The sequence below is a fragment of the Pleurodeles waltl genome, chromosome 4_1 (assembly GCF_031143425.1).
Source record: "Pleurodeles waltl isolate 20211129_DDA chromosome 4_1, aPleWal1.hap1.20221129, whole genome shotgun sequence".
In the NCBI taxonomy this organism is placed as follows: Eukaryota; Metazoa; Chordata; class Amphibia; order Caudata; family Salamandridae; genus Pleurodeles; species Pleurodeles waltl.
The window spans coordinates 46210916-46283004 of NC_090442.1; the positions used below are offsets into that span (position 1 = coordinate 46210916).

At 45.1% G+C, this 72089-nt stretch overlaps 1 protein-coding gene across 1 annotated transcript; it reads right to left on the minus strand.

Moving 5' to 3' along the window:
• Positions 1 to 8134: 8134 nt before the first annotated feature.
• Positions 8135 to 44742, minus strand: LOC138287354 (zinc finger protein 268-like). Its single transcript, XM_069227723.1, has 3 exons — positions 44411 to 44742; positions 40536 to 40606; positions 8135 to 12137 (listed from the first exon to the last, which is right to left on the minus strand). The coding sequence occupies exon 3, from the start codon at positions 10973 to 10975 to the stop codon at positions 8996 to 8998; it is 1980 nt and encodes a 659-aa protein (XP_069083824.1). The 5' UTR covers positions 10976 to 12137; positions 40536 to 40606; positions 44411 to 44742; the 3' UTR covers positions 8135 to 8995.
• Between the last annotated feature and the right edge of the window lie 27347 nt (positions 44743 to 72089).

Here is a 72089-nt window from a genome sequence, read left to right on the forward strand (position 1 = left end):
AGAGAGCCTGGCCGTTTTTCTGTTTCCATACCATTCTTGAGACAGTAGTTAGAAACAAGCCTTTGCAATGCAATTGGTCTTGCATTTATGAAAGTTAGAGCTCTTGGCACCGACAATGTTTTTTACCTTTGTTTTTTTTGTATGCCGTGGAGTGATGATTTGTGCATAGCGCCATTGCCATTAGTATGACCTTGTGGTGCTGGAGAACCAGAAAATTGGAACTAGGTTATGAGGGAGGGGAGTCAAGAGTATTATGCTGGCTGAAAAAAAAGTAACAACATCCTGCAAAACGCATACATTCATAGGGAATGCACGATTAAGTAAAGCATGTGAAATGTAAGCAGGAACAACATGGTTACCTTAACGCTTTTACACTTAGTATTCAGGAATCAATGAGTGACTCTAGGGGGCAGAAGGACCCGTTTCAATCTCCATTGCTTATATCCCTACAATCTGTAAGCAGTATGGTTTAAAAATACCACATCCCTGAACACAGAGTCACAGTACACATTTTCTAACCTAAAATAAGGAAAACAGCCGATAACAATCATGTTTATGGTTTTCCACTCTATGCATCAGCCAGGTTTGGCAGTACCTCCAGGAATGGTGCCCTTCCCCTTCCGGGGAAAACAATGGGGGTTATTTACAAGCCCCTTGCGCCACCGGTGCGTCACTTTTATTACGGAAAAAAGTGACGTACCGGTGGCGCAAAGGGCTTGTAAATAAGCCCCAATGGTGGCAAACGCTGCAAAGTGGCGCTAATGTGTGTGAATGTGAATAAAATCATTCTGCCTAATTTGCAACCACTTTTCTTGCTTTGTTTTTTTTCCCCGTACTTTGAACCTTTTTTGATTCTCCGTCCCGAGGCTGCACTTTGGAATAGAAAAATGTCAGAAAAAGACGACATTTGCAGCTAAAGTATTTCTTACTTTTTTGGATCCATTTCGCAGGAGAACAAATAAAGGGAAGGAGAAAAAGACAACATTTGCAGCCAAAGTGTTTCTTTCTTTTTAGGATCCATTTCACAGGGGAACAAATAAAGGAAAGCAGAGGAAAGAGAGGCTGAAGTCATGGTTTTCAGCAAGTGCGGAGGAATAATGCCATCAGCTAATCACGTGCCGTGCTGATACACGAGGTGAGGAGAAAACCTAAAAGAGTGCACAGGAAAGAATATATATAGAACAAGAAGTGTTGTGGGAGGGATGAGGGGGAGATAGCACAGGAAGATTAAGTGACGACACTCTAAATGAAGCGGTAATTTATATTAAATTAAAAGAAAAAACAAGCAGAGTCCTCAGAGGGGTGGTGGAGTTGAGCAAGCAGTGTTGTGGGAGGGGTGAGGAGGTGGGGGGAGACAGCACAGGGAGATTAAGTGACGACATGGCAAATGGCTCAGGGAAAGGATGGCCAACAAAAGACAAACATGGCTCCTAAAGTAAACAAGCTGCTGGGCATTGCACTGAGCACCAAAGAGCGTGAAGCCAGGCCCCACCCACATGGCATGGCCGCCTGTGGAACAACCAAAAGTAACCATTAGTGAAATCACCATGGGAAGGAACGAGACACACAAAGGAGGAACAATTACATGTAATACACCAATAAAATGAAATGGCACAGGGAGAGCAGGCTACCACAAGCAGGAAACAACCTGAGATGGTGAAAATGAAAGTGGGCTCATCGTTAAAAGGCGCACGGCCTCCAAAGTAAAAACAATAATTAAACCTGTGATGTAAACAAACGAGTAAGACAACATGGAGAAGGGATAAAGTCTTGGAATGCACAGCAAATGTGACCAGATTATATTTACAACCCTGTTTAGAGAGGAGCTCAGAAAGACTAGCACTTCTCTCCAGTGCTCCAGATGAAAGATCAAAGTAGTTCCTGAAAACATCTTAAAATGGTGAGCAGTGTATTCAGATAGGAAATGGTCTGATTTCCAGGGTAGGAGACAAAAAAAAGGTAGGACAAAGAGTAAGATTACCCAGTATCAAGCAATGATTTTTAAAGGACACTGGCATACACAAATCACAATAACTGGGAGGAACTGAACCTCAAAAACCATCTACAACAGGTCGCTAAGCGACAATGCAAACGCTTTTTAGGCTCAATCCAAAATTAAAATCTTATTGCTATGTAAACTGAGAGGTAATCAATAAGTAATTTTAAGAGGCAGGAGTAACGTAACTGCCACTCAGCTAATTTGGCATTATGCAGCAGGCCTTGGTTCAGACAATGAGTTTATAATTACCACCTGCTGTAGCTGCATTTTTAATGGAACCTGAGTGATGAGTAGACTGTTAACCTACCCTAAACCATACCTAGCAGTAGTAGAAGAAACATAGTACATCCACGTGTTGGAAATACGCATTGGCTGTGGCTCTAACCAGAAAAAGTGCTTTCAAGTTTTCGAATCTGCTTGTTTGTACAAATTCTAGTAGTAGAAGTGCTCTGGTTGTCATGGAGTGGTACAAAATCAGATTTAGTTTTATCAGGGATATTTTTTCACGTTTTATAGTTGGGCATGTTGAGTTTTAAAAAATTTAAGGGAAACAAAAGTAGTTGAATTATGTTGTTGAGATAAGAGGAGATCACTCTATGGATGAGGACAACTTCTCCACTGGGTAAGTAACAAGAGCTGGTATGCATGAAAGATGAACTTTGCAGAAACACTTCAGTGTAAAACAGAAATCCAGATCCAAAGGCCACAATGTTAGTTTTGGTTAAAGTATCTATTAAATAATTCAGCTTGTTACACTCTTCCAATTGATCTTTCTCACAAGACCTACCATTAACCTTCTACGTCAAGAACGTGCAACGTTTTTGAAAGTTTGTTTGACAAATCAGAAAAAATAGAGACAAAAACAGGGAGCTAAGAAAAATGACGTTTGGCCAATTGATTATCAGGCCCTACTCGTACCTGTATCCAGATGTCAATACGATCTGTAAGAGCAATTAACAAAGGACAAGAAATATCTCAGCTGTGTAGTTTCTGTCAAAGTTTAACTCAGGCACCTTACTTAATGCAGCCATATAGTCTTTGAAGAATGTATAAAATTTGTCATACTTTATAAGGTTTCTGTTTTTACATCACAGCATTGCAGTGGCAATATATTGTAAGTGGTGAGGTATGTCATTGGAAAAAGGGGAGAAATCCCAGTGACTTGAATCATTCTTTAGGCTCATTCAATTTTAGTAAAGATTTTAATTACTACCAAGAAGGGTTGCAAGGCCATAGTTTTTCATCTCTTTATGATTTTCCTTTTCAAACATTGCTGTATCAGAATCATACCAAGAATCTTGAGGAACATAGTTAAATTGTTATCTAAAGCCTAGGGGAATGTTAGAAACAGATCTACCGGAAAGACTAGTAAGGACAGGTGACCTTCTGACTTCAGCAGTATCTACGTGCGCATGTGCAAGAGTTTCTACAGCCAGCACATGTACACAATTTCAAGGGAGGGGAAATTAACATCTAAACAATGTGAGTTGAAAACCCTGGTCAAATAGTTTTCCCAATTATCTGGTAATACATGAAAGGTTTTTATAGTATAACTAATCCAATCTCTAGTGTTTACAGTCTCCTAAAACCTTTTCTTGTTTCTTTGCTATATAATGATGAAGAGTTCCAGCCATTTACATTTGTTCCATATGGTGCCTAATGACTTCCAAGATGGGTAGATTATATACTTTCCTTTTTTACGTTCAACGTTGTTTTTATATTGATGCTTTGATTGTGGTTTCTTTAGAATGTTAACATGTTTTCAAAGGGTTTTGTTAATTTCATCTAATAAATGATTGCATCAAAGCTGAATGTATGGAGTTGGAGACTGAAAAGGTTACAGTACATTCAGAGGCTTGGAAATCAAAAATCAGGCCTATGGTTCTTTCCAAGGAGTATATCTTTTAATTTGTTTGGAAACTGGAAAAAATAGCGTAACTGTGATAGTCGCAGATCAAACCACGTTAACTAATTGTTAGGCCACTTCAGTTTTTATTAGATACTGTAACATTTAGCCTACTAGAAATTGGTTTATTACCTAGAATAAAAGTAACACAGCCATAAAAAAGGATTCGTGAAGTGCTGCCTCTCAAGCTAGTTACTAATTATGATCCCCTCAAAGACGGAAAAATGGGGTCCAGTAACAAGATTCTAATCTCACACAGCCAATCTTCCCTGTGAGTAGTGTGGAAAAGCTGAAAGACAATCGCTCTCTGTACACCTGTTAAATGCATACAATTGACAGGTATACAACAATTGATTTAGGCAGCATGTTTTACGTTGTGTTGTATGAAGCCAAAGCCTTAATTCTGATCTACCACAGAGGAATCTTGTTCCTTATTTTTCTCCAAGAGGAATTATCATGAAATAGATTTAGATTCAGGTCACCAGTATTATTTTGCGACACTACCTAAGCTCAATCATAAAGTTGTTAAAGAACCCCCTACTTTTAATGCACACAGAAGATAAATAAATGATTTAAATTAGTAAATGGTTAGTTCTATCTTGCAAAGACAGATCTGATGCACCTACTACCTCTACGGTGGAAGCTGTTACACTAGTACTCACTGGAGTTGCAATGCTTCCCCTTGCTCTGCCATATGGACTTGACACAGCTTTTGTTTAAAAAATGTAGAAACCTTTATGAGTCGTATACCATGTATCTTGAATACATTCCTTTGAATTTGAACCAACTCAACAACATATGTCACATCAAATGTGTTCTTAAAACAGACACTATTTAAATAGAGCAAATAATTCTTCATAAAGAATGACCTAAGGCAACATCAAGGGGAAAGAGGCTGGACCTTCTGCTCAGTATAACCTGCCAATGCAGTGGGAATCCTCTTCCAGTTTTTAAGATTAGATTCAACTAATAAACCTATAAACTTTGAATTCTCAGTTATTGTGTGAGTTGCCATTGGACCTGTTGTACAGCATATTTTTGTGGCATTTAATTGCTCAACAATATTGTAGCTAGTTCTGTTAGCATTTCTCACTAGAGAGAATGTTTCCATTTCATTCTCACATCCGAAAAGTAAAGAATGATCAGAACAAAATAATAAATGTCTGGAATTTCCAGGTTTGTGGCCACCGGGTAGGTCTTGGCCTGAGGACTACATACAGAATCTAGCTACGGTAGCTCCTCGGCATGCATTGTCCCAAGGGGCCCGTTCCTTACTATAGGAGGGTCATACCCTATTTAGGTTTTTTCTTATCTCCCCATGTAAGTTCTACATTTATTATTTTTTCATGCACCTTACACTCACTCTAGTTCCCCAAGTGAAGACTAGGAGTTTTCTCTTTTGGATTTGTTTTTGGTCCTGAAAAAACGCTGTCTGACCTGTAGGGACAATCTAGGCGTGATAGTCGACCACTAATTAGGGTTATAGGATGAACTCTCCTTTCCTTATTTCTCTTTCTTCTTAGTAGAGGGGAGGAAAATTATTTCTTTGATCACTCCCTTTGTTTTTAACCTTGACCTAGACCCCTTATTAGTAATAAACTTATTGACAGTAGGGTCTAAAGCCAATTTTAATACACTTTCTCCAGCTCTTCACTTCTTCTCATAGGTCTAAGTCTACTCCTTCGTCTAACCCTTAGAGGGGCCCGTTGGACATTGCAGTCCCAGCCCGACGAGGAGCAGGCCCTATGATGAAGCATGACACCCATTGGGCGTGTGAGGGCTCTGACTTCTACTTTTGGTAATGCCCTCCTGGCCTGTGGTTATTTCTTTGGAACAGTGCACTTTATTAATTTGGATTCAATTTTTGGGAGGATGTGCTCTGGACCAATTTGAAATCTCCCTGTCCCTCTACTGTCCCTTCCACCTACTGTTCAAAACTCAGATGGGAGACAAAAACCCTATTCAGAAGAAGATCCATCAAGTCAGTTATTCTCCGAGTAAGCAGCTGACCTAAGATGGCATTATTAATCTCATGACTTTGGGCATAAAATCTCTGTGTACCTCTTGTGTTCATTCCTGATAAACATTGGCTTTCTGTGAGTTTTTTAAATTTTCTATGATAGTTTTGCGCTTTGAACTTGTATCCTTTTTTTATGGTCTAGATTCTTGAACGTGATTATATTCTGTTTTGCTGTTTGTGTTCCCTCCTTTATCTCCATGTATTGCTGGACTCTCTATCACACAATCCATTTTGCAGAAAGCATCTGCAGGTACAATGAAAGAATTAGGTAGGCCTGAAATATTTAGGCCTCTGTTTGTCACACTACATCTTCTCTTTATTCTGATGTGATGATGTTCTTCTGACCATTTACAATAGTCCAGGGAGGGTGGGCAGGTTGGTGTACCTAGAGACCCACGCTAATCCAACTATTCACATGCATGAGTTGTTCACTGGCATTCTGTGATATTACCTTTGACAGCCCTAATAATAGTGCTGATCTGTGATAGTTCTGTGGTTACAAAGCTAAAGGACAGATCGGAAATACCATTCCATCTAGCCTGTATTTATAGTAGTTTTAAGGTGCACTTCAGTCTTACTTTTATTCATCAGAGTAGAATTCCTTCAACTTTATTTTTTTTGTTGCTTTCTGTGGAGGCACTGGATCTTAGTCTTTCCAAAAGTATTTATGCAGATCCACAATACCCATTCAATACTATCCAATTTCATGCATGTGTAAAGATGAGTCTTTTTTTGTTTTTTTGTCCTATGCTGGCCATTCAGTTTTTCAGTCATCAAACAACATAAGTGATAATATGACTAGGTACATTTGTTCAATGGACTTTAATTAATTATTACCATATCCAGGGTCACACACAGGGCTGGTTAATGGGTTAAATGTTTATTAAATGACAAATGAGAGATATTCAATTAATCCCAGAGTATGATGTTCAGACATGCCCTCAGTTTTTGAATGCTGCCACCAACCTTGTAATATAGGTGTGCGTCATCAGCTTATTTGTGGAGGGAGCTGTCTTGTTTTGCAAGATGTACCCATGGTGGATCATTCAGAAGTTGAAGAATATGGAGCCCTAGGTAAGTAAACAATGGTGAATATTTCTTCTGCTAGGATGGAGTTTAAAAGATGGATTTTCATTCTGCAAAGAAGGGAAATAACTTCAATTCCACACCATGCCTCAATAATGTTCTGCGCTCTATAAAGCAGAACACTAAAAAACATTTCACTTTTATATCTGTTATCCACAGGTGTGATGCAAGTAGCTAAGGTTCAGTCACCCAGGAGAACAACACTGGGGTATTTACAACAAAGCAAGATAAAAGTGATTTGTTTCAGGTAGCTCGAGGGGAAGAAGAGGAGGGTAGAAACAAACAGAACAGGGAGGAGAAGTAGGGTGGCAGTGTACAGCAAAGTGGAGAACAGATGGCAGTACGTAAAGAAGGTCAGAAATAGCAGAACAGAAGCGAAAAAAGGAGATGAGGAGCAGTGGCGCAGGGAAGTGACAGGAGGTGACAGAGTGGAGCAGAATGGAGGAGGAGAATGAATGTGAGAGAGTCAGACCATCTCATGCTATACAGGCGCAAGTAAAGACCCTAAAAAACAGAGTAAGAGTCCACATCTGCATGGCTCCACAGAGGTAATTATCATACGTAGAAATGCCCAGATTGCTAAGAAATGAGTCTTGAAGCCACAGTGAAGCACCAGGTAAAAAGCGTACACTAATCAAGGAACAGGGAGGAAAGGGCACTGAGTGATGAGTGTAGGGAGGCAGTGGACACTGCTTGTCTTCTCACATGCATGAGGTTAGAAACAGGGGCCAGATGTAGCAACTGACGAATTTGCGAGTTGCAAAGTGCGAGTCCATGCGACTCGCAATTTGCAACTCGCAAATTCGTATGCAGTACGGTGTCTCAGACACCGACTGCAACTCGCTATGGGGTCGCAATGACCCACCTCATGAATATTCATGAGGTGGGTCGCAAATTGCGGCCCCATAGCGAGTATAGGCACTCGCTAACATGGAGGCCTGCTGACGTCAGCAGACCTCCATGTTCGTGACCTGCTTTTAAATAAAGCAGTTTTTTTTTTTTTTAAGTGTAGCCCGTTTTCCTTACAGGAAAACGAGCTGCACTTAAAAAAAAAAACGAAACCTTTAGTTTCGGTATTTTTTCAGGGCAGGGAGTGGTCCTTTGGACCACTCCAAATATTTTTGGGTCCAGTCACAAACTGGAAGACCCCTTCCAATTTGCGAGTGGGTTACCATCCACTTGAAGTGGATGGTAAGTGCGATGCCATTGCAAATGATAATGCATCCCACTGCGAGTCGCAAATAGGAAGGGAACACCCCTTCCTATTTGCGAGTCGGAAATGCATATTGCGAGTCGGTACCGACTCGCAATATGCATTTCTGCATAGCAAAGAGGCATTTGCACCTCGCAAACGGCGATTTTCGCCGTTTGCGACGTGCAAATACTTTGCTACATCTGGCCCCAGATGCTTACATTTACGCAGTAGTAAGGGTATCTGCAAACACACTTTATATTATCCAACGTCATATTTGATATTAGCCTCATTCTTTCTTTCAGGATATGAAGATTCCGGAAGGAGGCTCCAGCAGAGGTTGACCTAATTGCTAATTTAAGCCCTGCATACAGAGAAATCCAAACAAGAATTCTACGATCATCACTGTAAATTTACAGACACATTTTAAAACATATAACTGGCATGTCCAGAGCAAAACTTCAACTCTCCCATGTTGAGTGCGACTAGTTTTAAACCTGATGTTTGTCTGCTATTCAAAACAATAGTGGTATTTTCCCTTGGATGAGTTCTCTTATGTACAGTGACAGTGGATTTATATCTGAAACATTTCTGACATTCTGACAACGGCTAAGGGCTTTATCTCCGGTGTGGGTTCTCTCATATGCAGCAAGATGACTTTTCCAGCTGAAGCATACCTGGCATTCAGGACATGGATACGTTTTTTTCTCCACTGTGGGTTCTCTCATGTTGTGTAAGATTATTGCTTCATCCGAAGCTTTTTGGGCATTCGCAGCATGAACAAGGTTTTTGTCAAGAGTGTATTTTGTGATGTTTAATAAGACTATTTTTGTACCGGAAGGACTTGGGGCATTCAGAGCATTGATAAGGTTTTTGCCCAGTGTGGGCTCTCTCATGTATTTTGAGATTGCCTTTCTGATTGAAGCTCTTCTGGCATTCAGAGCACTGATAAGGTTTTTCCCCAGTGTGGGTTCTCTCATGTGAAGTAAGATTGTATTTATTACGGAATGTTTTCTGGCATTCAGAGCATTGATAAGGTTTTTGTCCAGTGTGGGTTCTCTCATGAAGTTTGAGAAAGACTTTCTGGCTAAAAGTTCTCTGACATTCCGAGCACTCATAAGGTTTTTCCCCAGTGTGGGTTCTCTCATGTGCAGTAAGATGACTTTTGCAACGGAAGTTTTTCGGACACTCAGAACATTGATATGGTTTTTGTCCAGTGTGAGTTCTTTCATGTGCAGTGAGATGACTTCTGCAACTGAAGCTTTTCTGGCACTCAGAGCACTGATAAGGTTTCTGTCCAGTATGGGTTCTCTCATGTGCTGTGAGATGACTTTTGCAACTGAACCTTTTCTGGCATTCAGGACATGAATAAGGTTTTTCTCCAGTGTGGGTGCGCTCATGTTGAATAAGATTACTGTTGCATCTGAAGCTTTTCTTACATTCCGAGCATGAATAAGGTTTTTGTCCAGTGTGTATTTTATGATGTTGAATAAAACTGTTTTTGTGTCGGAAGGCTTTTTGGCATTCAGTGCACTGATAAGGTTTTTCTCCAGTGTGGGTTCTCACATGTAAATTGAGATTGGACTTATGGCAGAATGTTTTCTGGCATTCAGAGCACTGATAGGGTTTTTGCCCAGTGTGTGCTCTTTCATGTAATTTAAGATTGCCTTTCTGACTGAAGCTTTTCTGGCATTCCGAGCATTGATAAGGTTTTTTCCCAGTGTGGGCTCTCTCGTGTAATTTGAGATTGCCTTTCTGACTGAAGCTTTTCTGGCATTCCGAGCATTGATAAGGTTTATGTCCAGTGTGTGTTCTCTCATGTTGAGTGAGCTTGATTTTATGAGTGAAGCTTTTATGGCATTTACAGCACTGAAAAGGTTTTTCACCTGTGTGGGTTCTTTCATGCTGAATGAGACCAATTTTCTGGCTGAAGATTTTCTGACATTCAGAGCACTGATAAGGTTTTTCCCCAGTGTGGGTTCTCTCATGTAAAGTGAGATTGGACTTATGACGGAATGTTTTCTGGCATTCGGAGCACTGATAAGGTTTTTGCCCAGTGTGAGCTCTCTCATGTAGTTTAAGATTGCCTTTCTGACTAAAGCTTCTCTGGCATTCAGAACACCGATAAGGTTTTAGCCCAGTGTGTGTTCTCTCATGTTGAGTGAGATTGCCTTTCTGACTGAAGCTTTTTTGGCATTCAGAGCACTGATACGGTTTATGCCCAGTGTGGGTTCTCTCATGTAGAGTGAGACTTGATTTCTGACTGAAGCTTTTCTGGCATTCAGAGCACTTATAAGGTTTTTCCCCTGTATGGGTCATGTCATGTTTAATGAGAGTATTTTTGCAACCAAAGCTTTTCTGGCACACGTAACATTGATAAGGTTTTTGCTGAGTGTGAGTTCTCTTGTGTAGAGAGAGATTGGATTTATGACTGAAGCTTTTCTGACATTCAGAGCACTGGTACGGTTTTTCACCGGTGTGAATTCTTTCATGTTGAGTAAGATTGCATTTATGACTGAAGCTTTTCTGACATTCAGAGCACTGATATCGCTTTTGTCCAGTATTTGTTATTTCATGTTGAATTAAATTGACTTTCAGATTGAAGCTCTTCTGGCACTCTGAGCACTGATACGGTGATTTCCCAGTGAGTGTTCCCTCATGTTGAGTGAGATATGACTGATAACTAACCTTTTCTTCACATTGAGTGCACTTATGAAATGTCTTTCTGCATTTAATATCTCCAAATTGGGGTTTATCCTGGATACTTCCCATGGTATGACTGAACTAAATTCCACAATTAGGACATGTTTACATAATTCTCATCACTAACCTCTCTAAGGCACCATTAGTATTCTTCTTAACACTTACACTGAACCATGGTCGCTTCTGTCTGGAGTTGAGAAGTTGTCACATCTGTGGGATGCCTTTCTAAGTCATCCTGTACACCTTCTCTGAGCATTCCTTTGCACCTACGATATTTGGTTTTGTGACTGAAGCTTTTATTTATATAGGAGTTTATTTAGCACTAATAAATTATTTGCCCAGGAAGAGAGTGATTACAAGTTAGGTATATTTTTACATGCATGGATTGGCAGAAAGGTAGTCCATGTTAGGATATTGTTATGCACCATTAGTAGCAGAGCACAGGTTACTTTTATTTTTCATTTACACACTGCCCACACCATGGACTTCACTGAGTCTGAAGGTTCTGACCAGTTACAAATAACCAGGATTATCTCCAGAGATGATGGTGAGGATCGTTTCTTACTGGCAATGTCTTTGCTTACCTGAGATTAACAAAAGTTATTTAAATATCACTTTCTTTTGTACTGTGTGTGTTCTCTGATTCAGAAGAGACCTATGAGTAAAGTTTGTTCTCTCACGTTGAAATAGTTGGCTTTCTGACAAAGATTTCATAGTTTATTCGCTGCTATATTTTTTTCCACAGCATTACTTCTCTAGGACATCTCTCATTTGCTACAAGACTGAGTTTATAACGGATGTTTGGTGATTCTAATATGCCAGATTTTCTGCTGTTTTTGGTGCTGCTTTTCTCCAATTTGCATTTCTGTGTAAAGCATAAGATGCATCCCGTAACATGAAATATTCTTTCAATTAATATGTATTTTGGATTCCAATATGCATGCGTATTTCCTTTACACTTTGAAGGCAGTTCGAGCTCAAAAACTCACACTTACTATTTATGATCTCTGTATTTCAGATATTTGATGATGTATAAGGAAATTTGTGGAATTCGAGATTTAACTTGCTCTTTCAGTAGTTTTATTTAATCTTAGTTCCTCACAAATCCTGAGGTGTAGGCAGAATTTTTAGTTTTGGAGCTCTGGGGCATCTTAAGTTCTTCAAAACAGTGTTTATTTGATTTCATATTTTTAAGTAACTGATTTGCTTTTTTTGCCGATGGTTCATTCACCTGTAGGATTAAAAACAGAGATGGTACTAAATGTAAACTGGTACAATGAAATACTATTTAAGAGCTGCTTTAATGTTAAACAGTAGCACATTTTGAGAAGGCAGGCATTCCAAGTACAATTTGTATTTCTTTTATGGTTTAGATGCTTTACTGAGACCGTTGACAACCACCAAGTGCTAAAGAAAATCCTTATGATGCTAGCAGGAAAAGGATTTTCTTTCAAAAAGCAAAGTCTGAACACAAGAGAAAAGCTTCCTTCACGTCCTGAGTTAGCTTTTTTACTTTTGTTTGCTGTGGCATGTTGACACGTTCGTTATGGCTTCCTGGAGTGGCAGGATTTGTTTTTTTGACACCTTGGCACTAAAAATACAGTCAACATGTCAATCCAAATCAGACAAACAATAAGTTCTTATTGTTCTGTCTGGATAGCAAGTCTGCTATCTCGGTCAATGCCAGTGGATAAATACACAGCCCATCAGCCGCCTGTGAAGGCCCCTCGCCACACATCCAACCTCTATTAAAGTTAGTGCTGAAGTTGTGCCTCTTCTGTCTGATACGAGTGGTGCAAACCTCCCCTTGCCTAATGCATGAGGGTTTTATAAGGTGTAACCAGATGGCTTGTTGAAAAATGTTAGAATAGACAATAAACAAGGTTTAGCCAGACAGCCTGTTGAACAGCCTTAAGGTGAACAATAATCATGAAGTTGCAAAAAGACTTTGCAGCTACTGCCAGATTGTTTTGCAGTATTCTTTTCTGAAAGAAAAGAAAGACTGAGGCAACCAGGCACAAATATTATGGAAACCTTAGTTGTTTGTAACCAATATCATCATCATTCAACTTTATTTCGGTAAGTAGAAACATACCATAAAAGTACAGTACAAACAGTAACATTTGAAATTAAGGAACACTAAAAATACGTATACAATAAAAAAATTAAAATTAAAAGTAAAAAAAAGATTACGATCCAAACAGAATATCAAAAAGCGAGTCTCTTGACAAAAAAAAGGGGGCCCCTCAACAAGGGACCAATTCCCAGGGTCCATAAATACTCAATAGTATGATGAGACAATATCTTTATGCTAAAAGCAAGGATGTTAAAATCAATCATCAGGAATCAATAAATATACATAAATAAATCTAAAAGTTAACTACCCAATCTTATTCTTTAAAATAGCTGATCTAAAACGCCATATTGCTTCGAGAAATTTTGCCACTGGTAAAACTACCTGGACAGATGAATCAGATGTTAAAATTCTCTCAGCATGGAGATAAGACCTAACACCTATAGATTTACAAAGCGGAGTGATCCAAAAGGCTCTTTGTTTGTGATATGCATGAAAATAGAAAAAAACATGTGAAACAGACTCTTCACTTTTACAACCCAACGGGCAAAACTTGGATCTGTTGGTAGAAGTAGGCCATTTGTGTGTTAAAGTGCATAAAGGGAGAGACCCTACTCTAAGTCTGACAAAAAGAGCTTGTGCAAATGAAGATAATGCAATGTCCATGAAGGGCTCAAATTCATAATGACATTTAGCTGATAGGTAACTGTTCGACATAGACAGTGGGACAATCTTAGCAAATTGCACAGTCTGAACGTTGAGCCAAAAAGCATCCTTCAGTACATGTACAGCATTTTTAGGAATAGAAGATGGGTCCAGCCAATAGGACCCTAGACCAAGGTGAGTTAGAGACTGTTCGACATAAACACACCATTTTGTTTTAGTAATAATGTTACGGCCCACCGAGTTAAGAAGCCCGCAACGAAATGGAGAGACGGCGTCAGTTAACCCAAGCCGGATCCAGAATAGCAAGGGCCTTAAGGCAGCAATCTGCGAAATAGAAAAAAGGTTTAGATCCATTCGGATGGGCAGAGATGGAGTACTGGAGGGGACTTTTAGAAGCATTTTCAAGAATTGGTTTTCTGCCCTTGCCAAGTTCACCAAATTACAATGGCCCCAGAGTCCAGCACCGTATGAGCCCCCCCCACGGCTTGAGATTTGTATATTTCGAGGGTGGGAGACATTGCAAACTTGGGAGATCTAGAGGCAAATCTTACGATGCCACCTGCCCTTTGCTTCAAGCACAGTAAAGATTTCTGGCGGTGGGCATGCCAAAGATGCGAGTCTTCCAATTTGATACCCAAGTAATCAAAGGTGCCCACTCTTTCCAGGGGAACACCTTCTAGGTATACGAACTCTAGCATAATTATCGGAATAAAGATCTTTAATAATGTTGATCATGGAACCCGGAACTCCAGTGATGCTCAGCACCTCCCAGAGCTTGGCACGCGGGACAAGGTCGAACGCAGATTTCAGATGGACAAAGGCCACAAATAAGTGGCCTCGATCTGCGTCTACGATCTTCCACTTGATGGTAGTAAATCGGAAGACCTGATCGATGGTACTGACCTTGTCCCTAAATCCAGCCTGGAGATGACTTAAGACCTGATTTTTCGTTATCCAGTTTTTTTATCTGGATAGGAGCTGGAAGGAAAATATTTTTTGCAAGTTGTCTAATAGACTAATAGGTCTATAGTTCCCTGGGGAGCGCTTATCTCCTTTTTTTTGGATGGGGACAATAACTGCCACCTTCCACGAGTCCGGGTGAGATCGAGTTGACAAAACACTATTTGGTACCCTATTGATGTACCGGGTCCATACGGATAAGTCCGATTTGTACAAATCCGAAGGGATACCGTCTGCACCAGGAGCCTTCCCTATTTTTTGGGCACAAATTGCCAGCTCTGTTTCTTTTAATGTAAAAGGCGGGACCACAGAAGAACACAATAAAAAGTCAGTAGGTGTATTGTCCAGATCCGGGCAAGACCCATACAGATCCCCAAAGTGAGAGAGCCAGGTTTCTGCATCAATGTGACACTCAGGAATAGAAGAAAGGGCAGGATCTTTACGTGAAACCAGAGACCAAAATAATTTGGCATTGCGAGCACTGGCCGCCTCCGCCAAACACTTCCATAAATTTTCCTCGTATTTAAGTTTAGATAACTTGCACATAGAAACGTAGTTTCGTCTCGCCTGTACAGTGGCATCCCGGATCTTTAGTTTTAAAGCTTTGGACAAGAGGCTCTTAGCCTCCCGACAATCCTTGTCAAACCATTTGCAATTAAATGCAGGAGATTTCTTGTGATTTATAGGAGGTTTAGAAAAAAGCTCCTTGAGATCTGCAAAAAGAGCCACATGAGAAGAAATGACTTCTAAGGGAGAAAAAACAGTAGATTCATCAAAGAGCTGTTGGCAGGAAACTAAGGCGCGAAACTTGTCACTAAGCAAGTTCGATTTAAAAAACGAAGACCATCTCACCACGCGCCTATTGCTGGATAGTTCTTCGACAACTCCACGAACCAACCGTCACTCCCCGCGTTCTACGTTCTACATTCTACCAGGCTGCATGTGATTCTACTATTAGAATCACATGCAGAGAACATCACACAGGGCATCAAATGTCTTCTATTCTGCTGCTAAGGCCATCTTGGCTGCCTCTAAAGAAAGCCATAGAATAGAGCGGTCTCCCAAAGTCTGGCGTTTTAGAGATGGATCCCAAAGATTCTAAAGTACACACTCAGGGCTGCCAGGAATCGGATAGACTAAAATCACTTTTATTTGTGACAGAACTGCATTCTAATAGGGCCGAATAGTTGGGCAGTCCCACCAGATATACTTAAAGTCTCTCCACATCCCACCCCCTCTCCAGCATCTATCGGACGCATTCAGGAAAAGTTTTTGAATTTTCTCAGGGTAAAGGTCCCAATCATAGATGAGCTTGTAGTGTCTCTCCTGTAAACCTATAGAGTGATTAAACTTAGATATATCACGGTAAAGTGTGAGCCATTGCTTATCCTCTATGGTGATCCCTAGTGCATGTTCCCAGAAAGATACATGACGTGGGGTAGGGGTGCAGTTGGTGGATGTCAGGAGCACATATAGAAAGGAGACACATACCAGGGTCGATACAGCATTTCATGCAAACCATTCTATGGGGAGCATTTCTGTGGTAGCGGAGCGGTGTATGTGTGGCTGTAGTACCCAGTGTTTCAGGGTATATTGAAAGATCTCCAAGGCTGTTAAATTAAAATTACGGCAGCAGTTTTCGAATGTCAAAATAGCCCAACCATTAAATAAGTCGGAGACTGTTAAACAGCCTCCTTCCCACCGTCTATCAAAGGGGCCTTGGACTACTGCTGGTGTTAAGGCTGTTTTATAGTGGACAGGCATATACGGAGAAGGGAGAGTCGTCAGCTCATGTGATGTAATTACAGTGTTCTATACTTTTAGCATGGTGGCCGTGGGAGTGCTTAGATAAGCATTCACAGGCGATCCTGTCTGGGTTTCCATAGGACATCCCAAATTGTCAGTCCCACTATCGCTCGATCCACGTGTAACCAGAGCTCTGAGGGATCATTCAGATTTAATTCAAAGATGTGTTGCCCTGTAATAGGCTAGTAAGTCTGGCAATGCCAGACCTTGCAACTCCCTCGGTAGAGTCAACAGTTTGTGGGCTAGTCTGGCCGTACGTTCCTGCCATATGAAGCTAGTTGTCATCGAACAGGTCACAGAGAAAAATTCTCTGGGCGCCTCAACTGGAAGCCCTTGGAACAAATATAGGTATGGAAGCCCTATCATTTTGATTGTGTTTATGCGACCAATGCAAGTGAGGTACATCAAAGCCCAATGCTTGAAATCTAATTTTCATCACCTTACCAGAGAAGGGCAATTCGACTTGTATAAATCTGCTACTCTTTGTATAATCTTTATTCCCAAGTAAATAATCTCTTTTTTGACCCATTCAAAGGGCGGTACAGATGCAATCCCCTCCAAATCTATCAAAAAGGTTGTCAGATTAAGTAGAAAGGATTTTTGAAGATTAACTTGAAAGCTGGACACTGTCTCATAGTATGGGAGTTCTGCCTAAACAGCTGGTATTGAGGAGCGGGGAGAAGCAAGGACAATAGGACATTGTCCACAAATAACGATATTTTATGTTCATCCAGGCCAAAATGAATCCCTTGGATATCAGGGTTGTCTCTCGTCTTTGGAGCTAGGCATTCAATGCTGAGAGCAAAGAGTAAGGGAGAAAGGGGGCAACGCTGCCTTGTCCTCCTCGTTAGTGCAAAGAATTCAGAAGCTGTGCCGTTTATTATTACTCGAGGGCAGGAGTAGTTGGCCATTACCACTGTAATAAACTGCTCCCCTGACCCAAAGCGACGTGGGGTGTTAACAACGAATGACCAGTCAACTCAGTTAAAGGCCTTCTGAGCACAGAGCACCAACAAGACTGCCAGGATTTGTTTCTTAGTTGCCTTTTCTATCAAGTTAATTACCCGTCTTAAATTGTCATGGTTTCTGGTCGGGATGGATCAGCTCGGGCATAATCTCCTCCAATCTGTTGGCCAGGATTTTAGTCTAAAATTTAGCATCCAGATTAAAAAAGGGCAATTGGCCTACAGGATGCGCACACTTGAGGACTTTTTCCCAGCTTAGGGATGACTGTAATTAGGTCTTCTCTCAATGATTGGGACACCGCTTGGTAATCGACCATGTGATTGAAGAGGTCAGTTAAGTGAGGGGTAAGGTTGGAGCTAAGAGTCTTGTACAATTGTGCATTAAATCCATCTGGGCCAGCAGCTTTATGAAGCGTAAGGAAATCAATTGCAAACTGTAATTCTCTTGTGATGGGGCTATTCAAACTTTCAGTAAGTCCCGAAGACAGCCGTGCAAGGCAGTTCTCCTGCTTTTAAAGGATCAGAGGTATAGGGTTGCTTATAGAAAAAGTATTCGGGCTTTCCCTTCTTCAGATTTGTGAACAATTTTTAACTCATCTCTCATAAGGCCAATACGTTCCTTTTCTTGCTTTAATCGTAAATTGCCTCACCAGTGGGGGGCCAATTTTATTACCTCTTTCACAACCATTCATTACCTCTAAGCGTAAGAGGGTGGTCTCCGCTCTATTAGCGCAAATTGTTTGAATCTTGCCCTTCAAGGATACTACTCTCCTCTGCAGGTTAAGGGTGGGTGTGGTCTTATGGACCTTCTCCGCAAGGAGGAGTTCCTCTTCCAATGCTTGTCTTTCTTCGGTTTCTTGTTGGTGTAGTGTTGACATGTGTGAGATTAATTCGCCCTGTATAACATCCTTGAATGCATCCCAGGTCACAGAGTATGAGATATCTCTGGATTCATTTATCCGAAAGTAAATGCTAATTGTTATCTGAAGTTCAGCTCAGCACAGTCGATCATGCCTGAGCACATTATGGAAGTACCATCTACGAAACCTGGATTTCGGCCAGTCAAAAATTACCTCCAATGGGGTGTGATCCGAAATAATAATGGGATGAATTGTTGCCGATGTGGCAGTATGGCATAGTTGTTGATAATAAAAACATGGCCAATCCTAGAGTAAGTTCTATGGGAGTGAAAGAAAAAGGTGTAGTCTCTTGTGATGAGGTTGAAATATCTCTATGCATCTAACAAAACCAAATGGTGCAGTGCAGATTTTGCAGCTTTTGTGAAGACGTCAGTCTGTGATCTGTGGGAATTGGTGATATCTAGAGTAGAGTCTTCCATTAATAATATGTCGCAAAGCCTCCCAGTGTGGAAAGGGAAGACAGGAGAAATTCGGATCAGCAGGAGTTAGGGGCATATATTGTAGCTAATGTACATACCCGACCCTTGATTAATCCTTTAACCATTAGAACCCTTCCCTCCTGGTCAGTCTTGCTGCCCATGATTTGGAATTGGACCAAGGAATGAAACAGTAAATCTACCTCATGTTTAGTATTAGCGGAAGACCTATATATGAGCGAATAGAGCTTATGACGTAGTCTCTGATCTTCGCTACGTTTAAGATGTGTTTCCTGCAGGGCTATAACAAAATAGTGGTCCCCAATATACCTCCAGAGCTGAAGACACTTTTTAGGGGAGTTTAGCCCTTTCACATTCCATGACAAGGTGTTGAGTGCGATAGGGAAAGGTTTTAGCAGTGCCCTAAAGGGCAATTTACACTGAATGCCAAAAGAGAGAATGTGACGAGGTTTCGACCCATCTCCCTTCCTCTCGCCACGCTCACCATTTCTTCCCCTTCCCATTGATAAAAATCACAACCCCCGCCATGCAGAAAATAACAATAAAAATGAACAGTTGAACAGAACCACGTCAATTGGAGAATCTAGCTTCCCCAACAACTTTTTGCATCATCTATGTTTAACCTTAACATGCAGTGGACACATGCCCGCCAGGTACCCCGCAGATTGAATCTAAGAATCTTATTTCTGATAATAACGGCTGGGTGCTCAACCTAAAAACCATAATGCCTTTGCCTGAAGCCTCAAAAGTATGTAGAGGGTTTCCAGGGATCTTGCTCCCGCCATGTTAACCCATGGGCTCTCAAAAAATAAGGGCAGATATGGATTGGAGGGGGGAGGCTTATGGCTATAACAGTGGTTGCAGAGACTGGAGATCTGTAGTATAAAGAGTAGATCAAACAAGAGGGGGCCTGTCCCCGCCTCATTTCTTGTAAAGTCTTCCTCCCTTTTTCAGTGCGTGCCATGCTCTAGTGGTGTGCTCATCTCTGGATTCCACCTTTGGTGCTTCCTGGTGTTTAGCAGCTCCCGGTGACTCCGCTCTGGCAATTCCCAATAGCGATGCCACCCATCAAACTCCGCAAAGTGGCTTTGTTTGTTATTGAGTTCAAAGGTGATACTGAAAGGGTAAGTCCCTCGATATCTGATGCATCTTGTTATCAGTGCCTCAGTGACAGGTTGTAACTGTAGTCTGTGAGCCAGGGTGGCCGGTGTAACATCCTGGCACAGGGAACATGTTGCTTCTTGGAAGTCTATAGTATCTCGCTTTCTGGCCATCTGAAGGATCAGTTCTTTAAACTTAAATTAACTTATTTTGGCGAGAATGTATCTGGGTTGTTTCTCTTCTCCACAAGACAGAAAGCACGCTCTGTGCACATGCTCCGGTTGCACCTCCGGGTGTTCATCACCCAGTATGTTCGAGAAAAGACCAACCACAAAGACCTCAAGGTCTGGACCCTTACTCCCCTCCTTCAAACCTCCCACTCTTATATTATTGCGACGGGCGATTTTCTGAATCTTCACATATAAGGAGGGCAGATTGTAGCTGGGACTGAAGGAGACTCACCCAGTCTTCTATGGGGTGCATCCAATGCAACACTTAAAGTTATGTCTCCAGATATATAGTGCGAGTACCAACAGAATCCACATTGGTATAGAGGGAATCTAGACAGGAATTGACCACAGCCTTGAAGGATTCAAAGGAAGCATTAATGTTCGCTTTGTGTTCTTTCTGTAACTCTTTTCTGAAGTCTCGTTAATCAGGACAGGAGTTCTTCCTTTGTCAGTGCCATGATCTCTTCTGGAGGAGGAGCAGCACTCTCTGTTCTGGCCTTCATTGGGGTAAAATAACTTGATACTCTAATAGTTTGTACCTTCGTACACAACATAGAGGCTGGCAGATTCCAAATAGCTGTGGGGTATAGAGTAGGCTGCTACTTTCCACAAAATAAGATTGCAGATCAGGGTAGAAGTAAACTTCTAAATGATTGCGTAGCACCTATTTAGCTGTGCCTTTTTAGTTAACTCAATGTCAGATGCACAGAGGCCGGTACAAAAGGAGCTGAATCAGATCCCAGCACTTCGCTTTCCCAAATGGTGTCACTTTGGTAGCAGAAGAGTCACTGTTCATGATCTCTCCCCTCCCACAGCACCCGACTCTTACCCCTAAGGCTGCAGACAATGCACCTGATGACCTCACCAGATTGACTGACCAGCTGCATAGGATCTTTCCCGGGCACTCAGTGCCATCGTGCAGCTGATCAGAAGAATGTGAGGGGATGATTGCAGGGTTAGCCTCCAGGACTAGTCGTCTTGCATAATCAGCCTTACAGACATGGGCCTCGCAGGAATATGGGTGCCATCTTAGGGTCAAGCAACTGGGACCCAACCTTCTCTGCTGCAGTTGCTATCTCCGGTAACTTAGTGCCCACATACAGTGTTCTCCCTCGGGGATAAAATGTAAATGGACCTTCTGAGAGCCACTACAAACAGCTCTCCTGGCGTTATCGGGCCTCGAGATGCGGTGCCGGTGTCCTACCATGCCTGCGCAGAGGATGGATCACTCTTGGTGCGCAGCCTGGTCCTGGAATCTCCTCCACTGCATGCAATGGCGTGGTGTAGATATGTAGAGGGCCGTGCTCACTCACAGACATGGTCCAATCTGGGGCCCCACCGTCCATCGATTATGTCACACCCACCATGTTACTCATGGCCACCACACCGCCACTTGGCAGTCCCTGCTTCCCTGGACCCTGGGAACTGCAGTCAGGGTGTCCCAGTGTTCTGCCCTTGTTTCGCTCTACAAATTGGGATATTTAGGTGGCAGATGGCATCAGGTAAGGGACTCTCTGCAGGATAGTAAGCAGAGCCTCTGTGGATTACATCCACCCGACCATGATGGCAAGCCACACCCTCTCACCCCTAATGTCTTGATCTTTTAAAGAGAGGAACCACTATCAGTCAAGCTCTTCCCAAGCGTATAGCCCTGCCAGGGGAATGGTGCTGGATTCTCTTATTTAGATAATGTGGTCCTACTCTATGCAAGACGCGGTGGGCAAGTAGTAAGGCTTTGAAAGTGTTCTTTCTTATTGACTGGTAACTAGTGGAGCCGTTTTAGGCATGAGGATAATGGAATGTGCCTAGTGAGATTGAAAAGAAGGCCAGCCACTGTATTCTGCACTACGTTAGTTCACTGAATCAGGGAAGGTGATAGATCCAATGATAAGACATTGAAGTAATCCAATTTAGATAGAATAGAAGGTTGAACAATTATTTTCCATGGAAGAAAAGTCAAGGATGTTTTCAGTACCTTCATTAACTGAAAGCACACTTTTACTACTGAAGATATTAGCGCTTGAAAGAGAGCAGGTCATGAAATACTACCTCAAACTTTCTCGCCATTCATCCAGGAGACGGATTAGGCCCAAAGAGAAGAATTACCGCTTTATCCGGATTGCATTGCAGATTGTTAACTTTCAGCCAGCTGACAGCCCAATAATGGCCCTGGGGACTGCCATCCCCGCTCCTGTAAACTGTACACTGTAAATCTATATCCTGGGGTGCCCACCCCCGGGACAAAACTATTTGCTCTGATTTGGCAGGAGCTTTCACAGCTCCCACCATGTCAGAGCAAACCCTTCACTTTCTGCAAGTGAGAGGTGTCAAACAGCATGCAAACATATGAAAACATTGTTCCCACAAGCAGGGAGCTGCTATTTAAAGCAGCTCCCTGTTTGTGGGAGCAATACTGGCTCCCGCATGATGCAGGGAGATGGCTAGGATCGTGGGGCCTTCAGGCTCCCCTCATGGTTCTGTCACTCTCTCTCGCTTTTCCATCCCACAATGGGATGGAAGAGAGACAGGGATTTTCATTGCAATGGTCTCTCCATAAAATGACTTCACAGAGTCAGACTAGCAAGATGTTTGGTACGAATATTACGTTTGGATGCAGAGCAGAACAGGGTCACTTCTGGCCTAATGGTCTAGGTCTTGTGCTGTCACTCAGTAGGCTTAAGGTTCAAATCCTAGAATCACTTGGCAGTGTGTCCATTTATTTGCTAGTGTTTTGACTGTTAAACATTCCTAGTGATTGAACATTAAAGTATTTTTCCCCTCAAAATCAAAGGCCGTAAGCAGCACAGGGTTGGATGGTTATAGGGGTTGACCACAGGGCCTGGCAAAGGCGGAAATTACTTTACGTTAAAACATAGAAATTCACTGGAAAAAAAAAACAAATGTTATAGGAACGTTATAGTTAGGAAGTAGAATGTTAAAAAACATAGAAATTCAGTTAAAAAGAAACCCAAAGGTACAGGGACATTATAGTTAGGCTCACATTTTTAAATTACAAAACCACAGAAATTCACCTGTTATAGTTAGTTATTTCAAGTAACTATAACTTGCGCCCTAAGGTAACTATAACTCGCCCCCTCGCCATGCACTGCTAATTACCCCACAAACAGCATTCATGACATCTTTGATAATGGTCACTGTAACATATGCTGTAAAATTATTGATCAGATAACTGTTCATGGCGGAGGCGTAACTAAAATGTGAGCCTAACGATAACGTCCCTGTAACCTTTGTTTTTAAGTGAATATATATATATATTCACATATATATTTTCACTAAAAAAAAATGAATGTTGGAGGAATGTTATGGTTAGATTCAGATTTTACACGCACAAAACCATAGAAATTCAACAGCTATAAATATACTTATCTCTAGTTACTATAACTCAAGCTCTAAGGTAACTAGAACTCACGCCCCGCCATGCACTTTTTAATTTTATTGCAAATGTTGCAGTGATATTATCAATGATGTCATAGAACATGTCATTACTGTTGTAATATGCGGGGTAGTAGTCATGGAGCGGCTTGAGTTAACGTCCCTCTAACCTTTGTTTTTTTAGTGAATTTCAAAGTTTTTCTTAATTGTATTTCCTAACTATACCGTCCCTGTAACCTTTGTTTTTTTCAGTGAATTTCTATGTTTTTTAAAATATTAAGTGATATTAAATACCTTCTGCTATTCCAACCCTCGCGACCCACGTCATTTGGCTGTGCACGACTGGGGTTGGCTGCAGGCATCCAACCCTGTGCCAAGCATGGCCTTTAGCCATGCGTGGTGGGATTGGGCGCAGGGCCTAGCTTGCCCCCAGGCCCTGCGGCCAACCCTGCCCCCATGGGCATCTCCTGCCCGCACCATACATGGTCTCTAGCCTTGCATGCTGGGGATTGGCTGCAGGCGTTTTTCAACATGGAATTACAGAGAAATGGTACTGGTGGACATTATACGCACATCCGGGTCTCTTCATTTATGCGATTCTAGCCCCCCCCCACGTTACTTGATGTTGATTTTAGGGCGACATGCGCTCTGCAGGTTGGTGGAGTGAGTGGTTCAATACTCATGGTGCAGGGTAGCGGGAAGGGGGAGTTTAGAGGTTTTTTTCAGTTATGTTTCTTTATTGTTGTGCTGCCTCATTACAGTAACCACCTAGTTGCAGGAAGTATTGATAGCAAGGTGTTCCCACTTCGGAGCATGGCAGACCTTGTACCTAGCAAGCCCACCCGAGGGGGACAGGGCCATTGTCACATTTCATTACTATGTCATTGACACATGATATGCCACGAGCTTTGACCATATGGTCATGGAACGTTAATGGCTTGGGCAATAAGATCAAGCACACTTTGGTTCTGCAACACCCGTGTCGACACGCCCCTGACCTTGTACTGCTTCAAGAGACACACCTTCAGGGAAACCGCTACAAAGCTCTTGATAGATTTGGATATACATTTCAGGCACGTGCCGGCTACACCACCGACTCCCGTGGGGTTGGGATCCCTGTAAAACAATCTACGCCTTTCACTGCACACCGTGTGTGGCATGAGCCACATGGTTGGTATCTGGTATTGACTGAGACATAGAAGAGCCTCATCCTAAACCTTTGTTCTATCTATATTGCATCACGTCTTCACAGCACAACTCTCCCGGATCTTGGTACTCTCCTTTTGACACCACCGCCTGGGATATTGATACTGGGTGGAGACAAACGCGGTTATGGAGATCGGGGCAACTCCAGAGTGGGAGGTGAGGCAGGACCACTTCCTCAATTTGGATAGACGAGACAGGGAACAGGACAGGAATGGTACAGTTCGAACAGCAAATGGTGCTATAGCAGAAAATATTCGCAACCTATTACGAAGACCGCTGCACTCCCACAACACTATGACAGCAGTCGACTGTGATGACTTCCTGAAAGATATTTACCTCCAGGGTCTCTCCGGGGAGGCACAGGAGACTTTGGAGGCTGATCTGACAGTGGCAGAGTTGACGCAGACTATACATGACCTTCAGTCTGGGAAGGCTGTGGGCCCTAATGGTCTGCTGAGCAAGCTCTAGTAGATCTGGTAGATCTCATTGCCAAGCCAATGCTGGGTATATTACAGGAGGCGCGTAAAGTGGGGTGCTTGCCTGAGGACCAAAGAATCACCACCATAGTGGTTGTACACAAACAGGGCAGACTGCCAACAGACTGTGGTTCCTACAGGCCCATATCATTATTAAACATGGAGATTAAAGTTTTAGCACAGGCCTTGGTGAACAGACTTAGCAAAGTTATTACTTCAGTTATACACCCTGACCAGTCCGGGTTCATGCCCCACAGGAGCACTCATCTTAATCTCCGGCGCCTATACAGTGTGCTCCATCTGATGGAATCTCCAGCTGCAGAACAAGCAATACTAATGCCATTAGATGCAAATAAGCCATTTGACTTGATAGAATGGTACTGTATTTTCACCACCATGACAAAGCTGGGCTTTGGGCCACGATTTTGTACATAGGTTAGGCTCCTCTACCAGTCCCCATTAGCCAGAGTGTATGTAAATGGGAGGGTCTCCCGCAGGCTTGCCCTGCACAAGGGTACCAGACAGGGGTGCCCCCTCTTCCCTATGATTTTTGCACTGGCACTTGAACCACTGGTGGCCTGGATTCGGCAGGACCATTTTATTACAGTGAAGACGCCTGGAGGTTGGGAAGAACATGTTTCACTTTATGCAAATGATGTTCTGCTTTATGTCACACAGCCCACTCTCTATTGACAGAATACTGCAGGCATTTCTGGGAACCACTTGGTTATAGGAACAACTGGTCCAAATCGGTGACAGTCCCTCTTTCAGGGGTGAAGGCGTGGCTCCCTCGTGATTGTACAGCGCCAATAGACCTTGAGGGGTTTAAGTATCAGGGAACCTAAATTGCCCACACGCCTTTTTCCGTATGAACCTATTCCCCCAACTCTGACACTCACGCTGACATTGATGGGTAGAGCAGCACTCTAATAAATGATGACCTTGCCCTGCCTGTTATTTGTTATGCAGAACACGCCTTATAGAATTCCACCGGCCTTTTATAGGAAAATGGATCAGAAACGCTGACAGTTGTTGTGGCAAAGTGGCTCCCAGAGAATTTTGCTGAGCATGTTATAGAGAGGTGTATCTGACAAGGGAATGGCGGTACGGGATCCATTAAAATACTACTCAGTATCACAATTACTAGTAGTAAATGATTGGGCTATGCAGACAGGCAAGACCCGGCCTACCGGGTAGAGAGGGAGGCAATGGGCTGAGGGGAGCATGAAGCAATCCTCTATTGTAGAGGAGAGTGGTGGATAGGGTCTGGAAAGAGGCCACAAATTACCTAGGCTGGAAGGGGAAACTAACTAACTTGACCCCAATGTGGCACAGAGATTTGCTGTGTGAAGTTGGAGGTCTGATGGGATTCTCAAAGTGGGAACTCATTGAGTATTTAGGTGATGACTGGAGGGGACAAGCTATAATCCAATTCAAAGCTCTTTTTCACAAATACGAGATAGCAGGCTCTGAGAACTACAGGTGCCTACAATTCAGACACGCCCTTCAACAACAAATACTGGAGGGAGAACAATTGCTGGAATCCTCTCCTTTGGAGGACAGATTACTCACTGAACATATACCTGACAATGGTGTCTCCCTGATCTATAGTAAGCTTATCAATAACTCCCCTAACCAGATGGTGTTGCTGAAAGACGCTTGGGTCGAATATCTCATAATTTAAATGATGAGGACTGGGTGGAGGCCCTCCAGAGCCCGATAGACAGTATCATACACGCCCAGTTTAGGCTAATCCAATTTAGGGCCTCATTACGCGTTTGGAAGGCATTCATGGTGTAATGGCTGGCCTATATAGATCTTTTCAAGCTCTGGCCTTCACACTGATGGCAGCCAGTCACCCCCCACCTTCCGTCCCCCCTCCAGCTCCCTCTTCCCAATCCAAATCACCCCCTTCCTGCCTACCAAACCACATAGAACGATCCGCATGCATCCACATCAACACACAAGAGCAGCACACACACAGACACAAGCACCACAAACCACACTCGCACACATGCAAACAGCCACCCACAGACACTACTTCCCCAGACACCCCCACCATCCCCTGCATTACACACACAATATCAAGCATACCCACAAGCAACAGTCAGTGACACACCCACCACACCCGCAGACCCAACACCAACAGACACCCACACATCCACCACAAGGACCATACTCGCAGACACCACCCAGAGACACAGACATCCACCACATCCAACATACCTGCAGTCACTACCCCAACAGACACACGTCCACCACTCCATCCCCCAGCACCTCCACCTCCCAGACCCCCGAGACACACAAACGCATTCACTCACCCAACAGACACCAACCAAACACAACCCTACCTCCCACAAGTATGCACCCATGACATCCACACCAACACAGCTGACAACCACTCCCTCGACCTCCAAATTCCCACCCCCCTCTGCTAACAGTCCCCGTGTCCCTAAGCGAGATGTTATATTGGACCCTGACCTTTCCCCTGTTCCCTCCACATCCTCGTCCCTCCACATCCCAGTCCCAAACCCAAGAGGGCAAGCATCCACCTCACAGCCCCTCCCTTCCACCTCGAAGGCCTCCCCTGCCCCCCTTCAAGCACCGAAACCTCTCCCCTCAAAGAAGCAGACCACCCTTCCCAAACCCACGACCAACACCCCCCCCCCCCCCTCCCAAATCCAACTCCACCCTTCAAAGATGATACCTGAGGTGCCGGCTTTCCCACTTGATGCCCCTTTCTGTGGAGGTTCCCTGGTTAAGGAGTCAAGTCTAAATACAGGTCTCCAACCAAGCAAGGATTTGATTCACCAACCTTTGGAAGGTGGCATGGGCATTCTGTAAACCAAATGGCATAACAGTGAACTGATAATGCCTATTGAGTGTGGAGAATGCTGTCTTTTCTTTTGTTCCTGGTGCCAGGTGAATTTGCCAGTACCCTGCAGTCAAGTCAAAAGCATTGAGAAACTTGGCTGCACTTAATCTGTCTATCAGCACATGAGCCCTGGATATGGGGTGAGCATCTGTCTTGGTGACAGATTCGAGACCTCTATAGTTCACACAAACCCTTATTTCTTTCTTTCTACCCTGTGGAAGAGGCTTGGGGACTAAGACCCCTTAATCCAGCATCTGGTTGATGTCAACTTTGATGCTCTCCTTAACTTGGTCAGACTGCTGATAGATCTTGCATTTGACAGGAAAGCTGTTCCCAGTGTCCACACCATGGGTACATCAGTCTGTCTGTCCAGGGGTTAAGGAGAAGAGCTCTGCATACTGTAGCAGGACTTCCCTGTAGTCATCCTGCTGTTGGGCAGTGAGGGTGTCTGAGTGGATAACTCCATAAACTGAACTATCTCTAGGGCTGGTTGGTTACATCAGCCCTGTCACAAAAAAGCTTTAGGAGGTTCACATGGATTACCCTCTTGGGTGTCCTGCTAGCCCAGGTCTACCAAGTAGGTGGCCTCACTTTTCTTCTCAATGATAGGGTAAGGGCCACTCCACCTTCCTTCTGAGGCACTTCTAAGTGAAAAGCAGGCATGGCAACAGGACATCCCATCTCCTTTTGAGCTTTTCAGGGAGTACCATGATCATACCTTTCAATGTCTTGTTCAGTCTTTCAACAAGCCCATTGGTCTGTGGATGACAAGGTGTTCTGATCTTGTAGGTACCCCACACTCCACATGTGTTTTAGGTAAGCTGACACAAAGTTGGCACCCCTGCCAGAAACCACCTCCTTAGGAAACCCTACCCTGGTAAGGTTACCAATGAGGGCTATAGTACACCTAAGGGGAATTGCTTTAGTATACCTGGTAGCGTGATCCAATACTACCATTATATATTGGTTTCCTGAGGCTGTGGGTAGCTCAAGTGGATGCACTGTGTCCACACCAACCCTTTCAAAGGGGATACCAACCACTGTTAGTGGAATTAGGTGGGGTTTAAGTGGCCACCTGCCTTACCACTGGCTTGGCAGGTGACACAGGAGCTGAAAAACTCCTTCACCTTTTGAGACATGTTGGGCCAGTAGAAATGGCTGACTAGGCTATTCCAGGTTTTGATTTGGCCCAAATGCCAAGCTAGGGGGATGTCATGGGCTAAGGTGAGGATGCATTCCCTGAACTGTTGAGGCACTACCACTCTCCTAGTGGCACCAGGTTTGGGGTCTCTGTCCTCAGCGTATAGGAGTCCCTCCTCCCAACAGACCCAGTGGGAACCCCTGATATCTCCCTTTTCCTGTTCAGCAGCTTGCTGTTGCAGGCCTTCAAGAGTTGAACAGGTCCTCTGCCATTGGCACAGCTGATTCCTAGAGAGTCCCCCTGGGCCTGAGAACTTAACCTGGCAAAGTTCAACTTCCATGGGCTCAGTTCCCTCTGGGGTTGGTAAGACTCCTCCTGAGAAGAGGAGTCTTGAGGGTTTTGCTGTTCAGAAGCTGGTCCCCCAGTCTTCTTGTCCTTCCTCTTGGAAGGTTAGGCTCCAACACTTCCTTTTCATCCTGCGCTCTGCTCTGTGCTCTCGATTTGACACACACCATCTCCGGGATTCCCAGGATGGCTGCATGAGTTTTGAGTTCTACCTCAGCCTATGCTGAGGACTCCAGGTCATTCCCTAGCAGACATTCTGTAACTGGGATTACAGAAGAGACCACTACCTGTTTCAGACAGGTAACCACTCCCCATTCTAAGGTCACCATAGCCATTGGATAGACTTTAGTTACATTATCAGCACTGGTAACTGGATATGTTTGTCCAGCCAAGTAGTGTCCTGGGGAGACCAGTTTTTCTGTCACCATGGTGATACAGGCACCTGTATCCCCAGGGCCTCTAATCTAGTCCTATTAATCAAGGGATGGTGTTTGTATTTGTTCATGTTAGGGGGCCAGACAGCAAGAGTGGCAACATCTACCCCACCCTCAGAGACCAAAATAGCTTCATTATGAACCCTGATTTGCTCTGGAGTCACTGTAGATCCCACCTGGAAACTGGCTATACCAGTGCACGCGTGTGTACTACTAGGGGGATTCTTTTTGGGACAGGCCATGTGTCCAGTTTGGTGTCCATTCTGTCAACAGGTGAAACACCAGGCCTTTTTCAGATCAAAGTTTTTACCCTTGTACCCATGTGTGGATGGTGAAGAGGTTCGGGGCGACCACCTGAGCAGGTTTCTGGGGGCCTTTAGAAGACTCTATACTTTTACCCTTAGGTGTCTCATCACCCTTAACCTGGAGCGGCTTAGGAACCCCTTTCTTCTTGAGATGGTTGTAAGGGGTCAGGTCGACCTCCACAACTATGTCCTCTGAGCTGCCCATTATGTTACTAAGGTTGGGGATTTCTTTAAGGAACTAAGACTACTTCTAGCTGCTTTACCCCTAACTATAGTAACTTTTTAAACTTTAAAAAAAATGCTAAAGGGAACTTAACCAAGGCCATAGCAGGACTTTTAAACATTTGGAAAAACTGTCAAACCACAAATCAATTCAAACTAAAGGCAATTTTGGAACTTAGTTAGATGTTGGCTGAGTAATCAATCAAATGCAAAGTCATAGACCCCACCACTGCTCCACCAATGTAGGAAGCTGGCTCCATATATACTATACCAAAGTAAGGTACAGTGGATCCCTAGTGGCTTTACAGAGGCTAAAGTAGATAATACTAATGATCTCTTTTGTGGTAGTGTGGTCGAGCAGTTAGGCTAGAGGGTAGTGCTAAGCATTTGTTATACACATAGTCAAGAAATGAGGCACACAATCAATGACTAACTCCAAGCCAATGTTTATGTATCAAAAAATATACTTTGTTACTGTATTTCTAGAACTAAAAGGGTCTTTGTTGCAGGTAAGTACAGTTTCAAGACTGTATCACTTTCGAGTATCAAATGCACTTTGTTTGTAATTCACAGTTAAAACAGTTTTCAGGTAAGCAATACTTTTCAATATAAAAAGTAGACATGATGCAATGCTGTCCTAAGGGAGGAAAAGTATCAACACAGTTTGCAGGTAAGTACTCGACGTTCGATCCCAGTCCACAGGGCTAAGTTTAGGAAGACACGGCGTCGGCTGGGTGCAGAGGTCAATGTTAGTGTTGGGTGCCCAATGGAATCTTATGGAGACTAGCACTTAGAAAGAAACAGCTTGCAGGTAAGTACCTGTGACTTCAGGGCACAGACCTGGGGGGTTTAGATCAGCACGGGGGCCACAGGTCAGCACCAAACGCACACCGCTCAGCAGCACAGGGGCGGCCAGGTGCAGGGTGCAAACACAGCATCGAGCGCCCAAAGCTTTTCAATGGAGGAACCCCGGGGGTCACAAAGAGGCTGCAGGCTAGGTCCAGGGAGTCGGCTGAAGAACACCAGCGGCTGGACAGGTAAGTAGAAAGCCCACTGGACATTGCTGGACTGTCAGTTGGGTTCCCCAAGGCCAGGAGGCTGCGGGTGCAGAGGTACCTTTGGGCGTCGGGAATCTTCACCGGAGCGGGTCAGTGTCAGTGGGGTCCTTTGGATTTAGGCTGAAGGTGTGGTTGTGTTGGTCAGAAGGTGTCAACCCAGGGTGGACTCGAGGTCTGAATAGCCTGGGACCTTCTCTGGACCAGTGGGCCACCTGGACTCGGGATGTGGGTGTTGGGTGGAGTGGGCAGGACCCACTGATCCAGGAGGGTCTGGAGTCCTTCTTGGAGATTTCTTTGTGGACAGGGCAGCTGTCCTTGGGAGATCTTGGTCCTTGGGTAGGCAGACAGTCCTCTGGGGGTTTGTAGAGGTTGCTGGTCCTGCAGGATGCATCACCTTTTTGTAGCAGGGGTCTTGAAGCTGCAGACAGGCCGGAAGGGCTGGGGCCAAGTCAGTTGTTGTCTGGAGTCTTCACTCCTGGAGGAGTTCTTGAGTCTTTCTTCTTCTTTCAGGTCGCCAGGAATCTGAAGAGCAAGGTTCAGGGGTGTCCCTAAATATTATATTTAGGGGCGTTAAAGGGGTCAGAGGGCAGTAGCCAATGGCTTCTGACCCTGAGGGTAGCCAATGGCTACTGACCCTGAGGGTCTCTTTGGAGAGGGGGCACATACCTAACCCTATTGGCCATCACCATCCACAACAAGATGGAGGATTCTGCCAGGAGGGGTTCACCTCAGCTCTGGGAACCCTAGGGGTGGTCCCAGCTGGGGTGGACACACCTCCTGGTATTGACTAATTTTCCCGCCTGACCTGGTGCCAAAAGTGGGGCCTGGTCCATTTGGGGGCAGGCATCTCCACTAGTAGAGTGCCATGAGGCAGCAGAACAAAAGGCAGGAGCCTTTGAGGATCACCACCAAGTGTTGTTTTTCCTGCGGGAGGGAGGTGTGACGCACCTCCACCCAGAGCAGGCTTTGTCCCTGACTTCTGAGAGCACAAAGGCACTCGCCCTATGGGGTCAGAAACTCATCTGGTAATGGCAGGCTGGTATAGACTGGTCAGCTACACACTAGAGAATTGGATGAATTTCAGGGGCAGCTGTAAGATGCGCTCAGTGTACATTTTACAATAAATCCAATGCAGGCACCAGTGTGGGTTTAATGAGCTAAGATTTTTTATACCAAACTTCCCATCATTCAGTGATGCCATCCTGGAGTTTTGGAGTTCATAATGACAAACTCCCAGCCCATGTACTCAATATGGTCACACTGCACTTACATGGTGTAAGATTGGACTTAGACACTATAGGGGCATATTGCTCATGGAGCCATGCACTCACCTGTGGTATACTGCACCCTGCCTTAGGGCTGAAAGGCCTGCTAGACGGGTGACTTACCTATGCCACAGGCAGTGGTTTGTTGGCATGGCACTCAGAGAGGGATGCCATGTCGACTTCACCTTTTTCTCCCCACCAACACACACAATCTGCAATGGCAGTGTGCATGTGTTTGGAGAGGGGTCTTCTAGGATGGCATAATACATGCTGCAGCCCTTAGGAACCCTCTCTGACCACAGGGCCCTTGGTACCACTGGTACCTTTTACAGGGGACTTAGCTGTGTGCCAGAGGTGTGCCAACTGTGGAAGCAATGATACAGTTTAGGGAAAGAACACAGGTGATGGGGCCTGGTTAGCAGAATCCCAGCACACACTCAGTCAAGTTAGCAACAGATATCAGGGAAAAAGTGTGGGTATAACCATGTCAAAAGCAGCACTTTTCTACACACCTGTTGTGTCCCTCATTGCTAATGCCGTTGTACATGCCAAATGACATGCTGTGTCGCATGAGGGAATGTGTCAGCCAATAAACAATGGTGTGACAATGCTGCCTGTGGGCAACATGAAATGATCCCCCATTGTAAATGTCTTATTTCATATACAGTTTGCTATGCACATATATGTGAGGGAATACAGACACCATCCCATCAACATAAGGAGAACATGATTGAAATAGCAGCTTACAGATGTTTTAAGGAGAGAAAAGGGCACATGCTGACATGTAGGCACAAGGAATTACGGAAAACGTTATGGCACATAAATCATGTCAATGGACATTCCTCACTTACATAGGGAAAGTATTGATCTTTAGCTGACCCAAAGAACAATGTAAGCTCTATGACAAATATGTTGGCCATCTTCACATTACTGACTGCAGTGAGGCAACAGCACCCACGCTGAAGACAACTAGCCTCTGGGAAGCAGACGCCTATTTACTTATTTACCCAGACACATGGCTGAGGACTGTGAGCCATCACTTACTTACCTTTGGCTTGTAACATTTAGGAGTAGTGGTCTGTTGCACAGAAATTACACACACCACAACAACAAATCAATGTACTGAGCCATATGTTGTCCTTGCCATATAAGGGGGGCCCTGTGTGCCCCCCTCCTTTTTTTCCAGAACGCATTCAGGACCTGGCCCACCCGGGAGCTGCAAATTCATGGATCCACCACAAATTTGTGGCAAAAATGTTAAAAATGCTTTTTTGTCCTGGAGGGGCCCCTCTGGGACCTCAGCACCAGAGCTAAGGGGTCAACGTGATCCTATACTGCCCCTTTTCTTTTTTTTTTTTTTTTAGCTTGAAGCCAAGTCCAAGGTGGCGGCCAACACTTCCTGGTTGAAGTGCTCTTGTGTTTTCAGCCTCTCCAGGCTCTGAGGCGCATTTTGTGTTTATTTTCAGCACTTAACACAAGCACTTACTTTTCAGCCAACAACAAACAAAGCAAGCACTTGTGTTAAGCGATTGTGTTAAGTGCTCAAAAGAAACCAAAAAATGTGCGTCCGAGCGAGGAAAGAGAGCTGTAAATTAAAATACTCAGGAATATGTATATGCCACTTTTAGGTTAAATACTCAAGAGCAGCAGCTCAGTTATGAAATGAAATCCTCTGAACCAGTGGTGCAGGTCAGAGAGATTACTTACTATGAAGCAGGAACACAAGAGCCGTAAGACTAAATACATAGGTACAGCGGAACAGAGCTGCCAGACTAAATACGTGGAGGCACGGATGCAGACTCCCACGATTAAAAAATGTGGAAGCAGGGTTGCAGGCCCTTAAGAACACTTAACACAAGCAATTGAGTTTGGCGCCACTCCGTGCTCCGATGTGTATTTATTTTGTTTGTTTTCAGTGCTTAAAACAAGTGCTTGTGTTTTCAGCTGAAAAAACCCCAAAGCAAGCGATCGTATTAAGTGCTTAAGAGAAACAAAAGATGTGTGTTGGAGCAAGGATCAGTTGAAAACACAAACGCTTGTGTTGAGTACCGAAAACAAACTAAAAAAGTAGTCCCTAAACACTAATCTAAAATGGGAGGAGTGGATGAATGGTAGTAATTGGTACATGCTCGTGGGGAAGGAGTGAAGACAGGAAGAGGCATGACGCATGCATGCCATTACAACTGTGGAGTAAGATTAGGAGAGTGACGATGGGGTCAGCAAATAAGAACCTTATGGGCAGACTGAAGCCCATAAAGTATATACATGTCTCTGTTCAAAATGTGTGCTGTCTAAAGCAGAGACCTAAAAAGAATAATAAATGAGCATCTGTGTGCTGCGGTGGGTTGGTGCCTGTGGGGTGTTGGGTGCCAGTGAGTGACTGAGTGCAGGCCAGGCTCTAAACCCAACCGCAAGCTGCGCACGGTGATGGACATCTTATTTTACGTTAAAAAAATAGAAAGTCAATGACAGAAACAAAGGTTAATGTGAAGTTATAGTTGGGTATAATAATAAAGTTTCTTTACAGTGTAAATTCTCAGATGTTCACAAAAGTAAAAAGGATGTTATAATTATTTGTAAATCTTAGTTACAACAACTGTTTTAAACAAACAAAACCACAGAAAATCACCAGATAGATCTATGAGTAACTATAATTTTACACTAAAGTAAACATAACTTGTGCCCTCGCCATGCACTACTAATGATCTCACATTTTACATCACTCATGACATGTTCTATGACATCACTGGTTGCATCACTGCAAAAACTGAAATGACATAATTGTGGACAACACTGTGCATGGCAGGGGCGTGAGTTATATTTACTTTATGGCAGAATTTTTTTTTAGTTTTAGTTACTTGATATAACTATAACTGGTGAATTTCAGTGGTTTTGTTGTACGTATGCTTTAACTGACATCTTTAGTGTCCCTTTAACCTATATTTTTATCAGTTCTCAGTGAATTTATATATACACACACACTACCTACTGCGTTTGCCAGTAGGTAGTTAAAAGTTAGGACCTAATTTCCATATGAAAAGGGTTTTTCATTTTGCTAATAACTTTAAATCTTCATGAAAATTTCAAAACTAGTTTTCTACTCACTTCAGCTGCTGTCTGGAAAGTTTTTGATGGTTGTAATGCTATCTGTAATTAACCTCCAGCTCCATCTTGACCACTGACTCCGTTTTGTGCTTAGCTTAGCTTCAAATGCCGTCACACTGGTGGCACAGGTATTTTTACGCGCACAGCTTGTTAACGTGTTTTCACTTTTTCTCACCAAGGAAGAGGACATAACATTGGGGGAGGCAATACAGATAAGGATGTACCTGGCTGAAAATGTTAATGGTGGAGCAGGGTAAGACTAGGTCTTGAAAATACACTGTGAGATCTGGCCAGTCTCTATCGTGTTTTTTCAACACTGACCTGGTAAGGCCAGCGCCTAAGTTTCACAACTTGCTCAAAGGGAGGGGGGTTTCTAGAACCCTCCTCTTAAGTTTGTTTAAAGTATATAAGATGGGGAAGCTTGACAACTGGAGAGAAGGAACTCATCTCTGGGGATAGAAGCATTGCTCAGAGATTAATCCTATCAGGGTTGTTCTCTTTTGTCCTGGTTATCACAGGTTCCACAACTTGAAGTTGGCAGACAAAGGATGATGTTGGGTTCAAGCCCCATGGTGATGCATTTTTAATTCTTAATATCTAGCTTTGCTGTGTGCATGCATTAATATGAAGTCACTGCATATATATCAGGCCTCGAAAAATCATAAACGTTTTACTAAACCTGCAGGTCGAGTAGCTTGAATAATCTACTCGACCTAACTGTAATGTACTTGACCCGGAAACGGGTCTCAAATTGTGTGATCCTAAGCAAACATTGAATTTTACAGTCACCTTTCTCTTCATTCTCACATATGAGTGCACCTTCAAATATGTGAGTTGAGCATTTCTGCTGTAAAAAAATCCCCTTTTGTTTGATTAAATACACTAAACGGTTGCTCCATGTATAATAAATCTAGCCCACATATAGGGTATACATAATCCTACATGACTTGCCTATTAATTTACTAATAGCTTTGCCATCAGGGCAGGAGTGTTTCTCAGTTTATCTTTAAACACTCACTTTTAATAAATATATTACTAAAGCACTGATTGATGGGATAGATAATAAATGCTTATGGGAGAGGTACTGCAAGAGAGGGCTGGACAGAAAGGAAGGCAGCAGGAAAGTTAACAAGCAAGATAATAAACAAGTGAATCGGGGCAGCCACAGACGCAGAAGGATGGAAAAGAAAGGGAGAGAAGGAACTCATCTCTGGGGATCAACGCATTGCTGAGGGAGTAATCCTATCAGAGTTGTTCTCTGTTGTCTTGGTTGTCACGGGTTCCACAACTTGAAGTTGGCAGACAAAGGATGATGTTGGATTCAAGCCCCATGGTGATGCATCTTTAATTCTTAATATCTAGCTTTGCAGTGTGCATCAATGAATACGTAGTCACTGGATATATATATATATATATATATATATTATATTCATTGTTGATGTACTGCATTTTCTTTGATTATTATTATTTGACTTCTGTGTCTATTTTAAGAGTTGCATGTGTGTTGCTGCATTCTCCTTAAGTACTCACATTATTATCTTCGTGTAACATGTGAAGTGCCTTAATAATTTAATAAATTCATTACTCAGACTAAGAGTGCTGCATTCTTTGCATTCCTTTCATTTTGTTCCCTCTTGGTCTGAAGTAAAGCAGAACAGTGATTCATCAAGCGAGGGTTGAGAAATGAGGGGTCCCAAAATGCATTTTCCCCGTGCAGTTTCCAAAAGGGATTTTAGACATGACTACAGCCCGAACCGCTGAACGGAGTTACACCAAATTTGGCAGAAAGCTAGATCTTGATCCAGAAAGAGTATTGTACTGGAGGTGTTCATGACAATTACAACATGGCCATCATCACGGGACATTGGGTAATGGAGTGTAATGGAGGTGTGCATGACCATTTCAACATTGTGGCCATCACAGCTCACTGGGAAATGGAGGTTACACCTCTAGCATTGTCCCTCAGTGAAAATCAAATGGGCGAGATGTTGCCCAATGAGTTGGCTGCAGAGGTCGATAAGAGGGAAGATGATGCAGGGAAAGGGGAGTTCAGCCGACACCTGTCAGGAGAGACGTGAAACAATGGGAGAAGTGAGGCGTTGCAAGAGAAGACAGAGAAGGAACAATGCAGGACAATGGAGGAGCACAAGAGCAGGACCTGCAGGCCATCATGGCATGAGGACAGGGAGGATGAGGAGATCCACGAGGGAGAAGTGCAGATGGCAGCTGACCCCAGCAAGACTACTAAAGACACTGCATTCAGCCCGAGTCACCTGAGGGAGAGAGGTGCGGAGGTCACTATGATGTCTGCAGCTCGGAGTGAGGGCCATATGGCACCAGGAAAGTGTTGATTTGCTTAGTAAATGAAGGCAATTGCACTGGGAGTGCTTACAATCTCACTGAATTACACTTTTATGATGTTGGTCATCATGGCTCAGACAGGAAGCACAAATTAGCATAAAAGACAACGAGTAATAAAAACATGACCCGGATCCCTACTGCAGAGCACTGCTGGTGAAGAGTATCATGCTTGTACTGTAAGACAGTACTTCAGGGCATCTTTTATTCTTTTCCCTGAGAGTCTATGTGGTGTCTAAAGAGGAAGTCAAAAAGAGAGGAAGCTGGGAGAAGAGAAAAAAACACCAAGACCACAAAAAAGAGTGAAGTAACTCTTTTGAGAAAGAAAAAACAATTTCCTTTAGTACATCAAAATAAATTATGAAAAAAAGTCTTACACAAGAAACCTGACTATAAGGTTCTGAAAACAATAAATGATCTATTTCTCAACTACCGGTCTATGTCTCTTCTGTCTGTACCTGTTACAAGTACTTTTCGTAATTTGGTGTAATTGCTAAGTAGTTTTGGAGTTATTAAAGAAAAAAGATGTATATCTTGAGACACGGATCCATCATGGATCTACTGCGATGGATCCACAGATCCATTTGCCATTAGAAATGCTGTTTTTGACTGGCCACAACCTGAGAGAAACGTTGCGTCCGCCATTTTGCATATCGGGACTCGGTCCCGGAGGGAATGGGAGGAGGGGGGATAAAATGGGAGGGGGGAACAGAATGGGTCAGGGCAGGGGTACCCTGGGCTCATGGGACTGATGGAGGGGTCTGTGATGGAGGGGTCTGTGAGGGACACCTCATGGGCAAGAAATTGCCCAAAAACTTGTTTTAGTCCACACAAGGATCTGCGAATCCACAGCAGTACTCAGCGCATCCCCCTGCGTGAATCCTTGACCACTCACACATCCACTCACAGACCCATATAGTCACTCACACATACCACACAACCACTCACACACCTATGCAGCCACTCACAGACCGACACAGACACTCACACAACCACTCACAGACCCTCTCACACACACTTACAACCACTCAAACATCCACTCACAGACCCACAGTGTGGGGTAGCTGCATGCCAGGGGCTGGTGGTAGGGCATGGCCACAGGACAGGCCCTGCAGTCAACCTTATGCTGCACAAAGCCGAATGCCTTGTGCAGCATGGGGTTGGCTGTCAAAGGCCGTGCGCAGTGTGGAGTTGGCTGCATGCGGGGGGTTCGGGGCAGGACCTACAGCCAACCCTCTGAACTGGACGGCTAAAGGCTGTTCACAGTGGCAGTTGGATTCATGTATAGTAAATAAACATTACTTTACATTTAAAAAAAAAAATAGAAATTCACTAATGTTATAGGGACATTATAGTTACAAAATAGAATTTTAAAAACTTAGAAAACTAAAGAAACAAAGGTTAAAGGGATGTTATGTTTATGTTCAGATTTTACACACATGAAATCCTCGCCTTGCACTGCTAATTACCCCATATATTACATCTGTCATGACATCTTCTATGATATCATTGACAATAGCACTGCATATTTGCAATAAAATTATTGATGAGAAAACTGTGCATAGCGGGGGTATGAGCTATAGTTACCTTACGACATACATTATGGTTTCTTGAGATAACTATAACTGCTGAATTTTTATAGTTTTATGTGTGTAAAATTTGAACCTCACTATAACATCCCTGTAGCCTTTGTTTTTGTAGTGAATATGTGTGTGTGCGCATATTAATGAAAAAACAAAGGTTGAAGGCTAGTTATAGTTAGGAAAACTTAATTTAACATTTCCATCAAAACCAACTTAAACTAAACAAAACTTTACAATTCTAAAATTATAGTGATAACAAAGTGATAATTCGCACCCAGTCGAAATCTTACTATAACTCATGCATCTATACAGTGTATTCAACTCATTAGCCATACTAAATTAAATATAACTTTTAATTGAATTTGCATGTTTGTTTTAAAACGAAATCCTAATCATATAGGGCCTGATTACAACTTTGGTGGAGGGTGTTAATCCGTCTCAAATGTGACAGATATACCACCCACCGTATTACGAGTCCATTATATCCTATGGAACTTGTAATATGGTGGGTGGGATATCCGTCACATTTGGGACGGATTAACACCCTCCACCAAAGTTGTAATCAGGCCCATAATGTTTTTATTAAGATAGTAAGTCTTTTACACATATGCCATGTTAAAGAATCATATTACATCAAATATAACATTCTACGTTCCATCAGATATCATTTAAACACACTTCAGAATGTATAATACAATAATTACCTCAATTCATATTTTCAAGGAAGGTTTCCCTGATAGCAGTGAAATACTCAAGTTTCAAATTAAAGGCAGCTCTAGAATAAGAAACAAAACGTAAAAGAAATGGTAACCATAACAAAGCAAAAAAACAAAGGTTAAATTGAGGTTACATTTAGTTACAAATGTCAGTTAAAAATATTATTTTAAACTAAAAAACACATTGAAATTCACCAGTTAGCTTACTGAGCAAATTAGAACTTATTTCCCCGCCATGCACCGCATATGACCTCACATATTACATCACTCATGATATGTTCAAGGACATCATTGATGATTTCACTAACAACATCTCAAGAGGCATCACTACTGCTGTTCAATTTACTCTACAAAGTACTGCATCCTTTAAAATATGTAAATAAGTACTAAACGACACAGAAGTATGTAAAGCATAAATTACATAAACATATGTGCTTATATTAATAAATTAGACTGCAGTACACTGCCTCTAGGCACAGAGGGCCCATTAGGTGGACAAACCCCTACTACACATATTCTTCTCAATGTGGACACATTTTCACAGAGTCCACTACCTCGGGACACCCAAGTCCCATTAGGTGGCCAAATCCTGAGTAAGTATAGCCATCACCTTGTGCACAACTACTCATGAAGAGCTCACTCCCTCCAGACAACCAAGCCCCATTAGGTCCCCCCAAGCAAGAAAACTTGCGTCGGGACCTCAGGTGAGGAAAGATTCAGTGAGGGGGGTGGCCATTACTCAGAAGTGCATGGGGAAGGTGTTGCAAGAGCTCCTCAGGGTGCTTGGCAGGCTGTTGATAACATTTGCCTCTAGAACACCAGGAGACTTGCACCGCTTGGGGTCCCTTTATCAGATCCTGGCTTAAAGGAATCAATACCCTTAAGACAGTGGACCAGAAGGGCAGAACTAAGGCTAACAAGAGCATGCCACTCACTGTTAGGACAACTCTAAGAAGGAAGCCATTGCATGTGACAAAACCTCACATGTGAGTTGTGATTTAAAATACTCCTGAATAAGAACAGCGTTGTCAGAACACCTTTCAGTGCAGTTCCCGAATGCTCATACCCCTCTCTACCCAAATCTATTGCAAGCCATGAGGTAGGGGCCCTTGATGCATGGCTGATGGAATGGGCACCTCCGGATGTATGCCAGCAAGGGTTGAGGAAGAATTCCTATTCTGTTCCCCATGATCTCTCTGTATGCTTGGACTGCTTTATCCCACAAAATTACTTCTGTGTGTCCTAACGAGGAAAGATACTATCAGACCATAACCTTCTCGAATTACGCGTACAGTACAGAAGACTCCACACTCACAAATATATTACACTCTGCACATCTGCTTTATGCCACGGTATTTTTCAAGATTATTGGTTTTAACACGGGCTACTTAAACAAAACCAGTGTATAAAGTTTGACATTTGTGCAGCAAAATAAAATCACACTAAAGAGAAATCATGAATATTAGAATTGTTTTCCTATATAAAGTAATTAATCCAAGCAATCTGTGAGGCACTAGAACACGGTTTTAGCCTGTCAGTTGGGTGCACTGTGCTAATAAGCTCACATTTGCCCTTTGCACTGCAATAATAAATACATGCCTATGCTTTCATTAGTATGCACGCTCTACATGCTACTGGGCCACATTTATTTTCACTGCCCTAGCACAGAAAATACATATTTTGTTATACATATTTTCAAAATGCATAGATGTAGTTAATCTATACTTATCTTTGTATACTTTTACTATATGCTGGCAGTCGACAGTCTAACCAAAATATCATTGCAGCTCGATTATAAAAATTACTAAGGTGGTAGAACGCCTAAAGTAGTTTTACCAAACATGGCTGATGGAATGGGCACCTCCGGATGTATGGCAGCACAAGGGTTGAGGAAGAATTCCTATTCTGTTCCCTATGATCTCTCTGTATGCTTGGACTGCTTTATCCCACAAAATTACTTCTGTGTGTCCTAACGAGGAAAGATACTATCAGACCATAACCTTCTCGAATTACGCGTACAGTACAGAAGACTCCACACTCACAAATATATTACACTCTGCACATCTGCTTTATGCCACGGTATTTTTCAAGATTATTGGTTTTAACACGGGCTACTTAAACAAAACCAGTGTATAAAGTTTGACATTTGTGCAGCAAAATAAAATCACACTAAAGAGAAATCATGAATATTAGAATTGTTTTCCTATATAAAGTAATTAATCCAAGCAATCTGTGAGGCACTAGAACACGGTTTTCGCCTGTCAGTTGGGTGCACTGTGCTAATAAGCTCACATTTGCCCTTTGCACTGCAATAATAAATACATGCCTATGCTTTCATTAGTATGCACGCTCTACATGCTACTGGGCCACATTTATTTTCACTGCTCTAGCACAGAAAATACATATTTTGTTATACATATTTTCAAAATGCATAGATGTAGTTAATCTATACTTATCTTTGTAAACTTTTACTATATGCTGGCAGTCGACAGTCTAACCAAAATATCATTGCAGCTCGATTATAAAAATTACTAAGGTGGTAGAACGCCTAAAGTAGTTTTACCAAACACAATGCGATCTGCTTCCCCAGTTACGGTTAAAAAAAAAATCAATTGGAAAGGTAAATACATCAGGCGTTGCAGGTGATCACAGACTTCCATCTTGTGGTGGAGGCAGCCAGGGGATTCATACTGATACCCCACAGGCCCAAGCAGGAGCCGAACCTAGGGAAGGAGGTGCTGGACGCTGGAGTTGGGTACGGGCAAACCTCTCTTTGTCTCTGCGGTGTCTGTGTTTGGGTAGGTGGGGTGGTTGGATTAAGAAAGAGAAGGCCGTGAAGAAAAGAGTGCAGAAACGCCCAAGGAAGAACAAGGCCAAAAGTGATGCTTGGACATCCGTGGGAAGCACTGAGATGCACAAAGCAGATACCAGAGTGAGAGAGAGAATAAGCACAGGGCGGAGAGGTGGAGCTGTGTAATGGTGACCGACGGCACTGAAAGGTAGTTGTGATCATTAGAGGGAGTGACAGTGCAGGGAGTGGAAGGCAGTGAAGGAAGGAAGTGGGAGACAGCACTGGAAATGAGTGAGTCACATTGCAGGAAGGGGGTCAGTGACCGTGTGGGAAAGAGTCAGTGGCCGTATATGAAGGGAGAGGCGTGCAGGAAGGGGTTAAGAGGCAGGGAGTGACTAACAGTACAGGAAGGGAGTGAGAAACAGTGAGTCAGTAGCAGTGCAGGAAGTGACTGGCAATGAAGGAAGGGAGTGAGAGGCAGTGCAATCAGTCAGCCAGTGGCAGTGCAGGGAGTGAGTGACAGTGCAGGAAGAGAGTGAGAGGCAGTGCAATCAGTCAGTCAGTGCAGGGAGGGAGTGACAGTGCAGGAAGGGAGTGAGAAGCAGTGCAATCAGTCAGTCAGTGCAGGGAGGGAGTGAGAGGCAGTGCAAACAGTGAGCCAGTGACAGTGCAGGAAGGGTTTTCAGGGGCAGTGCTAGAAGGGGTTAACATGCGGGGAGTGAGTAGGTGTGCAGGAATGGAGTGAGAGGCATTGCAAACAGTGAATCAGTGGCAATGCAGGGAGTTGGTGACAGTGCAGGGAGAGAGTGTCAGTGCAGCAAGGAAGGCACTGATTTTCCCTGGTGATGTTCCCGTTCCCTTGGTTTCCAGCCCAGAATTTTCTTTAGTTTTCTGCCTCTGTTCCTTTTGGGAGCACTGGCGGCATCACCCCCAGAGCCCCCGTCAGTCCAGTCTGTCTAGGTCTGAAGCTGTGGGGAGGAGAGGGCTGATGTCTGCATCTCTCTAACAAGAAATGCAGGATATCGATTTCTGGTGAAAAAAACAGAATTCCTGGTGAGACATTCTTTTTTACCTTTTTCAGTTTTCTGCGAGTTTTGGCCTCGTTCATCTCAGGCCCAACTAAAAGCTCCTTCTCATCCTCAAACGGCTATGTCGGTCTGCGCATGTGCGAGGGAGTAGTGTCTGGCTGCCTCCGAGTTTGGTTTGTGTTTTGCCTAGGAGGACAAGGGCCTCCGGGTCAGCGACGGCAGAGACAGCATCAGCAGTGGATGCTGACATCACTTCCTGCTTCTTGTGCTCAGACTGTTGCAGAGGAGGAAGGACCTTATGTCTGTCTGGCAGTAATCGTCATCTTCAGACCCTCAGAGACCCCCCACCTCTTAAACCCCGAATCTGCACCTGCCACACCCCAGCCCCAGGAGGAGGAGGGAGCCTGGAAATGTCTGCACGGGTTTCTGCTCAGGTAGGAGATTGTCAGCACCTTCTGCTGTGTTTGTAGAAATAGACTGAATAATCCTGGAGGAAATCTCGGCCAGGAGCCGGGCTGAGCTGGGCTCTTCTATCCAGGGACTTCTGGGGGCTTTCCTTCCGGACCTGGGGGTGTTTGTGGTCATCATTTGTGTTTTCAAAAAAATCTGTTTATTAGGACTTTTCAATATAATTTGCAAACACATTGCTTGCAAACATCTTGAGATGTTCATTAGTTATGCAGCATCACGTACGTCTGTACAGTACAGAGTGAAACTATATCGTAGGTGGACAGTAGGCATCACCGAAGACTAAATGCCCTCTTTCACTTCCCCATGTCCCACCTTTCCCTCAGTTGTCAATCAAAGAGTCCTAGCCGCAGGACTTTCCAGAATGATCTCAGTCATTTTGAACCCACTCAGCCAACTATTCCTCTGCTTTGCCATCCATTCATGCTAGTTTCAAATGTTGTTCATCAGCAACTGCCCATTCCAAGACATCCCTTTCACAAACCAGAAGTGATGGATGGAATGCTTGATTTAACCTCAGCCACTGATAATTACTCAGGACTACATCCCAACTTATCTGATTGGAGCAGGGTCTAGACTGATTTGCATCTAGCTGGGTCCAAACTGAGGTGACATGGTGTGCAAAATAATGATGGATTGGGATGCAGCGGTGGGTAATTTCCAGGGGCTGAGATTAATTCAAGCATTCAACCCATCACTTTTTTGTATACTTTAATGTGTCGCCCTAATGCCCAGATGTGGGTTCCATGCACACTGTGTCACTGGAACCAAGCTGTACCCAAATGATGACAGTTCTGCCAAGTGCAGCGCATGTTGCGTTAGGGCAAAGCAATTTAAGTTAAGTTCTTACAATACCACATGATTGGTAATTTGTCATGCAAACAATATGAAGAGAAAGCTAAGCAGGATATCTCTAATTCCCTGCCTTGTTGTGACTAGCTGTACTCTTTCCAGTTAGTTGCCAGACAGTGACACCTGGTGACAGCCAGTTCCATTGGTCCAGACAGTCGCAAGAGTGTGCCTGGCACCTGGGCACGCTTACATAAGCACCTGAGAAGAGACGCTCTTACCCGACCAGGCCTCAGAGTGTTCCAGATGTTGCAGCTGCTGGTAAGAGTACTGGAGTAGGTGGGATGGCTTAACACTTGCTGACTGTAGTGCTGTAGTGCATGGGTGCAAAAATAAATCCGATACCTTCTCATTGCGCTGCTAGCTACAGATTAATAAGTGCCACTAGTACCTTGTCCAGTCCTTACTTAATTTAGTTTTAACGTGTCATGATCATGGGCCTAAGTAAACTGAGCACCAGGTTAGTACCCTTCCATTTCTGGTGCTTTGCAGCAGTTTTAAGATCTTCTTAGAGTTTCTCATTGCTCAAATGTGTGTAATTGTTGATATTTACATGTTTCTCTCGTCTTCATTGCTTGATTTTGCTTGCAAGAAAGTGTCACTCATTTGAATGTCACTCATATATTACACTGAAATTATGAAAATGTCCCACATAAGCAATCTGGGACCTTGGCCGCTATGTGATGACCCCGTAACTAGGATGAAACCAGTCCAAAGTTGCTTGTGTTCCAGTTAAGGGAAGACCTGGCTTGGCAGTTCGGGCTGGACTGCTCCTATGGGCGTATGGTCAAGACTGATTCACATATGGCTGAGTCCAAAATGAAGTGACAAGTTGTGCAAAATAACTATGGATTGGGATGCGGTCTGAGTAATTACCAGCAGCTGAGATTAATTCATGCATTCCATCCATCACATTTTTGTATACCTTCTTGAGGAGATTGCCATGTTTCCTCCGTCTGCAACTTAAGCTGAAAGTAGGGGCATTTTGCAGAAATCATGAATGTGAGGGAAAATAACCTCTTTGACTAATGATTATTTGTGTATGGTCACAGAGATCCTCAGATGGAGTGATGATGTTAGTACAGGCAAGGGATTAAAGAAAGCTTTCAAAGACTGGAAACATTTCTCTGGATTGTTGCTTGATGTTTTGATTTAATAGCAAAAAAGGCAGTGCGTCTAAATAGTGAAAGATGTTAGTACTTTGTTTTGGCTTCCTGGTAGATAATTTTATCCATGGGCCCATATTATTGTGTCCAGGCATATTCAAGTGCTCTACAATGGTCTTTTAGTCCCTGAAGCAAGTACTAAGAGGTGGATGGTGTAGGAAAGTACCATCTTGCTTGGCATGTTACCCCCATATTTCACTGTATATATGTTGTTTTAGTTGTATGTGTCACTGGCACCCTGCCAGCCAGGGCCCCAGTGCTCATAAGTGTGCACTGTATGTGTTACCTGTGTTATGACTAACTGTCTCACTGAGGCTCTGCTATCCAGAACCTCAATGGTTATGCTCTCTCATTTCTTTCCAAATTGTCACTAACAGGCTAGTGACCAATTTCACCAATTTACATTGGCATACTGGAACACCCTTATAATTCCCTAGTATATGGTACTGAGGTACCCAGGGTATTGGGGTTCCAGGAGATCCCTATGGGCTGCAGCATTTATTTTGCCACCCATAGGGAGCTCTGACAATTCTTACACAGGCCTGCCCTTGCAGCCTGAGTGAAATAACGTCCACGTTATTTCCCAGCCATTTACCACTGCACTTAAGTAACTTATTTTATTTTATTTTATTTTATTTTAAGAGTTTTCTATAGCGCTAGCAAGACCGAGAGGGTAACAGAGCGCTTTACAGCATGACAGGAAGTAAACATAAGAATAAACATGATAAACATAAGAATAAACATAAGAAACACAACAAGACAAGAGTCATTTTGTACAATGGGGGTACAAGTGGGTTCTCACGGATAGAAGGGTGGCAGTTCGGGGAAGGGGGGGTGGAGAGGGAGGGATCCTTATTACTGAGAGGGGTGGTTTAGGAGGAATTCTTTCAGTAGTTTCTTAAAGGACAGGTGGGAGGTGTTAGATCTGATGTGGATGGGTAAGGAGTTCCATATTCTCGGAGCGTTGTTAGAGAATGAGCATGATCGAGTTTTTTGCTTGTTGGGTTTCGGAAGGAGGAGGAGGAGAGAGTTTGTGCTTCTCAGAGATCTGGTTTGACCAGCTTTCACTAGCTTGTTAGCGAGGTATTCAGGTTTTCCAGTGTGAAGGGCTTTGTGTGTCAGGCAGGCAGTGCGGAACAGGCAGCGGGCCTCAATCGAGAGCCATTTCAGGTTCTTCAGGGCTGGGGAGATATGGTCAAATTTGTTAGTTCCTGTCACTAGTCTAGCTGCTGCATGAAGAGTGGACCTCATAGGGGCGAGTCGGGATTTGGCCGTGCCAGTGAGGATAGAGATCCCATAGTCTAGTCTTGAGAGTGCCAGTGCTTGAGTGGCCTGTTTGAGGTCATCGTGGGGTATGAAGGATTTGATTTTGTGAAGAAGTTTAAGGCTGCGGAAGGCATTATTAGCGTTTGTCTTAATATGGTCCTGCAAGGTCAGGTTAGAGTCCAGAGAGATTCCCAGGGATTTGACCGTAGTAGATGGGGAGAGAGTGCAATTAAGGGCGTCAATAGATTTTAGCCATTCTTGCAGTTGAGGAAGCTGGTTAGATTTCGAGAGGAGGAGTATTTCCGTCTTTTCATGATTGAGTTTGAGGTGGTTATGAGAAAGCCAGCAAAGGGCTTCTTTAAGGGTATTGTTCAGGTGGTGGATGTCATCTAAGGAAGATAGTTCAATATAGAGTTGCGTGTCATCCGCATAGAGGTGGAAGGGGATATTAGCTCGGGTGAGGATAGTGGTAAGAGGGTCCATGTAGATGTTGAAGAGGGTTGGAGAGAGGACAGAACCCTGGGGGACCCCTCTGGTAATGGGGGAGGTGGGCGAGGTCGAGTTTAGAAGCTTTACTAGTTGTGTACGGTTTTGTAGGAAGGAGGAAAACCAGCGGAGGACAGTGCCTTCAATGCCAACTCTCTTTTGGAGGGAGTCGAGAAGGAGTTTATGGTCGACAGTGTCAAAGGCTGCTGTAAGATCAAGGAGAATGAGTAGGCAGGGTCTGTCAGAGTCAAGAGAGATGAGGAGGTCATCTACAATGTTGAGGATGGCGGATTCAGTGCTGCAGCCTTTCCTGAAGCCAGATTGAAGAGGGTTTAGGAGGCTGTTGGAGTCTATATGTTGGGTTAGTTGTTGGAGAGCACATTTTTCGAGAATTTTGGCCAGGAAGGGAAGGTTGGAGACAGGTCTGTAGTTGTGGAGGTTGTTCGGGTCTGCTCCTGGTTTCTTCAAAATTGGCGTGATTTGGCCTAGTTTTAGGCAGTCAGGGAACACGCCAGTCTGAAGGGAGCTATTGATGATCATTGTCCAAGTAGGGGAGAGGGACTGGTGGAGTTTTTTTGCCAAGGAGGAAGGGAGGGGGTCAGCTAGGTGGGAGGAGGTTTTGGAGGAGGACATGAGTTTGGAGATGTCCGATACCAGGAGGGGTTGGAAAGAACTCCAGTTGGCAGGGGCCGGCCGATGCGACCGGATGGGGAGAGTGATCTCGGTTAGGGGGGAAGAGTTGTCAGAGGGGTATAGAGTGGGGGTAAGATTGACAGTGGATGGGAGGAGGGGGACAATGTTGGGGGGAGAGTCCCTTGCTAAAGAACGTTCAATCTCAGTGATTTTATCGTTGAAGAAGTTGGCAAAGTTAACGCAGGTGGTCTCAGTGGTGGGTAAGGGGTTGGGAGTAGGTTTGGTTGTTTGTTGTTTAATGATGTTAAAGAGCTCTTTCGGACGGTTTTTGGCTCTGTCAAGGGTATTCTGGAAGAAGGATCTTTTTTCATTATATATGTGTTTTTTGTACCTTCTCCGTGCACATCTGAGCTGATCTAAGTGGGTGGAGGAGGGGTCAGATCTCCAAAATCTTTCCGTGGCTCTGAGTTGTCTTCTCTCAGAGTTGAGATCATTGTTGAACCAAGCTCTAGATGGGATATTTCGCAGTTTTTTCAGTTTTAGAGGGGCAAGCTGATCCAATATGGTAGTTATAGTTGAATTGTAGTAGGTGGTTAAGTCCGTCGTGGAGAGGATGGTCGAGGGGGGGGGAAGAAGAGAGGTGATTTTTTCTTCAAGGGTAGATAAGGGGATTTGGCTGACATTTCTTTTCCAACTAGAGGATTTTTGGGGATGGGGAGTGGGTTGGGGGATAAAGTTGAGGTGGAAAAGGATGATGTGATGATCTGACCAGTCGACAGGAAGGATGTCAACGACCTTGAGGGAATCTTTATGTGCTATGATCGCATCTAGTATAGCACCTTTGCTGTGGGTTTGGCCCTTGCAGTGTTGAGAAAGGTTGTTGCTGTGAAGGAGGTCATGTAGGGATTGAATGAGTGCATTGTTCTCATCATTCCAGCGAAGGTTGAGATCGCCCAAGATGATAAAGTTGGGGTCAGAGAGGGAGCAGTGAGTTATTAGGTCAGCTAGGTGATCCGCAAAAGGTTGGGTATTACCCGGGGGGTGGTAGAGAAGGTGGAAGGACACCTTAGAGTTGGCGTTGGTCTTCAAGGAGGCGTTCAAGTGTTCACAGGAATTGAAAATGAGAGTTTCTTTGAAATCAATTTCTATGGTATTTTTGTGAATGATGGCAATACCCCCCCCCCGTCGGTTCTTTCTCTCTTTGTTGTAGATAGAGTAGCCGGGAGGGACAAGGGTGTCCAGGATTGGTTGAGAGAGTTCAGTTAGCCAGGTCTCTGTGATGAAGGCAATGTCAATGTTATGGCTGAGGATAGCGTCAGCAAGATCCGTAGCGTGCTTGACTGCTGATCTACAGTTGATGAGCATGCAGTTGGTGCGAGGATGGATCTTAGGCTCGGGATTGGAAGGGAGAGGGGGGATAATGACGAGTTGGGCAGGGAGTCTGGGAGAGGGAGGTTGTATATGCTGTCTCCTGAGACCGGTGATGACTGGAATGTTGGAGGGGGGGGGCGGTGTGGGGAGGGGGGGGTTATAGGAGAGAGCGAGAATGGTGGCTTCCTTATGGGATAGAGGAGGGCTGGTTCTTCTAGGTCTCGGGGTGTTACGAGGAAGGGGAATAGAGGGCCAGTGGGTGTACTGGGAAGAGTTGTTGGCCGATAGAAGCAAGAGTGACTGGGTCGGCACAGGGGGGAACAGTGAGTCAAGGCTTCTCGCTAGTTTGTTAATGCCTTGAGTGATGAGTTTTAGTTGGGATTCAAGGTTGGAGAGCCGTGAATTAATGTTGGTGGAGGGAGAGAAATTAGGGGTGAAGGAGTGGGAGGAAAAATTCTTCTTAGGAAGGGGCTGGGGGGATTGATTACGATGGGATATAGGATCATTGGGCAGAAGGTTAAGGGAGGCTGTTGAGGAGTGGGAGGAGTTAGAGTCGGAGTAAGGATAAGGTGGGAAAGGGGAGGCAGGCCTGGTAAGAAAGTTACTACAGGTCAACAAGTTGGGTCTAGAGGAGATCTGGGGGAGAGGGTGGGAATGAGGGGCGATAGAGGGGGGGGAGTCGAAGGGGGGTTCGGGGAGAGGAGAGGTGATGTGGGGGAGGATCAGGGGAGTAGAGGAGGAGGAGACAGGGAGGGCGTAGTAACTGGGGGTATTGAGGTTGCGGGAGTAAGAGGCTTGATTGAGGTGAGAGGGGAAAGTGGGGATGGATGGGACAGACATGGTGGGGTTGACGGCACTGGGAGCCGGGGGGGTGCAAGGGGTGGTGGTAAGGGGAGTAATGGGGGTGGGGAGGGGTGTCAAAGGACTGGGGGTGGATTGGGGGGGAGGGAGTGTGGACTTAAGGGCAGGGAATAAGGATTCAAAGGCACGGAGGTTGGAGTCATTTGCTTGAATCATGATGGTTCCATTTCTGAAGATGGAGATGATGAGATTTCCCTGGAAAGCCGGGGAGCTGGAGATAGAGAGTTTGCAACCGTAAGGGATATTAGTAGACTTGAAGGGGTGGAGGTGAGTAGTGAGGAGGGTGTTCCATTTAGCCGGGCGTCTAGTGAAGAAGATGAGATCAGTCTTTTTCGGGCCTTTATGAGCAGTAAAATAGGTGTCCACGAGAAGCAGCTCCGGATATTGCCTGGAAAGTTTGCGTTTGAAGTTTTTCAGTGCGGAGGGGGAGAGGTGATTAGGGGGGGAAATGGAGAAGGAGTTGGGCCCATGGGGTTTGAGGAAGGGGGAAATGGAAGAGGAGTTGTATCCTGTGGGGGGCGACATCAGGAGGATGAGGACAACAGGAGGGCTACCCCAGGTTAGGGGTCTTCAGCGTTGGCACAGATGGTTGATGGGCAGCTCCTCATGGGTGAAGACCGGAGATGGGGGCACCTCCAAGGCTGGGCCAGGGAAGGGGCTTTAGTAGACCAGCCCAGGGTGGGGGCCTTTAGGGGCGGTGTAGTCAGGCGGCTCTTCGCGGGTCAGAGTCGGGGGAGGAGATTCCTTAACCGTTGGAGCCAGAGATGAGACTCCGGGAGGTGGGAGTCCGGTCCTGCCTTAGACCCAGGCTGTTCAGGGCGGGCAGAACGCCCGTAGCCCGGCAGTGGGATCAGGGACGCAGAAGAATGCCCAATTGCCGTCTCAGTACATAAGGCGGTCGGGTAGGATCCCACGAGCATGAGCTGGCGAAAACAGCTCCTCAGAGGACGGGGCGAGAGCGGAGACTTAGACCAGTCTGACTCACCCGGCGGGACCAAAGACACTGAAAAGGATGCCCTCAGCTGCCAAAGAGCAAAGACAGATCAACTGCGGAGGGAGACAAGGCTCTGGGAGAGCGGAGATCAGGTCCAGCATCAGTCTCATCCAGTGGGAGCAAAGATGGTGAGAAATGGTCACCAGAAGGAAGGAGGAGAATCAAGACTTACATAAAAAAAAAAAAAAAAAAAAAAGAATGATCCCAACCCTCAAGAGCTTCTCGAGGTGCGTCCGTCGTGGCGGCCATCTTGTTAAAGCTGCCAGGAACAGCAGTGAAAATCATATACCCAGGGGGGGGCACCCCAAAGGGCAAGGGGCTGAAAGAGGGCCGGAAAGAGAAGCAGCTCGAAGTTGAAGGGAAACAGCGCCAGGGCGATATCGAGATTACAAGCCCGAAGGAGCAGCCTTCCTCTCTGGCTGCCAGGAGAAGATGCAGAGCAGTCCTCCGCCCTCCCCTGAACGGCGGCTCACGGAGACCCGCGGCGGGTCTTCCACACCACCAGGACTCAGGGCCAGCAACAGCTTCAGTGCCCTGCTGGATCCAGGGACCTACGGCCCCAAGCAAAGGGGTGCCACCCCAGGACTGAAAGGACTGGAGATCCGGAGAGGCTTTCCCAGAAAACCCAGCCCTCCCTCTGGTCGTACCAGGGACAAAGGCCTGAACCTGAATCACTCCCCGATGTTCGACTGTGTCTGGTGCCTACCTCGGCCAGATGGATGGAGGCTGCGTGCGAATGTCGGGTCCCGGCACAATCCCGGATGACCGACTGCTCCAGGAGAGGACGCTTCCTCACGTTTCCTCTGATGCGATTCGGAACTTCGGAACGGCGCACGAGGACCAGGCTCAACATCGGGGGCGCTGCTCTCTTCGTTGCAGGAGACCGGGCTCTCCGTCGGGAGCGCTGCTCCCCTTGTCACAGGAGACCGGGCTCTCTGTCGGGAGCGCTGTTCCCCACGTCACGGGGACCGGGCTCACCGTCGGGAGCGCTGTTTCCCTCGTCGCGGGAGACCGGGCTCACAGTCTGGAGCACTGCTCCCTTCGCCGCGGGGACAGGGCTCACCGTCGGGAGCGCTGTTCGCCTCGTCGCGGGGACCGGGCTCACCGTCGGGAGCGCTGTTCCCCTCGTCGCGGGAGACCGGGCTCTCTGTCTGGAGCACTGCTCCCTTCGCCGCGGGGACCGGGCTCACCGCCGGGAGCGCTGTTCGCCTCGTCGCGGGGACCGGGCTCACCGTCGGGAGCGCTGTTCCCCCCGTCGCGGGAGACCGGGCTCTCCGTCGGGAGCGCTGTTCCCCCCGTCGCGGGAGACCGGGCTCTCCGTCGGGAGCGCTGCACCCCTCGCCGCGGGGGACCGGGCTCGACCGTCGGGCGCGCTGATTCCCTCGTCGCGGGAGACCAGGCTCACCGACGGGAGCGCTGCTCTCGGGATCTCCGTCGGGAGCGATGAAGCTGAGAAACGGACGCCGGTCAGGGGAAAAATCGGGATTTACACAAAAGAGTGATCCCGTCCCTCAGGAGCTCCTCGAGGAGCATCCGTCGCGGCGGCCATCTTGAACATCAATCTTATAAGTGACTATAAGTCATATATTATAAGTTATAAGTGACTTATAAGTCACCTATATGTCTAACCTTTACCTGGTAAAGGTTGGGTGCTAAGTTACTTAGTGTGTGGGCACCCTGGCACTAGCCAAGGTGCTCCCACATTGTTCAGGGCAAATTCCCCGGACTTTGTGAGTGCGGGGACACCATTACACGCGTGCACTATACATATGTCACGACATATGTATAGCGTCACAATGGTAACTCCGAACATGGCCATGTAACATGTCTAAGATCATGGAATTGTCACCCCAATGCCATTCTGGCATTGGGGAGATAATTCCATGATCCCCCGAGTCTCTAGCTCAGACCCGGGTACTGCCAAACTACCTTTCCTGGGGTTTCACTGCAGCTGCTGCCAACCCCTCAGACAGGTTTCTGCCCTCCTGGGGTCCAGCCAGGCTTGGCCCAGGAAGGCAGAACAAAGGACTTCCTCAGAGAGAGGGTGTTACACCCTCTCCCTTTGGAATAAGGTGTCAGGGCTGGGGAAGAGTAGCCTCCCCCAGCCTCTGGAAATGCTTTGATGGGCACAGATGGTGCCCAACTATGCATAAGCCAGTCTACACCGGTTCAGGGATCCCTCAGCCCTGCTCTGGCGCGAAACTGGACAAAGGAAAGGGGAGTGACCACTCCCCTGACCTGCACCTCCCCTGGGAGGTGCCCAGAGCTCCTCCAGTGTGCTCCAGACCTCTGCCATCTTGGAAACAGAGGTGCTGCTGGCACACTGGACTGCTCTGAGTGGCCAGGGCCAGCAGGTGACGTCAGAAACTCCTTCTGATAGGCTCCTTCAGGTGTTGCTAGCCTATCCTCTCTCCTAGGTAGCCAAACCTCCTTTTCTGGCTACTTAGGGTCTCTGCTTTGGGGAATTCCTTAGATAACGAATGCAAGAGCTCATCAGAGTTCCTCTGCATCTCTCTCTTCACCTTCTGCCAAGGAATTGACTGCTGATCGTGCTGGAAGCCTGCAAAACTGCAACAAAGTAGCAAAGACGACTACTGTGACCTTGTAACGCTGATCCTGCGCCTTCTCGATTGTTTTCCTGGTGGTGCATGCTGTGGGGGTAGTCTGCCTCCTCTCTGCACTAGAAGCTCCGAAGAAATCTCCTGTGGTTCGACGGAATCTTCCCCCTGCAACCGCAGGCACCAAAGAACTGCTTCACCGGTCCTCTGGGTCTCCTCTCAGCACGACGAGCGAGGTCCCTTGAACTCAGCAACTCTGTCCAAGTGACTCCCACAGTCCAGTGACTCTTCAGTCCAAGTTTGGTGGAGGTAAGTCCTTGCCTCCCCAGGCTAGACTGCATTGCTGGGAACCACGTGTTTTGCAGCTACTCCGGCTCCTGTGCACTCTTCCAGGATTTCCTTTGTGCACAGCCAAGCCTGGGTCCCCGGCACTCTAACCTGCAGTGCACGACCTCCTGAGTTGTCCTCCGGCGTCGTGGGACCCTCTTTCGTGACTTCGGGTGAGCTCCGGTTCACTCCACTTCGTAGTGCCTGTTCTGGCAGTTCTGCGGGTGCTGCTTGCTTCTGAGTGGGCTCTTTGTCTTGCTGGACGCCCCCTCTGTCTCCTCACGCAATTGGTGACATCCTGGTCCCTCCTGGGCCACAGCAGCATCCAAAAACCCTAACCGCGACCCTTGCAGCAAGCGAGGCTTGTTTGCGGTCTTTCTGCACGGAAACACTTCTGCACGACTCTTCACGACGTGGGACATCCATCCTCCAAAGGGGAAGTTTCTAGCCCTTGTCGTTCTTGCAGAATCCACAGCTTCTACCATCCGGTGGCAGCTTCTTTGCACCCACAGCTGGCATTTCCTGGGCATCTGCCCACTCCCGACTTGATCGTGACTCTTGGACTTGGTCCCCTTGTTCCACAGGTACCCTTGTCAGGAAATCCATCGTTGTTGCATTGCTGGTGTTGCTGTTTCTTGCAGAATTCCCCTATCACGACTTCTGTGCTCTTTGGGGAACTTAGGTGCACTTTGCACCCACTTTTCAGGGTCTTGGGGTGGGCTATTTTTCTAACCCTCACTGTTTTCTTACAGTCCCAGCGGCCCTCTACAAGGTCACATAGGTTTGGGGTCCATTCGTGGTTCGCATTCCACTTCTAGAGTATATGGTTTGTGTTGCCCCTATCCCTATGTGCCCCCATTGCATCCTATTGTGACTATACATTGTTTGCACTGTTTTCTATTGCTATTACTGCATATTTTGGTATTGTGTACATATATCTTGTGTATATTTGCTATCCTCATACTGAGGGTACTCACTGAGATACTTTGGCATATTGTCATAAAAATAAAGTACCTTTATGTTTAGTATATCTGTGTATTGTGTTTTCTTATGATATTGTGCATATGACTCTAGTGGTACTGTAGGAGCTTCACTCGTCTCCTAGTTCAGCCTAAGCTGCTCTGCTAAGCTACCTTTTCTATCAGCCTAAGCTGCTAGACACCCCTCTACACTAATAAGGGATACCTGGGCCTGGTGCAAGGTGTAAGTACCCCTTGGTACCCACTACAAGCCAGTCCAGCCTCCTACATTGGTTGTGCAGCGGTGGGATAAGTACTTGCAACTACTTACCACTTTGTCATTTTGTACTTTTCATAAGAAAAAAATATACAAAACAAGTTCAGTGTATGTACACCTAACCAAAAAGTTTTGCTTTTCTTTTCTTACTCCTTTTCTAAGTGCTGAAAAGTACATCTAAAACTTTCAAAACGTTCTTAAAAAGTTTAAAAAGTTTTTTTTCTGTCCTTTAAAAAAGTTCTGAAAACTTTTTCTTTCTTTTTCTGTCCCTTAAACCTTTTCTATTGTGTCTGGTACAGGTCAAACTGTGGATCTGTCCAAGACTGCTTATGACCACCTTAGCTGGAAGGCAGCAAGGAGTCTCTGTGTAGAAAGAGGTTTAGGGGTAGGGAAGAATCCCTCTAGAGAACTATTAGTTAACATGCTCGTTGAACAAGATAAGACCTTTGTTGGCACTTCTGGTGAGAAATTAGCTGATGGTTCCCACTCTGATTCTGGGGCACCCCTAGTAAGAGAGTTAGAAGGAAACTTTCCCAATCTGCCCCTTAGCAGGCCACCTAGCATAGCTGGTACTAATGTGACTTCTCATCACAGTAAGAGTGTTACCTCTCATCATAGTAGGCGTGTGACTTCTATAGGCCAGAATGTTAGAGTGCCATCTGTTAGGGACAGGTCTCCCTCTGTTCATTCACACCATTCTTCTGTGTCAAGGCATGCCCAACCCACCCTCCCTGAAGACAGAATGTTAGAAAGGGAACTCAATAGATTGAGAGTGGAAGAGTCCAGGCTGAAGCTTAAAAAGCAACAGCTGGATCTAGACAGGGAAGCTTTTGACTTAGAAAAAGAAAGACAGAGGTTGGGGTTTGGACCCCATGGTGGCATCAGCAGTATTCCCAATAGTCATCCTGTAAAAGAGCATGATTCTAGGAATCTGCACAAGATAGTTCCCCCTTACAAGGAGGGGGATGACATTAACAAGTGGTTTGCTGCACTTGAGAGGGCCTGTTTTGTACAGGAGATCCCTCAAAGGCAGTGGGCTGCTATCCTATGGCTATCTTTCAGTGGAAAGGGTAGGGATAGGCTCCATACTGTTAAAGAAAGTGATGCCAATAATTTTACAGTTCTTAAGAATGCACTCCTAGATGGTTATGGCTTAACCACTGAACAGTACAGGATGAAGTTCACAGAAACCAAAAAGGAGTCTTCACAAGACTGGGTAGACTTTGTTGACCATTCAGTGAAGGCCTTGGAGGGATGGTTACATGGCAGTAACGTTTCTGACTATGAAAGCCTGTATAACTTAATCCTGAGAGAGCATATACTTAATAATTGTGTGTCTGATTTGTTGCACCAGTACCTGGTAGACTCTGATCTGACCTCTCCCCAAGAATTGGGAAAGAAGGCAGACAAATGGGTCAGAACAAGGGTGAACAGAAATGGTCATACAGGGGGCGACAAGGATGGCAGGAAGAAGGATGGTAAGTCTTCTGACAAGGGTGGGGACAAATCTAAAAATGAGTCTTCATCAGGCCCACAAAAACACTCTGGTGGGGGTGGTGGGCCCAAATCCTCTTCAAATAAAAACAAAGAAAAGAAACCATGGTGCTATTTATGTAAAATAAAAGGCCATTGGACAACAGATCCCAGTTGTCCAAAGAAAAGCACCAAGCCTCCTACCACTACAACCCCTGCTGCTACACCTAGTGCCCCTAGTAATAGCAGTGGTGGTGGGAGCAAACCTACTAATAGCCAATCCAAGGGAGTAGCTGGGCTCACTTTTGGTAATTTAGTTGGGGTTGGTCTTGTTAGGGAGACCACAGAGGCTGTGTTAGTCTCTGAGGGGGCTATTGATTTAGCCACCTTGGTTGCTTGTCCCCTTAATATGGATAAGTACAAGCAACTTCCTCTAATAAATGGTGTTGAGGTTCAGGCCTACAGGGACACGGGTGCCAGTGTTACCATGGTAATAGAGAAACTGGTCCACCCTGAACAACACCTACTTGGTCACCAGTACCAAGTAACCGATGCTCATAACAACACACTTAGCCACCCCATGGCTGTTGTAAATCTCAACTTGGGGGGGGTTACTGGTCCAAAGAAAGTTGTTGTTGCCTCAGATTTACCTGTAGACTGTCTACTAGGGAACGATTTAGAGACATCAGCTTGGTCAGATGTGGAGTTGGAGGATCATGCAGCAATGCTGGGCATTCATGGGCATATTTTTGCTTTGACCCGGGCTCAGGCCAAAAAGCAAAAAGGACAGGGTGATTGGATCCTGGAAGAATGGACCAAGTGCTCCCTAAAGCTAGGGTTAGTAAAGCTAAAACACTACCTACTATCCCTCCCTTTACAGTGGATTCAACTTCTGAGGAAGAACAATTTCCACCCTGTGCAGAACCTACACCAGAAGAGCTGGAAACAGACACTGCTGAGCTTTTGGGTGAAGGGGGAGCTGCCAGGGAGAAGCTGAGTGTGGCACAGCATACCTGTCCCACACTAGAGGGTCTAAGACAGCAAGCTGTCAAACAAGCAAATGGGGATGTCAGTGACTCTCACAGAGTTTACTGGGAGGATAACCTTTTGTATACTGAAGCAAGGGATCCAAAACCTGGAGCTGCCAGGAGATTGGTGATTCCTCAGGAATACAGAAAGTTCCTCCTAACTCTAGCCCACGACATTCCCTTAGCTGGAAATTTGGGGCAAATGAAAACTTGGGACAGGCTTGTCCCCTTGTTTCATTGGCCTAGAATGTCAGAGGACACAAAGGAATTTTGTAAGTCCTGTGAAACCTGTCAGGCCAATGGCAAGACAGGTGGCACTCCAAAGGCACCCCTTATTCCACTGCCTGTGGCTGGGGTTCCCTTTGAAAGGGTAGGGGTTGACATAGCTGGCCCCCTTGACCCTCCTACTGCTTCAGGCAATAGGTTTATCTTGGTGGTAGTGGACCATGCCACCAGATATCCTGAAGCAATTCCTCTAAGGACCACTACAGCTCCTGCAGTGGCAAAGGCTCTCCTGGGAATCTTTTCCAGGGTGGGCTTCCCAAAAGAGGTGGTATCAGACAGGGGAAGCAATTACATGTCTGCTTACTTAAAGGCCATGTGGAAGGAATGTGGTGTTACATACAAGTTCACCACACCCTATCATCCACAAACAAATGGACTGGTTGAGAGGTTTAATAAAACTCTCAAAGGAATGATAATGGGACTCCCTGAAAAACTCTGCAGGAGATGGGATATCATGTTACCTTGCCTCCTTTTTGCTTACAGGGAGGTACCCCAAAAAGGAGTGGGCTTCAGCCCCTTTGATCTCCTATTTGGACACCCTGTAAGAGGTCCCCTAACACTTGTTAAGGAGGGTTGGGAACAACCTTTAAAAGCTCCAAAGCAAGACATAGTGGAATATGTACTTGGCCTAAGATCTAGAATGGCTGAGTACATGAAAAAGGCCAGTAAAAACCTTCAGGCCAGCCAAGAGCTCCAAAAGCAATGGCATGACCAGAAGGCTGTTTTGGTTCAGTACCAACCAGGGCAGAAAGTGTGGGTCTTAGAGCCTGTGGCCCCAAGAGCACTCCAAGACAAATGGAGTGGACCCCACATAATTGTTGAAAAGAAGGGAGAAGTCACCTACTTAGTTGACTTAGGCACTGCCAGGAGTCCCCTTAGGGTGCTCCATGTCAATCGCCTGAAACCCTACTATGACAGGGCTGATCTCACCCTGCTCATGGCAACAGATGAGGGACAGGAAGAAGAGAGTGACCCTCTCCCTGATCTCTTCTCTTCCACAGAACAAGATGCTCTAGTGGAAGGTGTGGTTTGGGCAGATTGTCTTACTGCAGAGCAGAAAGACCACTGCATAAATCTCCTGGGTCAGTTTTCTGAACTCTTCTCTACTGTGCCAGGCACCACTTCTTGGTGTGAGCACACTATAGATACTGGAGACAGCTTGCCTGTCAAAAGTAAGATCTATAGGCAGCCTGACCATGTCAGAGACTGCATAAAACAAGAGGTGCAGAAAATGCTTGAACTGGGAGTGGTTGAGCACTCTGAAAGTCCATGGGCCTCTCCTGTGGTACTTGTACCAAAACCTCATTCAAAAGATGGTAAAAGGGAAAAGGGAAATTAGATTTTGTGTTGACTACAGAGGTCTCAACCAGGTAACCAAAACTGATGCTCACCCTATACCCAGGGCAGATGAGCTAATAGATACACTGGCATCTGCCAAGTATCTAAGCACCTTTGATTTGACTGCAGGGTATTGGCAGATCAAGTTATCAGAGGATGCAAAAGCAAAAACTGCATTTTCAACCATTGGAGGCCATTACCAATTCACAGTCATGCCTTTTGGATTGAAAAATGCACCTGCCACTTTTCAAAGGTTGGTGAATACAGTCCTACAAGGGCTGGAAGCTTTTAGTGCAGCATATCTAGATGATATAGCTGTCTTTAGCTCCAGCTGGGATGATCACCTGGTCCACCTATGGAAAGTTTTGGAGGCCCTGCAAAAGGCAGGCCTCACTATCAATGCTTCAAAGTGCCAGATAGGGCAGGGGAAAGTGGTTTATCTGGGACACCTGGTAGGTGGAGAACAGATTGCACCACTTCATGGGAAAATCCAAACTATTATAGATTGGGTTTCCCCTACAACTCAGACTCATGTGAGAGCCTTTTTAGGCCTCACTGGGTACTACAGGAGGTTCATAAAGAACTATGGCTCCATTGCAGCCCCTCTTAATGATCTCACATCTAAGAAAATGCCTAAGAAGGTATTATGGACAGCAAACTGTCAGAAAGCTTTTGAGGAGCTGAAGCAGGCCATGTGCTCTGCACCTGTCCTGAAAAGCCCCTGTTACTCCACAAAATTAATTGTCCAAACTGATGCATCTGAATTAGGGGTAGGGGCAGTCTTATCACAACTTAATTCTGAGGGCCAGGATCAACCTGTTGCTTTTATCAGCAGGAGGTTGACCCCTAGAGAAAAGCGTTGGTCTGCCATAGAGAGGGAGGCCTTTGCTGTGGTCTGGGCACTGAAGAAGTTGAGGCCATACCTGTTTGGCACTCACTTCATTGTTCAGACAGACCACAAACCTCTACTTTGGCTAAAACAAATGAAAGGTGAAAACCCTAAATTGTTGAGGTGGTCCATATCCCTACAGGGAATGGACTATACAGTGGAACATAGACCTGGGAGTACCCACTCCAATGCAGATGGACTCCCCAGATATTTCCACTTAGACAATGAAGACTCATCAGGTCATGGCTAGTCTTATTTTCCTTCGTTTGGCGGAGGGTTGTGTAGGAAAGTACCATCTTGCCTGGCATGTTACCCCCATTTTTCACTGTATATATGTTGTTTTAGTTGTATGTGTCACTGGGACCCTGCCAGCCAGGGCCCAAGTGCTCATAAGTGTGCCCTGTATGTGTTACCTGTGTCATGATTAACTGTCTCACTGAGGCTCTGCTATCCAGAACCTCAGTGGTTATGCTCTCTCATTTCTTTCCAAATTGTCACTAACAGGCTAGTGACCAATTTCACCAATTTACATTGGCATACTGGAACACCCTTATAATTCCCTAGTATATGGTACAGAGGTACCCAGGGTATTGGGGTTCCAGGAGATCCCTATGGGCTGCAGCATTTATTTTGCCACCCATAGGGAGCTCTGACAATTCTTACACAGGCCTGCCCTTGCAGCCTGAGTGAAATAACGTCCACGTTATTTCCCAGCCATTTACCACTGCACTTAAGTAACTTATAAGTCACCTATATGTCTAACCTTTACCTGGTAAAGGTTGGGTGCTAAGTTACTTAGTGTGTGGGCACCCTGGCACTAGCCAAGGTGCTCCCACATTGTTCAGGGCAAATTCCCCGGACTTTGTGAGTGCGGGGACACCATTACACGCGTGCACTATACATATGTCACGACATATGTATAGCGTCACAATGGTAACTCCGAACATGGCCATGTAACATGTCTAAGATCATGGAATTGTCACCCCAATGCCATTCTGGCATTGGGGAGATAATTCCATGATCCCCCGAGTCTCTAGCTCAGACCCGGGTACTGCCAAACTACCTTTCCCGGAGTTTCACTGCAGCTGCTGCCAACCCCATAGACAGGTTTCTGCCCTCCTGGGGTCCAGCCAGGCTTGGCCCAGGAAGGCAGAACAAAGGACTTCCTCAGAGAGAGGGTGTTACACCCTCTCCCTTTGGAATAAGGTGTCAGGGCTGGGGAGGAGTAGCCTCCCCCAGCCTCTGGAAATGCTTTGATGGGCACAGATGGTGCCCATCTATGCATAAGCCAGTCTACACCGGTTCAGGGATCCCTCAGCCCTGCTCTGGCGCAAAACTGGACAAAGGAAAGGGGAGTGACCACTCCCCTGACCTGCACCTCCCCTGGGAGGTGCCCAGAGCTCCTCCAGTGTGCTCCAGACCTCTGCCATCTTGGAAACAGAGGTGCTGCTGGCACACTGGACTGCTCTGAGTGGCCAGGGCCAGCAGGTGACGTCAGAGACTCCTTCTGATAGGCTCCTTCAGGTGTTGCTAGCCTATCCTCTCTCCTAGGTAGCCAAACCTCCTTTTCTGGCTATTTAGGGTCTCTGCTTTGGGGAATTCCTTAGATAACGAATGCAAGAGCTCATCAGAGTTCCTCTGCATCTCTCTCTTCACCTTCTGCCAAGGAATCGACTGCTGACCGCGCTGGAAGCCTGCAAAACTGCAACAAAGTAGCAAAGATGACTACTGCGACCTTGTAACGCTGATCCTGCCGCCTTCTCGACTGTTTTCCTGGTGGTGCATGCTGTGGGGGTAGTCTGCCTCCTCTCTGCACTAGAAGATCCGAAGAAATCTCCCGTGGGTCGACGGAATCTTCCCCCTGCAACCGCAGGCACCAAAGAACTGCTTCACCGGTCCTCTGGGTCTCCTCTGTTCTGGCACTTCTGCAGGTGCTGCTTGCTTCTGAGTGGGCTCTTTGTCTTGCTGGACGCCCCCTTTGTCTCCTCACGCAATTGGTGACATCCTGGTCCCTCCTGGGCCACAGCAGCATCCAAAAACCCTAACCGCGACCCTTGCAGCTAGCAAGGCTTGTTTGCGGTCTTTCTGCACGGAAACACTTCTGCACGACTCTTCACGACGTGGGACATCCATCCTCCAAAGGGGAAATTTCTAGCCCTTGTCGTTCTTGCAGAATCCACAGCTTCTACCATCCGGTGGCAGCTTCTTTGCACCCACAGCTGGCATTTCCTGGGCATCTGCCCACTCCCGACTTGATCGTGACTCTTGGACTTGGTCCCCTTGTTCCACAGGTACCCTCGTCAGGAAATCCATTGTTGTTGCATTGCTGGTGTTGCTGTTTCTTGCAGAATTCCCCTATCACGACTTCTGTGCTCTTTGGGGAACTTAGGTGCACTTTGCACCCACTTTTCAGGGTCTTGGGGTGGGCTATTTTTCTAACCCTCACTGTTTTCTTACAGTCCCAGCGGCCCTCTACAAGGTCACATAGGTTTGGGGTCCATTCGTGGTTCGCATTCCACTTCTAGAGTATATGGTTTGTGTTGCCCCTATCCCTATGTGCCCCCATTGCATCCTATTGTGACTATACATTGTTTGCACTGTTTTCTATTGCTATTACTGCATATTTTGGTATTGTGTACATATATCTTGTGTATATTTGCTATCCTCATACTGAGGGCACTCACTGAGATACTTTGGCATATTGTCATAAAAATAAAGTACCTTTATTTTTAGTATATCTGTGTATTGTGTTTTCTTATGATATTGTGCATATGACACTAGTGGTACTGTAGGAGCTTCACTCGTCTCCTAGTTCAGCCTAAGCTGCTCTGCTAAGCTACCTTTTCTATCAGCCTAAGCTGCTAGACACCCTATACACTAATAAGTGATACCTGGGCCTGGTGTAAGGTGTAAGTACCCCTTGGTACCCACTACAAGCCAGTCCAGCCTCCTACAGATGGAAAGTTACATTGCCAGTTTTGGCTCATGGGAGACATGAAGAAGTTGAGCACATTTTTCATCCAATTATTACAATTGGCTAATGTTACCTGACTGCCCGCTTCTATAGGCCTGACCCATTACTACCCCACCCCCATTCTGCCACTTACCTGCAATATAGGTGCTATTTTTGTATGATCCTTTCTCTTACAATAACAACGGATGTTTGTAGTATGGTGCAGAAAATAGACAAATATGAAGAGGAAAATCCAGGAAACTTCCAAATATGACAGTAAGCTTCTTTATTAAGATCCACGGCAGACACACGCATCCTGTTCAAATGAAGGTAGGACCGCAAGTGCCAACCGAACACAATAGAATCTTAAACAACATTCTAAGATGATGACACAAAGAACAGCAGTTAATAAATAAAGAAAAATGCACCTTCAAGAGTAAACTCACAGGTTACCCATAATACATAAATACACGTGTGATTTACCCATGATACATAAATACACATTTGACATATGACAATGTTCAGGAAAGAGGGCTGGAGTATTTGTTTTAGGGTATGGTGAATGGACAAATAGTATTGAGTAAATATCCTGCTGAATGAGTCGGAGTGATGACTAATTGAAATAAATCAAGAGAATTACAAGCTTCAATATGAGGTGGAGTCACTATGTGAGGCAATATCAAGACGGCAAGTAAAATCACATAGGGCCTTAAAAGTGGCGGATTTGAATATGTATAGAGAAAGAAAATCAGCATTGGATGCTGTGAAGTAAGCTCTGGGTCCTGGGGGGATGGTAAATGAGCACATCTAAGATGGGATACGTAGGAATTAATTTGAGGGTCAATAGGAGACATTCCAAAAAAGAGGTCTGAGAAGAATTAAGACACATATCTGAAAAGGAACTTCTACAAATATTGGCAAGGCTGTTTTTGAGGAGTGGACTAACTAAAAAAGAGTAGCTCGGCGGGATAGTTTGAGAAATCGCACTGGCAAAGCTACCCGAAAGCCTTGTTTCCCGAAGAAACAACACATCATAATTGTGGGAGATCAAAAAATCAGTGTTTTGAACAAGAGTTATTGTTTTTTAAAAACATTTGGTGAAGACCTTGGAATCAGACTCCAATTGATTCCCAGTTGAAACTGTAAGGCAGGGAGAGGAAGGGTAGACTTCTTAAAAATTATAGGAAAAACATGTTTGGAAAAATGTGCTGATAGTCCTGTTCTCAGTATTCCTTTTACACCGAAGGCTATCTGGAGTGCAAGTCAGAAGCCGCAGAATAAATACAAAGACCGGACCTACCTTGAAGGTAGGAAGAATTGAGGGATTCAAAGAGTAGGAAATATGGACGGAGCCATTTGCTTTAAAAGGTGCAGTGCTTCTAGAGCTGGGTGTGGTCCAGAAGTAGAAGGGTAAAGATCAGTTTGCCTTTGGCAGGATGCTGGCGTGCCCCTACGTAGATGCACTACAACTATCAACTAGTAGGCTGCGATGAAGAGAGGGCATGGTCACCAGTCTGCTATCCCAGCAAGCACTAAAGTTTTATAGGTGAGACAACTAAACAACAGGCTGTAGCCAGCTCAGCCTCCGGGTCCAGCCAGAGAGCTCTCACATTAGTGGATAATGTTGAGAAACTAAAAATAGCTAAAATAGTTTGACAAGAGTAAAACCATGAAACAAAAAAAATGAGTGGACATCTGCAGAGAGCAATGGAACTGGGGACTTCCGTGAACAATAATACTCGGTGTATGGCACAACATTCTGATGGGCACCGTGTTGCCTTTGGTATTCCTGGTTCATCTGTTCTATGAGCTGTTCATTTGCATCTACCTAACGCTGTAACTTGTATATGGGTAATATGCAGGTTCCCTTTCTTTACTGTGTTACCCTTTGAACACTGCTAAATCGCCACATTTTCTGGAAAAAAATAAGATCTGACAAGTTCAACATAACATTTAGATAAATATCTATATATTGTGAACTATCTCTTGCTAAGTTTCAAATAAGATGTCTTTTACAACATTAGTTAAATATAAAAAAATTAAAAAAAATATTGTATGAAAACTAATTTTGTCACATTCCATTATATTTACAAAAAACTGTTTTTTTATTCTTTATCCAGTGTGTTCTACAAATAGTCTTTAATTTTAGTACTTTCAAATACTTTAAAGCTAACAGAAAATCCACTGTTGAATACAGAACATGATTCGGAATAATGAAGACAAAACTGAAGGCATATCATAAATTTGCAAAAAAAAGAACAATGTATAACAATGTGGCATTGCAATATTCTGAAGCCCAGGACATAGTGTTTGGGGTCAAGGACAACAAGTTCTCATATTTTTGTTGTCCACTGGACAAGTATGCCAAACCCGAACCCTTGCAAAACAAGCTCTTTGAGTCCAGGTTTACAGCCCTAGAGAATGGTAGTGAAATCTGTCTACCCTACTTATAAGTTGCTGATTTGATGTCTCCACAATATGTTTTGGGGCGTTCCCAGTCGCAGGCACTATGCCTACCCACACAAGTGAGGTACGATTTTCATCTGGAGACTTGGAGGAATGGTGGGTGGAAGGAAGTTTGTGGTTCCCCTCAGATTCCAGAACTTTGCATCACCAAAATGTGCTGAAAATGTCTTTTTAGACATATTTTGAGTTTTGCAAAGAACTCTGGTTGACAGAACCTGGTAAGAGCCCCACAAGTCACCCCATCCGGTATTCCCCTACGTGTCTAGTTTAAAAAAATGCACAGGTTTGCTAGGTTTCTCTAGGTGCCGGCTGAGCTAAAACCCAAAATCCAAAGCTTGGCACTTTGCAAAAAACGCGTCAGTTTTCAGTGATAAAATGTAATATGTCCACATTGGGCTTGGGGCATTTCCTGCCGCAGGCACTAGGCCTACCCACACAAGTGAGATACCATTTTTATCGGGAGACTTGAGGGAAAACAGAATAGCAGAGCAAGTGTTATTATCAATTGTCTTTCTCTGCATTTGTGCCTACTAAATGTAAGACAGTGTGTAAAAAAGTAGTAATTTTGAGAAATGTCCTGTAATTCACTTGCTAATATGAGTACCCCTAAATTCAGAGATGTGCAGATATCTTGTGCCTATTTTGGAAATACATTGTTTTCCTTGATACCTGTTTTTCTCTGTTTATATTTTACCCAGCAAATTGCTGTATACGCGGTACACAATGAAAACCCATTGCAAGGTGCAGCTCATTTATTGGCTCTGGGTACCTTGGGTTCTTGGTGAACCTACAAGCCCTATATATGCCCGCAACCAAAAGGGTCAAAAAATGTCAAAACTGTGTTGAAAAATTTGGTTTTCTGATACTAGTCAGCCTGTTCCTGAAAGCTGCGAAGATGGTGATTTAAGCACCACAAACCATTTGTTAATGCCATTTGCAGGAAAAAAAAAGATGCTTTCTTCTGCAGCACTTTTGTCCCATTTTTCTCAAATTGTAGCTGTATTTTGGCTAATTTCTCGGTCTCCACCAGGGGAATCCACAAACCCTTGGTACCCTTAGGATCCCCAGGATGTTGAAAAAAAGGAAGCAAATTTGGCGAGCATAGCTTATGTGGACAAAAAGTAATGGGGGCCTAAGCGCAAACTACCCCAAATAGTCAACAAAATGGCTTAGCACAGGAGGGGGAAAAGGCTTAGCAGTGAAGGGGTGAAGGAAACATGTTTAAAGCATATCAATATATTTTTTTTAAATAATATTCGAGAGTCAGTATAAAGTAATTGTGGGCAACATGAAAATGTGTTAGGGCCCCATTCTTGCACTGGTGTAGCTTCATGACTTTGAGGACTTCACAGGAGTTTACAGAAGAAAACCTGGAAACCCTGCTCCTAGCAAACTCTTGTAAATTCAATTTTTGCATGAGTAAACATGTATTTGCTTATGCAAAAATTTGCTGAGCAGTCAAACATTCTCTTGTTGAAATTGGTATTTCTTTTTTTTCAAGGGAGAAAATGTCTGCCCCTATGGAGAAACCCCTTTCCTTATAGAGTCACATTATATTTCCTATGCTGGAAAAAGTTTAGTCCTACCCATGTCAGAAGAAAATATTGACGTCTCCAGTTTGGGAATGGATTTTTGAAGAGTTGATGCAAACCCTTAAACAAATAGATTTGTGTGTGTGCAGAAACTCCCAGATAATTCCAACCGTGAAACGAAAGGTCCCCGCCTACTTCCAGCACCTGTATATAGATTTTCAGACAGGTGGTGAAATCAGTCTTACTAGATTCTGAATCCTGATATTATATGAGCCTTGGCATACTCGGAGAGGTCATTACCAGAGTTTTTATATATAATGAGTACTTTGCCGTAGTTCATCACCTCCCACTATGGCACCAAAAAGGACAAGGGAATTTTTTACAGGAGAAATAGAAGGAAAAGTAACCCTGCCTGCAATTAAAAAACATGAAGTCCAAGATATTAAGCACTTGCATATGAACAGACAAATCCTGTAAAAAGCAGTAAACAGCAATTTTGTAGCTACCGCCACGAAATCCCTGGCGGAAAGGAAATTTGTGATACTGCCGGTGGTATTGGGTGGACCATCAGGTTGGAGATGTTTATCCGCGACCCACCAGTCCGACCACCATAGCGGTACACACGGGAAAGTGGCGGTTTGGCACAGGCCAAACCACCACACTCGTAATATGAGGCGGTCTTCGCCGTCAGCCTGTCGGCGGTCGGAATGATCACTTGAATCTAGAATGCGCCCAACAAGCACAGAAAGCCCAGTACGATAAATGGGCAAAACTCCAGAAATTTGTAGCGGGAGAGCAAGTGCTTTTGATGTTGCCTTCCTCTGAGAGTAAAATGGTATGTCGACGGCAAGGACCTTCTACTATCCTACAACAAATTTCCCCCCGTTAGATGGGGGGGAACTCTCCCTCTGTTTAATACCACCAGGGAGCACACCATTGTTTCTTTGGCCCACTTTGACCCAAACCTAAACCCCATCCATAAACCCAGAGCTGATAGAAACATTAACTCCACATCAAGAGGTATTCTCCACCACCCCAGGGAGAACACACATAATATCCCATGCTAACTTCACCAGACCGGGGGAGAAGGTGCTGTTGAAACCGTATATGGTGCCTGAGGCACGGCGAAAGGCCTTTGAAGGGGAAATACAAGTCATGCTACAAATGGGGTCATCGAATCCTCTATAAGTGAATGGAACTCTCGTATTGTCTTGGCCCCAAAATCTGATGGTTCAATTAGTGTTTTTGCACAGACGGGATGGGATGCACAGATGGGATGGGCGCATAAAATCACCCGAGAGACCCCCACTGTGGTTGGGACGATATCTTAAAGAAATTGGAAAACTAGAGGGGTTTAAAACCTAGGATCGGATTGGCATATCCACAATAGGTGACCTGCTTGAAGAGGGTGCCCTGATGCCCTTTTCATCCCTCCAGAAGGAATATCAACTTAAAGCTACACAATATTATAAATATCTGCAATTGGACCACGCCTAGAAAGCAGAACATTTTCCCACAATGCTTCCAGATTACGCACCCTTGAAAGGTAGGCTCCTGATGTGAGTAACACATGAGAAACCATTAACAATAACATCCACAACAATCTTTTGAGACTGAGAAACACACTTGGGAGAAAGATCTGGGTGAATTAGAGTATGTAGACTGGGAGGCAGCGTTAATGTTCCCATGAGAGGTAGCAATAAAATCTAGATTGAGACTTATCCAAACCTAAATTCCTGCATCACACCTACTATGACCGCATTTGCCTCCACAGAATGACACAGCAACTCGGGTAATTCTAGTTATGATTCAGATCTTTCAGGAGGGAGCTCTAATAAATAAATAAGATAAATACAATAAGGGGGTGATTCCGCCCGCCGCCCGCCTCGCGGGAACCGCCATATGGCCGCTCCGCGGTCGAAAGACCGCGGAGGCCATTCAGGCTTTCCCGCTGGGCTGGCGGGCGACCGCCAGGAGGCCGCCCGCCAGCCCAGCGGGAAACCCCACCCCACGAGGAAGCCGGCTCCGAATGGAGCCGGCGGAGTGGCTATGTGCGACGGGTGCAGTTTGCACCCGTCGCGTATTTCAGTGTCTGCATTGCAGACACTGAAATACACAGTGGGGCCCTCTTACGGGGGCCCCTGCAGTGCCCATGCCATTGGCATGGGCACTGCAGGGGCCCCCAGGGGCCCCGCGGCACCCCCTACCACCATCCTGTTCCTGGCGGGCGAACCGCCAGGAACAGGATGGCGGTAGGGGGTGTCAGAATCCCCCATGGCGGCTGCCCTTGGATTCCAAGGGCAGCGGAAAACCGGCGGGAGACCGCCGGTTTTCCTTGTCTGACCGCGGCCAAACCGCCGCGGTCAGAATGCCCGGCGGGGCACCGCCAGCCTGTTGGCGGTGCTCCAGGGGTCGGAATGACCCCCTAAATGCCTTCTGGCATCCAGCATGCTAGTGGTCACACCTGCGTGCTAGCGCATGAGGGCTAACCAGTGGTGCCTTCAGTGGCTGTGGTTCCAACAGTGGAGCAATCTGATCCCCTCCAGACAGTGTTTCAGATCTTCTCTTGTTGTTGGTAAAGGAGAGCCCAGCATAAAGTAAGTCTTTTTGCCCACCATCTGCAGTGATGCTACAGTAGTGATGGACGCCTCAAACTTAAGGTGGGGCGTAGATCTGGATGAACTAGATAGAGATGAGGGGCATCTGGCTTTTGGACAAGCAAAAACCACACATCAATTTGCTAGAGCTGAGAGAGGTTTGCCTGGCTTTAAAGGCTTTCTTACCAACCCTTTGGGACCTATCCATCTAGATCTTGACTAACATCACAGCCACGGTGTGGCGTGTGAACAACCATGGAGGCATGGAATTCCATCTTCTCTGCCAGAAAACACAGAGACATTGTGGCTTGGGACTAGTGCATGGAATCTGGCTAATTGACAGACACCTGGCAGACTCCCTGAACATAAGAACTGGCAGCCTCAGTCACAGTCATCTTGCTGACCATGAGTGGTGTCTCCATCCAGACATTGCTAAGGACATCTTCTCCCTATGTGCCATAGCTCAAGTGGACATTTTTGCTATTCAGAAAGATGCACATGGTATATGTTTCTGTGGTCTCTAGTTTCAGTTAGAGGGAGTCTTGGGAATGTCTTTTACTTGAAATGTAATTTTACAATTCACTACGTGGAATTTTATACTTCAGTACGCATATCCTCCCATTCCCTTGATTCCTTAGATGTTGGGGAAAATGTGCCAACACTAAGCACTCCAGTCTGGCTAAGAAGGATTTGGTATGCAGACCTGTGACTCTCCCTCAGGGGGGAACTCCTCTTTCAGTTGTAGGCACAGAGTCTGCAGCCCAATTTCCAGAGCTTCATCTTTCATGCTTGGAGATTGAGCAGGCACAACTGAGTTCTTTACACTTGGTTGATATTAACTTTTCGCCCCTCCACAAAGTCGATTTTTGCTGGATGGTGAATCTGTTTTATTTATTGGTGTGCAAATAAGTGTGTTGATGCAATTAAGGCACACCTTTCTTATGTTT

Bases quoted from the DNA above. Each gene is read 5' to 3' on its own strand.
- LOC138287354 (XM_069227723.1), bottom strand. From the start codon at position 10,975: ATGGGAAGTATCCAGGATAAACCCCAATTTGGAGATATTAAATGCAGA.